Source organism: Onychomys torridus, chromosome 21 (genome assembly GCF_903995425.1).
Source record: "Onychomys torridus chromosome 21, mOncTor1.1, whole genome shotgun sequence".
Lineage (NCBI taxonomy): Eukaryota > Metazoa > Chordata > Mammalia > Rodentia > Cricetidae > Onychomys > Onychomys torridus.
The window spans coordinates 857001-923306 of record NC_050463.1 but is presented as its reverse complement, the minus strand read 5'-3'; the positions used below and the strand labels follow the sequence as shown (position 1 = coordinate 923306).

At 57.3% G+C, this 66306-nt stretch overlaps 6 protein-coding genes across 8 annotated transcripts in view; 3 read left to right on the top strand and 3 right to left on the bottom strand.

Annotated features, from left to right (window-relative positions):
• The window catches only part of LOC118571353 (serine protease 57-like), a 3937-nt gene extending 1164 nt beyond the window's left edge, over positions 1–2773 (top strand). Inside the window, exons 3-5 of the mRNA XM_036170294.1 lie at positions 595–739; positions 1759–2022; positions 2570–2773. Coding sequence (XP_036026187.1) covers positions 595–739; positions 1759–2022; positions 2570–2689 — 529 coding nt within the window. The 3' untranslated portion in view covers positions 2690–2773. The remainder of the gene's footprint in view (positions 1–594; positions 740–1758; positions 2023–2569) is intronic.
• Positions 2774–3649: 876 nt separating this feature from the next.
• Fstl3 (follistatin like 3) lies at positions 3650–9167 on the bottom strand. The gene is made up of 5 exons (XM_036170735.1): positions 8407–9167; positions 7060–7245; positions 5567–5782; positions 4485–4712; positions 3650–4400 (listed from the first exon to the last, which is right to left on the bottom strand). The coding sequence occupies exons 1-5, from the start codon at positions 8501–8503 to the stop codon at positions 4357–4359; spliced, it is 771 nt and encodes a 256-aa protein (XP_036026628.1). The 5' UTR covers positions 8504–9167; the 3' UTR covers positions 3650–4356.
• A 7574-nt stretch (positions 9168–16741) lies between these two features.
• Positions 16742–24136, top strand: Rnf126 (ring finger protein 126). The gene is made up of 9 exons (XM_036170734.1): positions 16742–16967; positions 21090–21148; positions 21250–21313; positions 21493–21737; positions 22183–22251; positions 22318–22387; positions 22708–22801; positions 22880–22995; positions 23450–24136. The coding sequence occupies exons 1-9, from the start codon at positions 16893–16895 to the stop codon at positions 23597–23599; spliced, it is 942 nt and encodes a 313-aa protein (XP_036026627.1). The 5' UTR covers positions 16742–16892; the 3' UTR covers positions 23600–24136.
• Positions 24137–25177: 1041 nt separating this feature from the next.
• Positions 25178–27616, bottom strand: Fgf22 (fibroblast growth factor 22). 3 transcript variants are annotated; one of them, XM_036170948.1, is made up of 3 exons: positions 27382–27616; positions 26056–26159; positions 25178–25952 (listed from the first exon to the last, which is right to left on the bottom strand). In XM_036170948.1, the coding sequence occupies exons 1-3, from the start codon at positions 27566–27568 to the stop codon at positions 25542–25544; spliced, it is 702 nt and encodes a 233-aa protein (XP_036026841.1). In that variant the 5' UTR covers positions 27569–27616; the 3' UTR covers positions 25178–25541. The 3 variants fall into 3 exon arrangements, with proteins under 3 accessions (XP_036026841.1, XP_036026843.1, XP_036026842.1); XM_036170950.1 differs by lacking the exon at positions 27382–27616 and adding an exon at positions 27190–27353; XM_036170949.1 differs by having other exon boundaries at positions 25707–25975.
• Positions 27617–34039: 6423 nt separating this feature from the next.
• Polrmt (RNA polymerase mitochondrial) lies at positions 34040–45625 on the top strand. The gene is made up of 21 exons (XM_036170249.1): positions 34040–34153; positions 34761–34859; positions 36386–36921; positions 39552–39682; positions 39776–39962; positions 40392–40541; positions 40650–40814; positions 41009–41179; positions 41386–41610; positions 41874–42662; positions 42962–43084; positions 43335–43457; positions 43546–43725; positions 43873–43959; positions 44044–44157; positions 44239–44291; positions 44418–44516; positions 45008–45080; positions 45180–45271; positions 45358–45428; positions 45512–45625. Exons 1-21 carry the CDS (start codon positions 34066–34068, stop codon positions 45559–45561), a joined length of 3606 nt encoding a protein of 1201 aa, XP_036026142.1. The 5' UTR covers positions 34040–34065; the 3' UTR covers positions 45562–45625.
• Positions 45626–45680: 55 nt separating this feature from the next.
• Hcn2 (hyperpolarization activated cyclic nucleotide gated potassium and sodium channel 2) lies at positions 45681–65321 on the bottom strand. The gene is made up of 8 exons (XM_036170250.1): positions 64713–65321; positions 56098–56521; positions 54666–54827; positions 52132–52350; positions 50678–50824; positions 48018–48258; positions 47723–47887; positions 45681–46905 (listed from the first exon to the last, which is right to left on the bottom strand). Exons 1-8 carry the CDS (start codon positions 65261–65263, stop codon positions 46223–46225), a joined length of 2592 nt encoding a protein of 863 aa, XP_036026143.1. The 5' UTR covers positions 65264–65321; the 3' UTR covers positions 45681–46222.
• Between the last annotated feature and the right edge of the window lie 985 nt (positions 65322–66306).

Here is a 66306-nt window from a genome sequence, read left to right as displayed (position 1 = left end):
AACATAAAGTGGGTTACTGTTATCGCTCACATAACTGCTAGGGACGGCAACCCGGTCTGGGGATTCCAATTAGCCAGAAGGCTAGAAGGCTGAGTCAGGAGGATGGAAAATTGAAGCTAAGTTTTAGCTCTAGACTGGGAACCTGTCTCAAAAATAAATAAGTAAGTAGTTGTAGAGTTGTAGCTGAATAATAGAGCCCCTGCCAAGAATCCCCAGTGAGGGGTTGGGGGCGCGGTCAGGGTGGAGCCCCGCCCAGAGTCCCCAGTGAGGGCTGGGGGCGTGGTCAGGGTGGAGCCCCGCCTAGAATCCCCAGTGAGGGCTGGGGGCGTGGCCATGGGAAGAATACTTGTCTAGAAGAAGCTTGAGGCTTTTAGTTTCATACTTAACACTACAAAATAGTATTATGGAAGTAAGAATTATAACAAATGAGGTGGCACTGTGTTCGGTTTAAGTGCATTTTTATAACTTCAATAGTGCCGGCACTGGAGCATTGCTGTGGTGGAGGAGGGCTGTAAAGCTGGGGGCTGTGAGGGCTGCATGAGCTCAGGAGTACAGAGCACTGTTGGTGATCTGACCCCTCTCATCTCCCTGCAGGGACCCCTCCACTGGCCTGGTGGTGCTTGGGGCCCATGCACTGCTCAAAGCAGAGCCCACACGACAGGTGTTCAGCATTGCAGCTCTTGTCCAGCATCCCAGTTACCAGCCTGGCACACAGGCCAACGACATCTGCCTGTTAAGGGTGAGCTTCAGGAGGGTGGCTGGCAGACCCCGGCCCACCTGACTTCTGAGTTTGTTGTTTAATTTTCTTGTGGGGCTGGGGATGAACTCTTTTCCAGATAGGGTTTCTTTGTGTAGTTCTGGCTGTCCTGGAACTCACTATTGACCAGGCTGGCTTGGAACTCAGAGATTGCCTGCCTCTGCCTCCTGAACGCTGGGGTTAAAGGCGTGCGCTGCCACACCTAGCCTGAACCCCCCCTTTTTTGTTCATGCTAAGAAAGGGTTCTGGCTGAGCAGTGGTGGTGGGGATGCACACCAGCACACGGGAGGCAGAGCCAGATGGATCTCTTTGAGTCCAGTCTGCTCTACAGAGCAAAATCCAGGACAGGCTCCAAAACTACACAGACAAACCCGGGGGGGGGGGAGGGGCGAGGGAGAAAGAGTTCTAGAATTCTGTTTGAAAATGCCTGGTAGCACCTCCGACTCCCGAACCCTGTCCTACACCTCCTCTGCCCAGAACCCTTCATGACTCCCACCTCTGGGAATATAAAGCAAAGCCAAGAGTCATGAGGTCCTGTTTTCAAGGGAGTGTCTCAGAGCTGGCCTACAGACACAATGGCAAGCTCCCTGTGTACTGTGGGTTTCAGGGCACGGCAGTTTCCTAGGACAAAGGAGGGAATGAGGGTTCCCACTGCCGGAGTCCGGGGGTGAGTCTCCCTGGAGTCACCTGACATCTAGTACAGGTGCGGAAACAGGCTGGGGAGAATGCAGAAACTGAGGTAAAGGTGCAGCTAGATGGACTAGCCCTCCCCTTCAGCTGAGGGCCCAGGCAGCCGCCCCAGGCAGCCGCCCCAGGCGGCCCCACAGCTGCCCAGGACACAGCGGCCCCAGGGGCCTTTTGCTCGGGGCCTTTTGCACGGGATTTGGGGGAGGTTCCTGAAGAGTGATGTCTAATCTGAGGCCTGAGGCTGAATGGGAAGGTACCCCAGCTGGGGAGCCCTGTGAGGGCCTGCGGCTCTGATCCCAGCATTCTTCCCGCAGCTGAATGGCTCAGCTGTCCTGGGCCCTGCTGTAGGGCTATTGCGCCTGCCACGGAGAGGTGCCAGGCCACCCTTGGCCGGGACGCGTTGCCGTGTATCCGGCTGGGGCTTCATGTCTGACTTTGAGGAACCTCCACCAGGGCTGATGGAAGTCGAGGTGCGCGTGCTGGACCTGAGTGTCTGCAACAGCTCATGGCAGGGCCAGCTGCGTCCTGCCATGCTCTGCACCTGCAGTGGGGACCGCCGGTGGCGAGGTTTCTGCTCGGTATGATGGCCTGTTGTCTGGAGAAACCGAGGCCCACAGAGGGGCCAGGGCTGGACATAGGCTACCTCTGAGAACTGAGCTCCACTGATGTTTGACTAGATCGAGAATGAGGCCCAGGAGGGTGAGGGCTGGTTGGACAGAGTTGTTCCCCTAATTTCTGCAGGCTGTGCCCTGCACCAATGCCCTGGAGCTGTACACGTAAGCTTAGGGAGCAGGTCCAGTAGGGGGCGGATGCGCTTGGACTCCTAAAGCTGATTCTACAGTGAGCTGGGGATTTTAGGATAGACAGGACACAGAAAAGAGCCTGGGAGCTGAGACTTGAGGAAACTTCAGCTTTTTTGAGAGACATGTCAGAAGACCGGGGCACACTGCCATGCAGGCTGTGTACTGCTCAAAGACCACAGACCTGTCTGTATAGAAGAGACTCCTTTGGGGGGCAAAGACCCCAAGAGCAAAACCTAACTTCAACTTTTTTTTTCACTCCAGGCAGACTCTGGGGGGCCCTTGGTCTGTGGGAGCCGGGCCCACGGCCTTGTCTCCTTCTCAGGCCTCTGGTGTGGTGACCCCAAGACCCCGGATGTCTACACTCAAGTGTCAGCTTTTGTGGCCTGGATCTGGGATGTGGTTCGGAGAAGTTCCTCCCCTTGCTCTATGGGATGCTCTGTGAGGGATGTTTGAATCTCAGCCCCCTACTGAGATTGAATGGCAACCTGTGTCCACTGGCTAGGGTCTGGAAATGTTCCATGGCTTGGCTGGATGAACAGCGGTACACAGGGCTTGCGGCTCGATGTGTGGTCAGTGTCATTAAGGAGCCTCCATGCACTCACCCTTTCACAACTCCCCCACACCCACTCTGCTCCCCGCCTGAGATCACCCACTCCCACACCACAGGTCCCCATTCCAGGTGGCTCCTGGGCCTTTGTACCTGCTCTGTCCCCTTATGGATTGCAGACTAACCCCACAGGGACCAATATACACAGTGAGGACAAAAAGATAGAAAATAAAATGGTCACTCCATTCCTGGAATTGCAGATGAGCCTGGCCTCCTATGTTAGGGTGCCTCGGCTTAGTCATCATCTTATCAGCCACCGTTCCTCCACTGAGTGCAAGCCTTCGCTTCTGAGCCATCCTGTCCCTCTACCTCAGACCCAGAAGGGCCCCCTTCTTCTCTGTCCCCTCTGCTCGCCTCCATGCTTCCCAGGGACCCGTGACCATGTGCTGCACTTTCTGGAAGCGATCATGGTTGGTCCCACGGTCCACCCTAGTCCCCAGGTTGTGAGAGAAGAGGCAGGTGGAGGCTGAGCCTGGTCACCATGGTGGTTTTTACCGTCTTTATTTCTTTGGTGAGGCAGAACCCCAGCGTGGGAGAGGCTGCCTGCTAAGGACACTTAGGAGAACACTGCAAGAAAGGCACGGGGGAGGGGGGTAGAGAAGACCTGGGAACTCTTTGCCCCCAAAATGGGGGGCTGTGCACCCTCCTACAGTCCTCTGTGAGCTGACATTTTGTCTTCCTTTTTAAGTTTTTTAGAGATAAGGTCTCAGGTAACCCAGGCTGGCCTTGAACTCCTGATCCTCCTGTCTCCATCTCCTGTGTGCTGGGATGACAGGTGTGTGTCAACATGTCTGTTTTATGTGGCGCTGGAGACGGAGCTCAGGGCTTTGTGCATGCTGGGAAAGCACTCTAACCGCTGCGCCACAGCTCCCCCTTCTTCTTGGTCTCCTTCAAGGCACACGTGGGTAATTTTGAGTGGCAGCTGTCAGAGTGAAGGGTACCACCCCAAACAGTACCTGGCTGATGTCACCACCTGCTACCGGGCTCGGTGATGAATGGCGCTGGCTGGGCCCTGGGTAAGAGCTGATTCTGGTGTCCACAGACTCCCCAGTCAGCCAGGTTCCCACCGGGTCCCACTCTAAGTGGAGTCAACAGGGAGGAACCCAGTGTTTCGGGATGACGCTGCCTGCCTCCCCCCCATCTGAGGCCCGGAGGCCCCGTGGGAACAGCAGTTGAGGAGGACACAGCTACCATCGACTGTGCCCTGAGACTCAGCTCCAGCCTAGAAAGCAGGCGGAGAGATCAAGGCAGGGGTCTCCATGAAGCCGCCCTCCCTGGGCAGCAGGTGTCTGGGGTCCTCACTTGATCCCAGTACCTGGTGATGGCACATACCAACTCTGATAAAAATCTCCCTTCAGTCCTTTGTGATACGTGCTCAGGATCCTAGGGGATCCACAAGTGGTTCCAGGCCAGGTTTGGGGAACGTCCACATGACATAAATTAGAATCTTTTCTGTGACAATAAATAAAATTGGGACGGCCTCAAACACCAGCTGCTGCAGCTCACAGGAAGTTCTCTTCCTCCTCTGGCGGTACTTTGGGGGCACCTGCAGGGATGGAGGGAGAGGCGACATTGAGGCACGCACCACCCCTTCCTTGGTGGACCGATGCCCAGGCCGACCGAGTCTCACCTGTGCAGATGCCCGGGTGTCGAACCCCAATGGAGCGGCCCAGGAAGCAGGTGGCCTGGCGCAGGTGACAGGAGGAGATATAGGTAACGTTGTTGTTGCCACAGAGCTCCTGGCCGGGGCTGGAAGGCACCGGGCAGGGCGCAGCGCGACACACCACGCAGTGCGCGCTGCCAGTCTGGTCCACAAGGCACGACTGGGGGCGCGGGCACACTACGTGAGAGCAGGACTCTGTGGGCCCGAGAGAGGGCGGGTCAGGCGCTGCATGGCGTCTCCTCCCCGAGAGTCCGGCCACCCCCAGACTAGGACCCCACCCGCAGGCCCCATCCTAGGGATAAAACCCGCGCCGCCCCTCCTCAGGCCCCGCCCCTCCTCAGGCCCCGCCCCCAGGCCCTAGAGCCAATCCCCACCCGGCTCCGCTAAGCCCCGCCCTCAGGACCACGGCCCCACTCAGCTGTCAAACCCTGCCCCATGCTACCAAGCTCCACCCACCAGGTGGCCTTCATGGCTACACCCACGTGCCCCCGCCGCCCATCACGAGCCTCTTCCCGTGGCTGCGCAGCTTCTCCCGCGCGTCAGCACTTGTGAGGGCAGGCTGGCCCGCAGCGCTGCGGAACGCTCCGTGCTGCCGCGCACAGCCCTGTCCCCAGACACGCCTGAGAGTTGTAGCTATCGCGGGGCTCGGGCTCCCACCTGATCTGACCCACAGCCTTGCAGAGACCGGCCCCTCCCTCAGGCCCCGCCCCTAGCGGTGGCAATCCCCAATATCGGCAGAGTGCGGCCGGCGTGGCCACGCCCCACAGAGCCTGTTTACCAACATTTGGCCCTGACTTCGTTGAGGCCACGCCCCCATAGGTCCCGCCCCTTCCAGGCCGTGCCCACCTCTCCCCGGCCCCCTCTACTGTAGGCTCCGCCCCGCTTAGCCACGCCTCCATTAGGCCCCGCCCTCCCTGTCCTGTGGGTCGCGCCCCGGCCTCACATCTCCCTAGCCCCGCCCTCACCCTAGCCCCGCCCCCAGGGCCCTGCTTTCACCTTCTGTGGCCCCGCCTCTCGGCGGCCCCGCCTCTCCACGCCGCGTCCCTTACTTTGGCAGCGGCCCGGGTACATGACGCGCAGGTCAGGGTGTCCGCGGCAGCGCGCGGCGCGCAGCTCGCACTCGTCCCGGTAGGTGGCGCCATCAGAGCCGCAGACCTGCAAGCCCGCGGGAAGCCCCGCGCAGTCGGGTGCGCACTCGCAGTGTGGACGGCCCCCCACCATGCGGCACGCCTTGCCGGGGCCGCACTCCACTCCGTCGCAGGAATCTGGGGACACAGGACGCGCGCAGGTGGGTTTCGCACGTGCCACTGGAGTCCAGGCTCACCCTAGTGCACAACTACTGAGTGCATGTGCCTTGACGGTTCCCAAACTAGCCTGCCCTAAGAGGCTCGACTAGACGAAGTCTTGTGTTGGGTTGCCCCGCACTCTTTATTTTGTTCTTTTGAGACAGGGTCTCCTGTAGCCCAGGCTGGCCTTGAACTCCTGATCCTCGACTTCCCAAATGCTGGGAATCTGGGCCTGCACCACCAGTCCTGGCCACGTGTCCCTTTTAATATGTTGTTCAGCCACCATTTTACAGATGGGGAAACTGAGGCTGTTACAGCTCTGAGTACAGGAGGACCCCCAAACATCCTAGCTTGAGAACGTCATGCTAGAATCAGAACGGACACCCCTCCCTCTCTGGTCTCCGTTTCCCGGTGTGAAAGGGCTGCAGAGACCCACATTACAGGGCCACGCCTGGGCACCCCACAGGGACCACCCACCCGCACCACACCTGGAACTGACCTCCAGCCAACTTCAGGAAATCTAAGATCTAAAGGGAGGGGCAAACTCCCATCCCGGGTACCCAGGGACACAGGAGGCTGGGGAAGGCAGCCGTAAGCCCTCACACCAGGCCAGGAGTTTCTGGGTATCTGCTCTCTTCCCAGAAGCTAGGGGTGGGGTCTGGAGGAGGGCGTGCGGCACTGGACACAGCCAGAATGACCTGACATTAATCCTGTCCCACGGGCCAGCGCAGGCACCTGGGCTGGCCCTTCAGGTCTGCAGCCTGGCCTCCTGGAAAAGCTGCCTGATGGCGCCCCACCCTCCTAGAGACCACCCCGCCCCAGTGCACTCTTCCTTGTGGGAGCCACCCAGCAAACTCCTAATCATCTCCCAATACCCTACATCTAATGCCCATATTCTCCACGTCCTTCCCCAGCAAGCACTTCCTCCAGGTCCTTGCTGGTCAGCCCCGATCCCAGAGAGACCAGGGGTACCCTTGACCAGTGCTTCCTCCAAGGCAGGGGGTGTCTGGACTGTCACTGTTCTCAGCAGGGACTGGGGGGAGGCATTCTCAGAATAAGGCACAGATACCTCAGGCATATTAACCATGTAAAACCGGCGGTACTCGGGCCGGGCGGCGTGTGGGTGGCAATGGAGACAGTGCCCTGGGTGTCGGGGCAGGAAGCAAGGCTAAGTTCATCTCCACCAGGTAGGGTAGGGTGCAGGTTGGGGCTCTCTGAGGCTCCTGTCCACCCACCGCAGGACCCCGACTCCTCACCTTTGCACGGGAGGCAGTGGACGAGGCCCAGGAAGCCCAGCAGGCTGATTTTATTGCCTGGGTGAGTGGAGTTGGACCAGGCCGTGTGGATGTTGCTGGAAGCGCAGCACTCCTCTCGGCTGACGCCCGTCTTCAACACCAGGCTGCAGGTGGCCTCTCTGTCCTGCTGGAGCCAGCACACACCGCCTATGCCACAGGAGGAGTTGGAGGGTGACTCCAGACCCCCATCTCTACCGATGAATTATTCTGTGTATGCTCTCTGTGTAGCAAACTCCTAGCCAACCCCCAACACCCCAGGCCTAATGCCCCCTCCAACTGAGAGCTGTCCATAGCCGTCATGGATAGATATCCTGTCCCCCTACTCAGGAAGACAGGACAGAAAGCCACAGTTTTGGTCCTGACTCGGCTCCGTGGGGAGCCCTCCTCCTCTGAGCCGCACCCCAGTGCTCCACCACCAGCTCCCGCCCGGCCTCCGGGCCTGAGAACTGGCACCCTGCCCGGCCCCTTCAAATGCCAGGCACTCGGCATGTGAGGGTCTGTGGGCCTGCACTGGCTTCCCGCCTCTGCCCTCTGTCTAGACAGTGCCCAGGGCAGCCGAGCCCCGGCCTGCAGCCCCCCCTCGCCGGAGCTGCCTCTTACTCACTCCAACTGGGGAACATTCCCTCTGCGTGAGCTCACTCCCCTGGGAAGGGACGGGGGACGCGGCCCTAGGGGAGGGGGCTCGGCTCCCTTGGAGGCCAGCAGCCCTGCGGGGCGGGGTAGAGGCTGGAACGCAGAACCCAGCTTTCTTCACCCTTAAATGGGGACAGCCGCATCCCCCGTATCAGAACTCATCCGTGCTCAGGAGACACTACTGAACGCCGTCCACGAACTGGGCCCCCCACCTCGGCAAACACTTTTCAGAACGGGAAACTGAGGCTGGCTAGCGCTCTCCAAGCCAGATGCAGGTATACCATTCCAACAGAGACATTCCAAGGAATCCTGAAACCCTCTACCCAGATGGCATTAGCAGGTCTAGCCACCCAGAGATGTCTCTCTAAAAGAGATGTCTCTCTAAAGGAGCCACCCACAGTGTCACTTACGATGTTCATGACCCCGAGCCTCAGTTTACCCATCCTGAAGACGGGGATGGAAAAAGTACCCACAACTTTGGGTTCTGTGGACTCATGGGAAAGCAGGTAAACAATAAGGGCGTAATAAATAAATGTCAGTCCTCCCTTGAGGCCGGGGGCGTGGAGCACCCCACTCGCCCACCCAGCCAGAGCGCACCCCAGACATCCCCCTGCCGCATTCCACAGGCCACGTGGGTGGCCCGCTCGCCCGCCCCTTCCGCCCAGCCCCACTCACCGGGCGCGGAATCCCCCGAGCCCATCACGGCGCCCACGGATCCCACCGCCCAGACCAGGGCTCCCCAAAGCAGCGGCCACAGTGCCCCAGGACGCATGGCGAGTGTGGGGCAGCAGCGGGGACTCAGGGAGTGCGGGCGCCTCGGCCTATAAAAGCCCAAGGCGGGCGGGGCCGGCGGCGGGCGGGGCGGGGCGCGGCGGGACGGACGTGTCCCCTAGGCGCAGGGCCCGGGCCTGCGCGGGGGTGGCCGCCGGGGGCAGGCCCTATCCCATCTGGGAACCAGACAGCTGTCTAGGAAGAGCAGCCCACAGTGGGGTCGGGTCACAGACTGTGGCCCAGGGGCATGTTCTGGAGGTGACTAAGGTGGACACCTCCAGGTGTCCGTGTTCCTCTGGGGTCTCCACCTGGAGTGTCTGGAAGTCTAGGCTGGGCCTGACAATGAGGTTGCCATCTGGTCTCTTCAGCCTTGCCTTGGCCTTCACACTGACCACGGAGGCAAAGGGTGTCCCAGAGCTGCTCCAAGCCCTTTAAAGGCTCACACCTCTCACTCTAGCGGCTGGGAAGCTGAGGCAGGAGGATTGCTGTGAGTTCAGAGTGATTCAGACTAGAGTCATCAGTAGCTCGGTGGGGTAGAGGGCTCCGCCAGTATGCAGAAGGCATGTTGTTGGTGCACACCTGCCACTCCACCTTGCAGCCGGTCAAGGAGGTCGAGGTTATTCTCAGCGACAGAGGGAACTTCAGGCTAGCCTGGGCAACCTGAGATACTGTCTCAAAAAGGAAAAACAAAACCCAGAGGTTAGAAGATGGCTCAGGAGTTAAGACTGATTACTGTATAAAGAGGAGGACCTAGCCGGGCGGTGGTGGCGCACGCCTGTAATCCCAGCACTCGGGAGGCAGAGGCAGGCGGGTCTCTGTGAGTTCGAGGCCAGCCTGGGCTAGAGTGAGATCCAGGACAGCCAGGGCTACATGGTGAGACCCTGCCTCAAAAATAACCACCACAAAAAGGTAGTTCAAAGAGTGAAGGTGTGTGCAGCCACACCTGCCAACCTGAGCTTCATCCCCAGGATGCCGCAGAGACTCACAGTAGAAGGAGAGACTCCTGTAAGTTGTCCTCGGATCCTCTGACCTAGCTGTGGCACACATACACAAAATGTGTTGAAAAGACTGGGAGACTTTTCTCCTCTCCCTCCCAGGGAAACACCCAGCTTCCGGCCTAGATAGATCACAGGTGCCATGAGATTTCTACAGTCCATGAGGGTAATACTGGCACAGGTCTGGGGTGTTTTGTGCTCTGGGGCCTCAGGCCAGATGGTCTGGAGTCTTCTCTCTTGAACCCAGAACCTCCCATCTGGGGGTCTCCAAAGTAGCTAGGTCACTCCTCCTTGAAACGCCCTTGGGTCCTATGGAGTCCCTTGTGGATTTGGGGAAATTAGTGGACAAGCTGTGGTGTTGTGGAATCCCAATGACCAAGGATGATCTAGTATTGTCCTTACCCAGCTCATGGCTTAGACAACAAAGTACACAAATAAGGGCCTGGAGAGACGGCTCAGCAGTTAAGAGCACTGGCTGCTCTTCCAGAGGACCCGGGTTCAGTTCCCAGCACCCACATGGAACTCACAACTGTCTGAAACTCCAGTTGCAGAGGATCTGACGCCCTCTTCTGCCTCTTCAGGTACTGCACACACACATGGTACACAGACATGGCAGGTGAAATACCCACTCATATAAAATAAATATATTTTTAAAATACACAGATAAATTAATCTATAGCTAGAAAATATGGGGGATGCTATAGGGAACACTGGGTTTCCTGAGATCACCCCTGTCCTTACATCTACTCCAGACCCCTTCAGGTGACATCTTCCCCACTTCTTGGCAACAGCATCACACAGTGAGGCCCTGGCAGATCACTGGCCGCAGAAGCCGTTCTTTTCCTCACGATAGCTGTCCGGTGCCAATGAGGGAGGGTACTGACCTGGCCCTGGTCTCTGGCAGTTCCCCCAAGGATGCTCCTAGGTTGGGTGGGGCATGGGACCCTGTGTTCTCACCAAGAGCTTACAGGAGGGACTGGAGGGTGGACAGCACTGACCTTGGCCGAGGCCTGACCCCTCATGTTGGGCCACTGTGGCCTGGGCTGGTTGAATCAAAGGGCCATTGTGTGGTTGGCACGGGTTCAGGCCCCTCTCTGTCCTGCTCCCACATACTGGGAACCCATGGGTTCCCCAGGGACACCCTTGGCACGACTGTCCCCAACTCAGCCTTCTCTCCCCTGCTGCCCACTTCCTACCACCAAGCTCTGAGAGTCGGTTGTTCTCAGCTCACGCCCATGATCTCTGCTCAGCTTCGCAGACTTCTCTCTCACCCAGACCCTGGAGCACAGAGGAAATGACAGTCTCGTGATCCCTCGACCCCTGACAGCTACAAGAGCCTGGAGGGTGCAGTCATGCTTGAGACCAACAGGAGAGGTCATGGCTGGCTGAGGAGGGGTCTATGCGTACGTGTTTGTGTGAGCGGCGGCCAGAGACCAGGGGCCCAGGGCCCACACCTGACTGCTCTCCACCTTTTATTTCGGAAATGGGGTTCTTGGTGACACTGGAAGTCACTAATTCAGCTAGACTGGTTGGCTGGAGGGCCCCTGGGATCCTCCCGTGTCTGCCTCCCCAGCACTGGGTTATATCCACACACCCAGCTTTGTCCATGGGTGCCAAGGGTCTCAACTCAGAAGCCCGGGTTGTTTGCCCAGTGCTCCACTGTTCCGCCACATCCCAGCCCTCACTTCTTTTTGACAGAAAGTCTTGTTCTGTAGCTCAAGCCGGTCTGGGACTCCAGATCATTCTGCTACAACTAGGCACAAAGAAAGGATCTGTTGAGGCTTGAAAGTCTGAATGTTTGTGCCTCGAGGCAGACATAGGACAATTTTAGTGGGGCAGATAGGACAATGGCCTCTAGTTATCCAGGTCTCTAACCCAGAGCTTGGGGATCTGTCTCTTTCTCTAGTTACAAGAAACTATCCAGCTAAGGACCTTCAAAGCCTTGGTGTGAAGTTATGCTCGAATCCATCCCAGGCTGAGGCAGGAGGATGACAAGTTTTAGCTGGCCTGGGCTGCATAGAAAGACCTTGACTCAAAAATCAAACGGAGCCAGTCAGGTGTGGTGGCACACACCTTTAGTCTCGGTGAATTCAAGGCCAACTTGGTCTACAGAGTGGTCTAGGCCAGCCAGACATCAACAACAACAAAATCCAGAAAACAAACAACAGAGCCCCAGCCCGATGTCAGAGTGGCAGGGAGCCCTGGGTTCCACCCCTGCACACCTGCTAGACTAGCACTCAGGAAGGAGAAGCCAACTGCTCTCCCACCCACCCTGGGAAGACTCTTCGAGTCCAAGGTCATCCACCACTGTATTTCAAGGCCAGCCTGGGCTACAGGAGACCTGCTCCCACGTTTACTTTTTTTAGATTTCTTTTTCTTTTTCCCGTTGCTAAGGACCGAACCCAGAGCCTTGTGCTTGCTAGGCAAGCGCTCTACCACTGAGCTAAATCCCCAACCCCATGCTTTCTTTTTTTTGACTGGGCCTAGCCCACTCCTGTCTAACTTGCTGAGTTGGGAGGCTGATCCCACAGCTGCAAGCTGCCCCTGCCAGTGAAGGAAGCCAGCCAGGCAAGACGCAGAGCCTGTAGGGGCCATAGGTGCCTGCTATGGCATCAGAAGTTCTGGATTCAGCCGTGCCTGAAGCCCTTCCCTGTAAGCTGAAGTCAGTATACAGTAAGTTTCTACAGCATTTCCAGAGGATTGCTTTGCATTTCATCGAGGGCACAAAGGGGCAGGTTCCCAGGGCTCTAGGGAGCCGTGCCCTGGTGCTTCTGCTTCTAGGATGTGGCCTGTGGTTCTCTGCAGGACGTTCCAGGCCCCACACTCTGGAGATGAGAACTTGATGGCTTCCCTCTCCAAGTAAGAAGGATAGGTGATAGCAGAAGCAAGGCACAGCCTGAAGACTCCACAGTGGCTCTCCCCAGCTCCACACCACCATGACACCCTCAAGCCGTAGAACAATTCCAGGTGTACCCCCTAAGTTCCAGGCCCTTCCTGTTCACATTCTCATGTCAGCCCCTTTCCACAGAAACCCTCCCCTGTCTGATAAGGATGCCAATCTTAAAACAAAAACAGGTTTATTTTACATTATCTGTATGTGTATATATGTGGGTGGCTATTTACATGTGTGTGCAGATACTCAGAGGCCAGAAGAGGGTGCCAGAGCTCCTGGAGCGGAAGTTACAGGCAGCCACTTGATGTGAGTGCTGGGAATTTAATTCAGGTTCTCTGCGAAAGCTGTATGGATTGTTAACCATGGGAATCAGGCAGCCGCGTGTTACAGACAGCAGGTCCTGTCCTTGCTGACAACAGCCAGTTGAAATGGGCCAGTGTCTTCAGTCACCCCCTTTCTAGCCACTGGGCAGCATGACCAGGCGGCCCAGCTCTGGCCAAGGACAGGATGGATGACTCCCTGCGGATGGAGTGTCCAGCCGGCAGTGTGCGGCGGCCTTCTGTTAGCTGCTGTAACAAAGTTGCAGGTTTTCTTTTCCATTTTACCCAGAGTCTTGCTGCACTGAAACCCAGTTTGTTTGGGCTCCTAGCGAATTTTTACTGCATTCACCGTGTACATGTGTGTACAGGGGTGCGTATGTCAAAGTGCATGTGTCCGTGGAGGTCAGTGAACAGCTTGCAGGAGTTGGAGCTCTCTTTTCACCAAGACAGTGCTGGATATTGAACTCAGGCTATCAGGTTCACAGCACTTAACCCACAGGACCATTTCACTGGCCTCACTGTTGACATCTGGTTTTGTTGTTGTTGTTTTTCGAGACAGGGTTTCTCTGTGTACCTTTGCACCTTTCCTGGATCTCGGCTTGGTAGCCCAGGCTGGCCTCGAACTAACAGAGATCGACTGCCTCTGCCTCCCGAGTGCTGCGATTACAGGCATGTGCCACCACTGCCCAGCGGCATCTGTTTTTCTAGCATTCAGGATTGAGCCCATGTACTGCATGTGCCCTACCTCTGAGCCACGCCCTCAGCCCCTCACTGGGGGATTCTGGGCGGGGCTCCACCCTGACCACACCCCCAGCCCCTCACTGGGGGATTCTGGGCGGGGCTCCACCCTGACCACGCCCCCAGCCCCTCAATGCGATTCTGGGCGGGGCTCCACCCTGACCACACCCCCCAGCCCCTCACTGGGGGATTCTGGGCGGGGCTCCACCCTGACCACACCCCCAGCCCCTCACTGGGGATTCTGGGCGGGGCTCCACCCTGACCACGCCCTCACTGGGGATTCTAGGCGGGGCTCCACCTGACCAAGCCCCAGCCCCTCACTGGAGGATTCTAGGCGGGGCTCCACCCTGACCACGCCCCCAGCCCCTCACTGGGGATTCTAGGCGGGGCTCCACCCTGACCACGCCCCCAGCCCCTCACTGGGGATTCTAGGCGGGGCTCCACCCTGACCACGCCCCAAACCCATCACTGGGGATTCCAGGCAGGTGCTCCACCCCTAAACAGGGGTCCCCAGTTCCTCACTGGGGGTTCTGGGGAATGGCATCTTCTGAGTCATGCCCTGGGCTCTTTGCTTTTTAACACATGGTTTCATTAAGTTGCCAGGTTGGACTTGAGCTCACTCTGTAGCCCAGACTGGCTTTGAACTTGTGATGCTCCTGGGTCAATGTCTCCCATAGCTGGGATGACTTGTTTCCCAAATACAGTAACTAAACAGGAACCTCCAGAGTTCACCTGGAAGACGCTTGCCTGCTTAATGGGGTGGAGTGTTGAGCAGCTGGGCTCAGTGTGCAGCGGCTAGGGAGAGATGAGTGAGGAGTCAGAGCTGCTGTACCACAGACAAGGCTTCTCTCAGAGAGACTTTAGTCTTTCCAGGACTGGGACACTCCTCACATAAGGAAGACAAGCTGGAGAGGAAGTGTCCCTCTGCACATGACTGCTCAGGAAAGTACAGCTTGCATCTTGGGCTGATGGGAGAGGCTGCCAAGCCCTTGGTCTGAAGAAGGAAGAGACTCCTGCCCTGAGGTTCACAGGCCCAGGCTCTGGTCTCCACTGTAGAATTTTGGAAATCTTCCCCTGCAGGCATCAAGGACTTGGGCAGGCGCCTGTGTCTCTTGTTGACCAGTAGAACTGGACCCCGGGGGACACTGGAAGCCTCATGAGCTCTGGATATGTATGGTGCCCTCCTCCCTAATCTATATCAACAGTCATAAAAGTCACACAACCACCTGGTTCCCAATGGACCCTTGCAGGCCACAGCTTCCAGGGCTGCTGGGTCCCATGTGCCTGATCTCTGAATCTCACCCTGCAGTGCAAGACTGGAGGTGGACCTGGGCGGCCAGCGGCAAGCAGCAAATGCAAAGGATGAGGTTCTCAGGAGGCAAGCTCTGCCATGGTTCTGAGAAAGGTTAAACGATTCGCCCAAAGTCAGACAGCAATGGCCTGGTGGGAGGTCAACTCATGCCCACTGCCCAATAACGTTTATCAGCTACCCTGAGCTGCCCCGTGGAGGGTATCTCCAATGAATGTCGTTGTGTTTAAACAACCCTGGGCTGCTTTGAAGTCTCTGCATACCACCAGCCTTGGCGCTAGGTAACTAGGTCCCATTGATGGGTGACATGCGCCCTCTGGTGGTCAACGCCAAAATGAGTGGGAGCCCTGGACAGAAAGACGGCTAGTGAGCAAGTTGAATGCCCACTTTTTGCAAGAAGCCCAACTCCGAGCAACTCCTATTCTGTCCTCAGAAATCTGGTTCCACTGCGCCCTCCTTGCCCCCAGGAAGCCCTTCTTGTGCCGTCAGACACACCCAAGGTCAGTCTAGAATCCCATCCTTCCCTAACCTGGTGGGGCTGGGTGTTTGTATGCATCTCATAGGTGCTCGAAGACTGTTGAGTGAATAAGAAAATCAATACAGGAACTAACTTCAGAACATTCTGGACCTAGCCTGAAAGATGACGCAGGTTTCATCCTTTCTTCAAGGGTCACACAGAGACATGGGCTGCCTGCAAGCTAAGAGGTTCTTCCTTCCACCTTCGCATCCGTATCTCGAGTGTTTGCGTGACGCTTGATGTGTACCGCCCGGACGTAATACTCCCTCCTGCCTGGCGTTGTCTTTACAGTTTATGAGGTGCACATAGGTATGGAATAGAGCTGTGGAGACCACACCAAAGGCGACATTGCAGCTGAGACGTGGACGAGGGAAGGAAGGGCCACTTGGAGAGGCACAGACAGTGCGTGTAAACACCCAGAGGCGAGCTTGCCTGCTGCGCCCGAGGAGGGGAAGGGCGGAGAAATGAGGGCTCGGCGGGTTGGAGAAGAGGAGGAGCCACTTAGGCCCCACCCACCGGCTCCTCCTCGGGTTCCAGGCGTCGCCCTACCCGCCTGAGCGGTTGCCACGGCGACCAAGCCCCGCCCCTCGAGCGACTCCGCTTCGCGGCTGTACCTGGCTTTCCGAGGGCTCTCCATCCAATCCTGGTTGCCAAAGAAACTCAGCCCTGCCGACTACAGCCGGTCTCCCGAGCTATCTATCACCCGCCCTCAGGCTCCGCCCCGGCCGCCCATCCCGGTCGCCAAGGAGACGGCCCCGCCCGACGCGGGCCACGCCCCGAGCGCGGAGCCCGCCTCCAGCCGGCACAGCTTGCTAGCCCGGTTGCCAAGGAGACGGGCCCGCAGGCTTGACGCTTTGCCTCAAGGCTCCGCTCCAAGCTCCGAGGCTGTTTCCAGGACCGGTCCGGGATCTGGTCCTCGTTACCAAGGAAACCCGGCCCTGCCCCGCGCAGGCTCAGTCTGAAGACCCTACAGCTTTCCAGTTGCTTACCGGCTGGAACCTTACCCCACGTTGCCAAGGAGACAGCCGGGCAGACCCTCGCTGAAGCTGCCACGAGGCCCCGCCCCGCCCAGGTTACCAAGAAGAGTCTCTTCCCCACATAGCTCCTACGTTCGCTGGTCTGCCATCCCTGACTTCTGCCTGCATCCAAGCCTAGCTTCACCTCTGAAAGTCGTTGCCAAGGAGACCCGTCTTCTCGCCGCCCCGAAATTTCCGCGTTCTTCAAGCCCCTGTTCCGGTTGCCAAGGCCGCTCGGCTCCGCCCACTCCAGGAAGGCCCCGCCCCCAAGATGCTCCGCGGTCCTGAGCATCTCCCCACCTGTCCTCCCGGTTGCCAAGGAGACTAGGCTCCGCCGCCTGATCTGCAGGCCCCGCCCCTCACGCCCGGCCCAGGTCCCCCGGCTTCCGGCCGTGTCTAGTTTGTCCTAGTGCGGCCACCGTCCTCCACGATCCAGCCCTCCGCAGCGCGCCGCACGCGTTCCTCCGCGAGCTCCGCGCCTGCCGTGCGTGCCGTGCGTGCTATGCGTGAGCGTGCGCGGGCGCGTCGGCCGGCGAGGGAGCAGCAAACGGCCGGCGGCGGGCGCCGCGCGGGGGGCGGGCGACGCGGAGGCGGCGGTGGCCATGGCCGAGGCGTCGCCGCAGCCCGGACGGTACTTCTGCCACTGCTGCTCGGTGGAGATCGTGCCTCGCCTGCCGGTGAGGTCCGGACGGGAGGGCGGCGGGGCTGGGCGCGCGAGGCGGGCTAGAGGGGAAACTGAGACCCGGCGGGGTGCGAGCAGCATGGCGGGCAGGTCCGAGAACCCGGGCGGCGGCGGGGGTGCCCCGTAGGGTCGGACCCCTTGGGGATCGGAAGCCGAGCTCCGCGCCGGGGACGATCGCCGAGCGCGTGGCCAGGACGCGGGGGCGCGCAGCGCGGCCTCGAGCGCCGCCCCGGGCCTCGCAGCTGCGCCCGGAGCGGCTACGAATCCGACGGCGCAGCCCGGGGGTCTGGGCCTGTCGCTGGAACCCCACCTGGCTGCTACAGGCCTCAGGCTGGTGCTTCAGTGTGGCCCTGGCCAGCTGCACCCCCAGGGCCCCACCTGGTGTCCCCAAGCCTCCTGCTTCTTGAAGGTGGCTTTGGGCATGTGTACCCCGAGGACCCTGCTTGGGTGTCCTGGGGCCTCCCGCATTCAGTTCAAGGTGATTTTGGCCCGGTGCCTCCCAGGGTTCCTGCAAGCCTGTTGAGAGTGACTGACTGGTTCTGTGTCTGCTTCCCCGACCTGCCCGTTCTTTTCCCAGGTCCATCTGGCCAACCCCTGGTGGGTAGCTCCTAGGTTCCCAGGGCAGCATCCTCCCACCCCATCCCCCTCTCCCGGACATGCCTTGTCTCATGCCAGGTTTGGCCTCTTGGGAGAGTTCATCTCCCTGTACTTGCAGCCCGCTGCCACCTTCCCAGGCCGGGCATGGAGTCTGCTCCTGTATTTTGAGAAAAGGAAGCTTGGGTGGGTCCTGGTCTGGTGTAAGCCACACTGCCATTGCAAAGAAGGTGATGAGGTCGTATGTGAATCACGCAGAGGCTGTGTGGATGAAGGGCAGGTGGCGAGAGTTGGTGTAGTTTCTTTGGGTCACTGCACACTACCCCTGGGTGGTGACACTGTGGTCACCTGAGTTGGTTGCTAGATTTTAGCTCTAAGAATTCAGTTTGGCTAGGTTAGGTGCTCATGCTTTTAATCCCAGCACTCTGGAGGCAGGGGCAAGTGGAGTTCCTGGTCTACATAATGAGCTCCAGGACAGCCCGGGTGACACCAGGAAACCCTGTCTAGAAAAAAACAAAAAGCAAAATGACAACAACAAAAAGCAGGTTGGAGGGAGAGTGGAATCCGGGGTGCCATGCAAACCTAGGATGTGGTAATCTCCCTGATTGTTATTTCTGCTTCTCTGTTTGCTGTGCCTCATCCCTGTCTCCCCAGCTTTTCCTTGCTCTTTCCTGTCCTCAGTGTCAGGGGTGAGCCTGGACTGGGGACTGTGCAGCCCCTCAACATCCTTGTGAGCTCTGGGAACAGAAGCCTGGGCCTCTGCTAGGAGATGGCCTGATCCAGGTGCACACCTAGCTGTTGCTTTTCCTTACTGGGGCCAGCCCAGCACCCGGTGCTGGCCCTGTGGCTTTGAACAAGGAGGACCCTGACCTCTGACTGCTGCTGTGCCTGGCAAGGGCCCTCCTGTAAGTCCCAGTGACCCAACATGGTCTTTGTTCTTCCAGGGTTTGTAGGCCAGCCAGGGAGTGACAGGTGATTAGACAGCAGCCTGGTGGTTTCTGTGTGAGCAGCTAGTATGCTAAAGGGAGCTGAGCAGGTCTGTGGTTCAGTGGGAGTCACCATGGTCTAGAGTCCAGGACAGGCCCCTCGGGAGGAGGGACCTTGCCCTGTGTGCACTTGTAGTGGGGACTGCCACTCAGGCACCTGAGTTGGTTGCTAGAGACACCCACTTCCAGTGGTGGCACCTGGGCTGCCCTGTCGCTGCTCTGGTCTGGAGTCAGACAGAGGCTACTTTTCAGTGTGGCCCTGAGCCAGGCACTCTGTGTCATCAGCTGTCCAGTGTGCTGCCCATCCCAGACAAGTGAGCAGCACCCCTGGTTTCTAACAGTGCGTCTCAGCCTTCCTGATCCAGTGACCCTTTAGTACAGTGGCTCTCGGCCTTCCTGATGCAACGACCTTTAATACAGTGGCTCTCAGCCTTCCTGATGCTACGACCCTTTAATACAGTTCCTTGTGTTGTGGTGACCCCAACCATAAAATTGTCTGCTTTGCTGCTTCATAACTGTTTGCTACTGTTATGAACTGTAATGTAGATATCTGATATTCAGGATGTCTGATAGGCAGAGACATCCTGAGAAAAAGTTGTTCGACTCCCAAAGATACCACGACCCACAGGTTGTGAACTGCTGCTCTAATGGGCAGTCTGTGTCAGTGCCCGTGGGCCCAGCTGCCAAGCAGTGGCAGAGCTTCGGGTGCTGGGAAGGATCGCTTGCTTGGCTGGAAACGAGTTGGTAGGAAGCAGATGAGTTGTCTAGAGCCAGAGGCTGTGGGCAATGCACGCCCAGACTTGATCCTCTGCAGGGTGTGTTGGTGGAGGCCATGTGACACACAGGTGTGGACATGGGATGCCTATCCGTGGGCAGACACCTGCACCCTGGCTCCTCATTTTTCCTGCACACTGCCTCGTGGGTCAAGGGGTGTAGATGAGGAGCCAGTGCCTGCTGCATGCGTGAACACAATGCCTGACATGGGATAGAGCATGAGGGGCCCTGGCCTGGGTCCTGGGCAGAGCCACTCCTACAGACAGAGTGCCAGGCATAGTGAAGGCGTTAAGCCCTCCTGGTGGGAGACCAGCGGGCACAGCCATGTGCCGAGTAAGGTGCTGCATGGACTCGTGAGACAGGTGGTGGCTGCTGCATCTTCTGGGGATGTAGGACACACGTGCCCAAGGATGACGATTCTACACAGGAGCCATGGGCAGGGGACTGGGTCTGTGGCTCCCCGTACCTCACACCCTGTCAGTTCTGGAAGCTGCCTGCCCTCTGAAGACCAGGTGCTGCAGACCCGTGGCACTGTGGCCAGAGATGCTTAGACTCCGTCCCCTTACCTTCCCTGTGGCACTCAAGAATGGTCCTTTGGGATGTGTTATAGGGGTCATCTGAGCATAGGGCACCCATGTCCTGTGGATATCCTACAGTCTCAGGTCTCTATCAGGGGTCTTCTCTGGGCAGGATGTCACTGGGACCATCAAGACAGCTGACAAGGCAGTGTGGCCTCTGCTGGGTGACCCTTGGCACCAGCTGCTGTGAGGGTGGGCAGATACCTGCCCGAGAGACAGACATTTGGCAGTGGATACAAGCTGACCCTAACTGTGTTCCTGCTGCAGCCAGTGAGGGGTGGCTGGGTGTGGAGGTTGAGGCACAGTGCACCAGACCATGTGTGTGCTGATGCTGTACTATGCCAAGGAGGGGGTACTGGTCAGACTTTGGCCCTGCCAATAGTGTGACCACCCAGCTCTGGTGAGGCCTGCCCCAGGTTTGCTGACTGTTTCGGGTCAACCGAGTCACGCTGGCATTGCCCTGGTGACTAATGCCGTGCCCCTTCACATGTTCATGGCAGTGTGTTCAGCTGTGGAGGTGTGTCTGCAGGGGGGTGAGCGGGCCTCGGATGTCAGATTGCCAGTTGGGCCGCCCCCTCCCTGCCCGCTCTGCTCTTGTCCAACAGCGTGAAGCTGCCTGTGGCTGGGGCAGGGCCTAGTGTGTGATGTGCTGTGTGGAGCCCAGTGGTCAGGCCCGTGGCCACTCCTGATTCAGGATCCATTCTGTCCATGAGAGGCCTATGGTCTTGGCTGACAGCCTGTACCACTGCCTTAACACTCAACAGCTGTGGCCTTGTGGGAAGCGTGCTCTGCACTTGGAGGGGCTTTCTGTTTGTGGTCGTGGCTCCAGAGGGGACTTGGCCTCTGGGTCCATGGGTTCCGGCCCCAGAACCACAACTGTAGCTGGCACTTGGTCTCAGGAAGGTGTTACCTGGTTTCCAGGCTTGCTCTTGCTCTCCCTACATGGGCTCCTAGCTGTCTGTGTCCCCCACTGTGTGTCTGAAGAAGGGACCTCAGGTCCTGTCATTGTGGGGTGCACACTGTGTCTGGGTCTTGACTGGGACTGGGAGGTCACAGGGGGAATCCAGGCTTGGGGAGACCTAGCAGGGTGCTGGAGTCACTAGGCTGTAGGAGGAGGCCATTACTGACAAGACTACCGGATGTGGCTTGGGAGAGATGCCTTCCTGACCCTTGCCTCTCCCACAGGATTACATCTGTCCAAGGTGCGAGTCTGGCTTCATCGAGGAGCTTCCAGAAGAGACCAGGTAGTGAGGAGGGTGGAGGGCTGCCATACCTTGGCATTTCTTGCCCTGAGGACCTAGGAGGGGCTTCAACTGCAGTTGACAGGCTCTCTCTCTCCCCCCAGGAACACAGAAAATGGCTCTGCGCCCTCCACAGCCCCCACCGACCAGAACCGGCAGCCATTTGAGGTGAGTCCGGGTCTCTGGTCCCCAGGTCCTCCCCTGTCCTACAGGAGGGCACACACCCATCCCATACTTGGTGCTCTTCCTTGCCCTGACAGTTGTCCCCCATCTGTGGGATGGTCAATGGACTCCTCCCCCCTTGGCTGTCTGTGGTACGTGGTGGCCTCACTACATCCTCTCCACAGAGTGTGGACCAGCACCTGTTCACACTGCCGCAAGGGTACAGCCAGTTTGCTTTCGGCATCTTCGATGATAGCTTTGAGATTCCCACGTTCCCTCCTGGGGCACAAGCCGATGATGGCAGGGACCCTGAGAGCCGACGGGAGAGAGAACACCAGTCTCGGCATCGGTATGGGGCCCGGCAGCCCCGTGCTCGCCTTACCGCCCGGCGAGCCACTGGCCGGCATGAAGGTGTCCCCACACTGGAAGGGTGAGTGGGCTGGGGTAGCTGGTGAGGGCCTCACTGCCTCAGTGAGACATAGAAACATGGGAGGCAAGCACATGCCACCGACACTGAGGCTCCAGGCTTCCTTAAGGCCTCACCGGGCTACCCGTGGGAGCCATCTGGCCGGCCACCTCTCTCCTTAGACAGGACCCAAGGAGCCTGGGTCCCCCACAGGAGCTGAGCACTACATCCCCATGCCCTGTGGAAGTGGAATAAGGCTGGGGTCCAGGACCTTGAGGCTGTGCCCCGTGGCCTCTGGCTACTGGGATTCCCTATGAAACAGTTTGTACCAATGGCTTCCTCCCATTGGGTAGGGGGGCACATGCCTGTCATCCCAGCACTTGAGTGGTGGAGATGGAAAGATCGGGCCAGTTCAAATCTAGCTGTGTGCTGGCCGCTGCAGGCCCCTCTGACACCATCTCTCCCACAGGATCATCCAGCAGCTCGTGAATGGTATCATCTCCCCGGCCGCTGTACCCAGCCTGGGCCTTGGTCCCTGGTGAGTAGGGGACGGGTGCCCGGCCCCTCCCACCCTGCGTCCCCTGACCCGGCCTCTCCCCCCCAGGGGCGTCCTGCACTCGAACCCAATGGACTACGCCTGGGGGGCCAACGGCCTGGACGCCATCATCACACAGGTACAGCTGGCCACTCAGCATCTGTGGGGGGCCGGGCAGCCAGCCCAATGAGGCAGATGGGGTGCAGGCCGCTCGTCCTGCCCTCTGTGTCAGACAGCTCAGTGGCGTCTTCCCCTGCCTCTTGAAGGATGCCTGTTGTTCTAGGAAGGACAGTGGCCTGTACCAGAGCTGTGCGCCTCAGACAGCCCAGAGGTTTAATGGGCCTGGTGTGTCTTGCTGGTTTTCAGCCTTGCAGAGCTGGGCAGGTGGAGATCCCCACGCCCCACCACCCCAGTGGGGACCTAGCCCCCCTCAGGCCACTGCTCCTTTTTGTCTTTCAGCTTCTCAATCAGTTTGAGAACACGGGCCCCCCACCTGCAGACAAGGAGAAGATTCAAGCCCTCCCCACAGTCCCCGTCACAGAGGAACACGTGGGTATGCTCACGGGGTGGTGTTCAGTCCCGAGGCCCTCCCCTGCTCAGCCTGCCTCTCGCTGACCTGCTTCCCCTGCAGGCTCCGGGCTGGAGTGCCCTGTGTGTAAAGATGACTACGCACTGGGGGAGAGCGTGCGCCAGTTACCCTGTAACCACCTGTTCCACGACAGCTGCATCGTGCCCTGGCTAGAGCAGGTGACTGCCCTCCACTCGCAGGCGGCCCGCACACCCAGACCCAGCTCTGACCTTAACCCTAGTCTGCTTGCCTGCCAATCGGAAACCTTGTGCTCATCCTAACCGCAGCCCTGACACTAGCCATAACTCACCAGACCGTTCCTTCTTTCCCCTGAACTCTGAGCCTGCCTTTACCATGCCCGTCTCCAGCTGTGACCTCGACTCACACCTGGACCCTAAGGCTGACCTCACGCCAGCCCTGGCTTTACTCTACCCTGACCCAGGTCCAGAAAGAACCTCTGGGTCAGAGCATGTTAGCATTGCTGTTGGTGCTGTCCCTGACTTCTCTCACCCAGACCCGGGCCCTGACTCTGTCCCTGACTTGGACTCGAATTCTAACCCTGATTATAACCGGTCACATCCCTGACGCAGTCCTGGCCCTGCCCCCCTCCTAACTCCTCTCTGTCCTCTCAAGCATGACAGCTGCCCGGTCTGCCGTAAGAGCCTCACCGGACAGAACACGGCCACCAATCCCCCAGGCCTGACCGGAGTGGGCTTCTCCTCATCCTCGTCCTCATCCTCGTCCAGCTCGCCCAGCAACGAGAACGCCACAAGCAACTCCTGAGTCCCACCTGGCCACCCGCCCTCCGGGGCTCGGTCGTCCCACCCGCCCCAGGTGCCTCAGCACCGCCATGGCCGTGGACTAGAGGTGCTGCCCCGTGGTGGCCAGCAGCACCTGGCGGGCCCCAGGCTGCGACAGGCTCGGACTTGGCCATGGCCGCCCGCCCCTGTTTGGAGGCACGTACGTACGTGGGCCCAGTCCCAGCAGGCGTCCTCAGCCGTCTCTAACCTCACCCTCCAAATGTTCAACTGCGGCAGAAGGGTTTTTATGATTTTAAATTATTACTGCTTTGAAATAAATGGACGTTTGAGCCACGTGCGGCCATGCATGATGTGTGGAGAGTCAGCAGAACTGTCGCCAGGCCCAGCCTACCACATGCCCTGAGAGGCCAGGCCCAGCACCCAGCCAGCGCCGGCCTCGGGACCATGAGGGTGACCAGCAGACCCAGGAACAAACTGCTCCAGCAGACTTTTTTTTTTTTAAAGGGAAATGTGTGTTATCTGGAAAGCTATTTAAAATACACCTACTCAAAAAGCAGAGCCCATGGCTTGGCGTCTTCCTTCAGCCAGGGTGTCCATGACTGCCCAGTGGGGCAGCTCACAGGGTGGGTTTATGCTTCTGGCAAAGGCCTGAAGGTACCCAGGCCTTGGCAGTGTTCCACAGTAGGCAGTTTGAACTTCAGGGCAGCTTGGGTGGGAAGCTGTCTGTTGCAAGCCCTGCATGTGGGTGACCACACGGTGGGGCCTGTGACCAGGGACCCTGCAGTCTCATCCACATACCACTTGCCAGCCTTCATGGGGGTGATGGACTTTTGAACATCTATGAGGGCTCACTCACCCAGCGCCACACCAGCATTGCGTGGGTGAGCAGGTCCCCAGCCTGCCTGTTCCTGAGTTTCCATGGAGGAGACCCAGAGCACCCCCACAGCCCAGAGCAGTCACTGCTTTCAGCAACGGTGTGACCTGCCCACCCTGTCCTCAAGTTTAGGACCTGAAGAGCCCAGAGGACCATGTGTTACTTCAGCCCTGGTGATGCCATGCTGTCAGCAAACTAACTTTTGGTTGCCCTCTACTCTGCCATGGTCTGGGGCGCGAGTCTTGGCTTCCTCGGATTGGGGTGCTTAAATGACGAAGCTGCCAGCCACATCCCACCCTGACGGCCTGATTGCAGAGAGGATGCCACTCGCAGGTAGCATGCAGACCACCATTCCCTGGAGATGCTGTCCCTGCTGAGGACCCTCTGTCCATTCTGAAAGCTGTCAGCACAGTCCCTGTGTCCTACCTCTGTGACGAGCAGCCATGCTCACCAAAGTTTACGACATTTATTGGTGATGGTTCTGGGACAGAGGCTGACACTGGTGTCCCCAGGATGTGATCTAGGTGAGATTAGGTTGGTCTCTCCCGGGTGACTCCTGGGAACATGGTGAACCCATCTAGTATCCAGAGGCCCCACATCAGCCCTGAGTGGTGGCACACACCTTTAATTGAGCAGAGGCAGAGGCTTGCAGATCTCTGAGTTTGAGACCAGTCTGGTCTACAGAGCGAGTTCCAGAACAGCCAAGAATATGCAGACTGTCTCCAAAAGAAAAAAAAAAAAAAGTGTGTGTGTGTATCTTTTTATGTGTATGGGGAGCAAGTTATGTGCACTTGAGTACAGGTGCTTGTAGAGGCCAGAAAAGGAAGTTGGATCCTCTGGAGTGGGACGTAGACGTGATTGTGAATGACCTTGTGGGAGAACTAAGCTCAGCCCCCCTGGAAGAGCAGGTGTTCTCAGCTCCAGCCCCTCCCTACTCTGACCACATGGCACAGGTCTGTGTCGCTGTTACCGCCAACCTGGGCCATGCCCTCCACAACGTGTCCGCCCTCCCTGATCCTGTCTTTATTTTCCTCCTCCACCTGGTGCGTCCCCATCTCCAAACCTCTCCGTGCTGTGCCCAGAGCACATGTCAAGCCGAGCCTGGCCATGTCCTCACCTCCAAACCAGATGGATGGAAACTGCCAGTTTTGTGTCTCCCCCTGAGAGTGGCCTCGCCTGAGGGACCCTGCCATACTTCCATGCCTGGCAGCCAGCAGACACCCAGCTTGTGACCTAAGGATCTCTGGCCTGGGCCCCTTGCCGCCGCACTCCAGATCTTCCAGGCCTCCTCCGCTGCCCATGCCTCCTCAACCATCAGCAAGCCCTTCAAGATGAGACCAGCACTGGCAGGAAGTGTGTGGACAGCTGGTGACGCCGTGTCCGCCCGCCTTGCCGGGGAACGCCCTGGCCATCCAGCGCCAGGAACATAGGTCGTCCGCGGTGTCGCCATTGTCGTGAGGCGTATGTGTTGTAACCGTTCTCCTCGATGCGTTCCCGGAACCTGCAGTCCACAGAGTAGACCCGCTGCAGTGCGGGTATGTGAGGCTGTCTGTCTGCCCCACCACCCATCACCACCCGGCGGCTGCCCGCTGCCCATCACTCACCGTCCCGTAGAGGCGTCCCCTGCGATTCATGGCCACGTAGAAGCCTGAGTACACAGCCTTGATCACCACAGTGCCCACACGGACAGAGCGGATCTCAACAATACCTGAGGGATGGAAGAGGACAGTCAGGTAGCAGCCACAGTGGACTGTCCCCAACCCCAGCTGGCATGGACCCTGGAGACTAGGACCCACAACAAACACGGGCCTTCCCTGGATGAAGAAGAATCTGTCCACAGCTGCCAGGCGCTAACCAGAAAAGACCTAGGGAGCCAGGCCATCGCTAACACATGCTTGGGCACCGACTGTATGCCCTCTGCTTCACAGCATCTACACAACCCTGGGTGGAGGGTGCCAACTGTACACATTTCCAGAAGGTAAACAGGCCCAGGATTGGAGGAGCCAGCCCTGGCAAGCCCTACCTACCTGAGTCTCAGCTTTGGGAGGTAAATCCCACCACAGGCCTCTAGGTCCTCTCCAGAAGCTTGAGGCCCCACACTGGGACATAGTCACACCACTCTGCCACAGTCCCTATCACCTACAGAATGAGTGCATCTGCCCCACCCCAGGAAGGCCCGGGACGGTTGGCCCACCCACCACTGTCTTGGTTAGCATTGCATCCTCTTGGCCAGAACCACATAGTAACTACCACATTAAGGAGGGAAGAGCCCCTCACCTATCACCCCCATCCCTGTCTAGGTGGGATCTAAATCTCAGAAGTACTGAAGGGCCCAGGTCACTCAGCTGGGCCTCTTCCCCAGCCTGGGGCCACTCCGCCTGGCTGTGCTGCCACGGATGGACCTGCCCAGCCAGTCCCTTGTCATAGCCCTCGTCCTGTGTGGCCTAATGAGGGCCTTGGAACCCAGATGAAAGCCACTGGGATGGGCAGTGCCCTGTCACCTGCCCAGGGCTGAGCTCAAACCCTCCCAGGAACTCTTGCCAGACTTTAGCACCGGGGGAGCTGGCTGTGGCCTCTCCATCACCCCCAGCTCCCTCCTCACCGTGGCCTTTCCTCTAGCCACATACACGCCATAAGCACTTATCGAAGGTCTTCTGTATGCAAAGCAGGATTGTGTCTGGACCCAAATACATTCCTGGTCTCTTAGCAGGACCTTGAGATCAGGGCATCCCTCTTACCTCGTTTGCCAAATTGGGAACAGAGCGAACCCCAATTCAGGCACGTCGCAATCACAGGAGCAGGAAGGATCCCTGCCTCATAGTCCCACTGGGCATGCACAGTTCGACCTTATACATAGGCCAGTGACCCCACCCGGAGCCTTGCCCGGGAGCCCACGGGAGGTGTGCCCATCTCGCTACCCCCGCACTCACTGTCCTGGCCGTGCCGCCAGCGCGTCCCCTGCACCCGGCCACCGGGGTCCACTCGCAGGAAGAAGTGGGTGGAGGAGAAGAGGCGGCGCCAGCGCACGTCGCCCTCCAGATGCGGGTACCCGCCCGGGGCACCCGGTGCCCGCGCCAGCAGCAGCCAGGCCAGGCCCAGCCAGAGGCGGCGGCGCATCCCGACCTGTGCCCGGCAGCGCGCGGTGGCCCAGCTGCACGGTCGGGGGCGGGGCCAGGGCCGCGGCTGTCCAATGGGCGCTGGGGGCGGGGCCGCCGGCCTGGGCATCACACGCGCGGGGTCTGCGCGCCTGTTTGTCCCACAGGCGGGTCGCGGCCACCCCGGGGGTGAGGGTTTGGGAATGGAGAGGGAGACACAAGAACGAGATCGCAGAGGAACAGAAATTGAAGACAGAAAGGCCGGAGATGGAGGGAGACAGGAAGGGATCACAAAGAAACAGAAGATAGTGGTGGGAGACAGACAGGTACAGACGGAGACAGGTGTCAGTCAATGTGGCCTCCCACTCCTCCGGAGGGGCTCTGCCGTGGAAGAACGGACCGGGAAGGGATGGGGTGAATGGTGCGCAGTGTGACAGATGCAGGAACCTGTGTTTGGGCGGGAGGGACAGACGGGTATGTCACCACCAGCTTAGGGGCATTGAGGACAAGAGGACAGCGTCTGGGCAGCAGAATTAGGGCGGTGTGTCCACCCCCACAGCTGCTCCTCAGCGCAGCCACACCCATCCCCAGGAGACACCCATGGCAGCCATGGTCGACAGCACCTGCCCAGCAGCCAGTGGCTCTGAGGATGGGTGCAATGACCTTCAGATGCAGCCTAGAGTCACCGGTGCTGGGGAACCTTGGTCTTCAACGCCAGTTCCCTCCCCCTGCCCCAGGCAGCACCTTTAAATAGCACTAGGGTGAGGTTTGCTGCCAAGTTTACCTTTTGGGGAGCCCTCTGGAAAGACAACCAGTCCTTCAGGATGCCAGGATTCCTTCCTGGTGGCTCAGTAGATCCCATCTTCCTGGCCCTGGGCAGGTCACACGGGGGCTTGGGGGTGGTGTCCAGGATAAGATGGACCAGCATGTCCAAGCCTGGGTCCATCTGCTGCTTGCACCACACACATATAGCACAAGGCCCCGTGACCCTTCCTGATCGTCCACACTTGAGTGCTTCCTCTGTGAGGAAGGTTGGAAAGGGGTTGTCTGTCTGGAAGAGTACATACACTGCGAAAGTCTAGACACAATGCTGGGCAAACAGTGTAGCACACAGAACCGAGTGCCACCCAGCCACTTTTTTCCGTGGCTGAAACTCAAAGCTCCCATTCCAGGGTGAACACCTTGCAGCCCCTGGACCCGCCCCTGGACATTCTTAGATTCCCTGTATGAGAGGCCAGGACGCACGCCTGGGAGGTGTCTGACGTGGTTTGTTTTAATAACAGCTCATTGAAATATAATTTGCATACCACATAAATCACTCATTTAAAGTGTAAGCTGAGTTGTTAGTGCACAAGCGCTGGGCAATCCTCACCTGTCAAACTCCACAGTGTTCCATCATCCCCACCTGTCTTCCCAGCTTCCAGTACTCTCAAGTCCACTTCCCGTCTCTGGATTCTCTTGTTCTGAGCACTTCCTGTTATGGAGACCCACACTGTATGGCCTTTGGGGTCTGGTTCTCTCACTGAATACCATGTCCTTAAGGTCATTCCAGGCTGTGGCATGTGAGGAGGCTTCACTCCTGTTCATGGCTGAGCAATATTCCAAGATAGGAATGGCCCATTCTATGTGTCTGTCATCTACCTGTTGAAATTGGGCTATCTCCACATTCTGGGTGCTGTGAATATTGTAAGTTTTGGTGTGAATGTGGGTTTTCATTTCTTCTGGGTACATACATAGACGGGGAATCCCTGGGTCATGTGGTAAATATGTTTAATTAATTTCGTTTGTTGTCTCGGGCTGGCTTCCAACTCAAAATGCTGGTGCTTCAGCCTCCTGAGTGCTGGGATGACAGGTGTGCATCACTCCACAGCATTCTGTCTTGTCTTTTTCCGGTCTCACTGTGTAGCCCAGGCTGGCCTTGAACTCACAGAGATCCGCCTGCCTCTGCCTCCCAGTGCTGGGATTAAAGGTGTGTGCCACCACACACAGCTCTTTCTTATTTATTCAATTTTGGATTAACTTTTAATTGTCTAAGAGGGGATGGTACACGTGCCACAGCTTAAACACAGAAGTCAGAAGACAACTCCCGGAACCCTTCTCTACTTCTACTATATGGGGCCAGGGGATCAGGGCAGAATGCCACCCTATAGGTTAGCTCAGGCTGGCCTTGAACTCAACTTCTTGAGTGCTAGGAGGATAGGCAGGAGCCCTTCTCTTGGCAAAAAACCAGTAGGAATCTTCTCTTGGAGGGTGCTAGGAATTGAACCTAGGTCTTCCCCACATGCTAGGCTCTGTCCCTGACCTCACTGGGTTATTCTGGGCAGGGCTCTGTTGTGATATTTTGTTTGTGTCCTGACAAATAAAGCTTGCTTGCAGATTAGAGGGTGAAGCTAGCCACTAGTTAACCAGAGAGGCCAGGCAGGGAGGAAGCAAGAAGATCAGGAGTTCAAGGCCACCCTGGGCTACAGGAGATTGAACCAGTCTGAAAGAGAAACAAAGCCAAGCAGTGGTGGTTCTTGTGTTTAATCCCAGCACTAGGAAGGTGGAGACAGGATCTACTGCCCATTTAGTCTGAGTCTGAGATTTTTGTAGAGGTTAGAGGTCTCTGGTGGGTGGCTGCTCTGTTTCTCTGTCTTTCAGTTTTCACCCTCATTATATGACTCCAAGGGGTTTTGTTTTGTTTTGTTTTTTTTGGTTTTTCGAGACAGGGTCTCTCTGTAGCTTTGGAGCCTGTCCTGGACTAGCTCTGTAGCCCAGGCTGGCCTCGAAATAACAGAGATCTGCCTGCCTCTGCCTCCTGAGTGCTGGAATTACAGGCGTGCGCCGCCACCACCAACCGGCCAACTCCAAGTTTTTATTGTGAAGCAGGATTGGGCTTCAGGGCCACACCCTGACCACGCCCCCAGCCCCTCACTACGGGGGGTGGGGGGTGGGGGGGTTCTAGACGGGGCTCCACCCTGACCACGCCCCCAGCCCTCACGGGGTGTAGGGGGGGACTCTAGGGACTCAGCTCCCCTCCACTCTCCCCCCTACCCCACCCCACCCCACACCATGTTTACCTCAGCTCTAGATACCAGAATACCCCAGTGAGGGGCTGGGGTGGGCTCAGGAGTAGCATCCTTGTCTAGAATCTGTTGACTAAGAGCAAAGTATCTAAACTCAAATCAAAGAGGAACTTGAATAATAAGGGACAGGGGAAGAACTCGAGCCCATGGTTCTTCCAGCCCACAAAGATCTGGGGAGCTGTTGATGTCTTGGAGTTATAGGTCCTGCTACTTCATCCCTGGGGACCAGGAGGCTGACCTCAGGAAGAAGTCAGGTTTGAGGTCACCATGCCCCAGGTACCCTAGCGAATGAGCTGAGCCAGTTGGGGAGGGCAAAGCTCAGTGCTGAAATCAATCTCACCCCATGACGTCAGCAAGGCCAGGCCTGCTTGGGCACCTTGGAATGTGTAGTTGAGGGGCCCGGGTCTTCAATTTAAGCAGAGGAAATCTGTTGAATTCCTGCCCTGAGGCCTCTCTAGTGGTTCAGCAACTCACCTCAGGGCCTTTGCACTGGCTGGCATTTCTCCCTCCACCCCTGTTGTTGGCTAGGTCTTCCACAGGAAAGCTGGTCCTAGCCCTGGGTGATCCTCGCTGAGCCTCAAGTGGGCAGGAGATTTGACCGCCTCCACCTGGCGGATTACCTGGCGGGTGCAAAGAAATGGATGGAGGAGCTGGGATTTTGCCTCTTTGATGTTTAGCTCACTTTCCTCTCTCCCTCCCTCTCTCTCTCTCTCTCTCTCTCTGTCTCTGTCTCTCTGTCTCTCTGTCTCTGTCTCTCTCTCTCTCTCTCCTTCCAGACAGGGTTTCTCTGTATAGCCACCATGGCTGTCCTTGAACTCAAAGATCAGCTTGCCTCTGCCTTCCAAATGCTGGGATTAAAGGAATGGGCTGGGGCAGAGATAGCTCAGAGCTTAAGAGCACTGGCTGCTCTTTCAGAGGTCCTGAGTTCAGTTCCCAGCAACCATGTGGTGGCTCACAACCATGTGTAATGGGTGATAACTTTTAGGCCTCCTGAAGGCCTCTCCTCCCGATTGCAACAAACCAAATCTGACCAAATTGGAAAGCCCAGGATTAATGGGTAAAGCACTCTCCGGCGATTCCCTGGCCCCGCAGAGAGGAGACAGGGACATGAAACCTGAAGAACCAACAACCATGAGTCTGTTTTGGGGCATGCCGCTTATATATCCCCTGTGGGAGTCGCCCCGAGCCTCTCTGGGGGTGGGAAGAGCTGTGTAAGGTGGGATCCGATTCCCTCTTCTGGTATGGATGAAAACATAGCACTCATATACATAAATAAACAAATAAATAAACATTAAAAATTAATAAATGAAGGCGTGGGCTGCGACACCCGGTTTAGCTCACTCTTCTTGCTCTGTTCCTGTCTGCCTGTCTGTGGAGGTAAACTGAGGCTAGGATAAGGGGAAACATGGTCCTGGACTGTAGTTGGGTTTTTAGTTGAAGCTGAAGCATACCTGGGCTTTCCACACGTCTTTCTAAGATCCATGCTCTGCACATTTGGGCCACTTGTTGGAATCAATCTCTTTTCCTCTCTCCCTCTCTCTGAATGATTTATTTTTATTTTATGTGCATTGGTCTTTTGCCTTCATATAAGTCTGTGTGAGAATGTCAGGTCCCCTGGAACTGGAGTTACAGTTGTGAGCTGCCAGGATGGTACTGGGAATTGAACCTTGGTCCTTTGGAAGAGCAGCCAGTACTCTAACCACTGAACCACCACTCCAGCCCCAAAGAGACTTTTTTTTCTTTCTCTTTTGGTTTTTCAAGACAGGGTTTTTCTGTGTAGCCCTGGGTGCCCTGGAACTCACTCTGTAGACCAAGCTGGCCTTGAATTAGCAGAGATCCCCCTGCTTCTGTCTCCTGAGTGCTGAGATTAAAGGCATGGGCCACCACACCTCTCTCTCTCTCTCTCTCCCTCTCTCTCTCTCTTCCTCTCTCTCAGTGTGTGTGGGTCTGTCTGTCTCATTAAGACAGTTTTATATGCCCAGGATATTGCTTTGAATTTTAATCCTCCTGCCTCCACCTCCAGAGGGCTGGGATTATAAATCCACCTCACTGTGTCCTACGCTCACTGATGACCTCCAGGCAGTCATAGTCTTAGTACTGGGAAAGGGGGAAATAAGCCACTTTTGGCAGCCCAGGCCTCCTGTCATCTCAGGAGGATACTGTCTGGGCTACAGAATTACTTCAAGAACTGCCTGGAAAACTTAGCAAGACTGTCTCAAAAATAAAATGCTTGGGTATGACAGTGCATACCTGTCATCCCAACACTCCTAAATTAGAGGCAGGAGGATTAGAAAGGGTGGGGGTCCAGGGGAAACTGGGGTCAGCTGTGGGTCAGAGGGTGGAGTGCTTGCCAGGCCTGGTACTCAGCTCCATTGTCCCAGCACTGGGGAGGTGGAGGTGTGAGGGTTTGGCGTTCAAGGTCAGCTCCCATATATGTAAATTGGAGGCCAGCCAGAGCTACATGGGACTCTGTGAGTGAATGAATGAAAGAGTGAATGAATAGGGATGTGGTACTATTTACATTTCTTTTGCATCTGTAAGGCTTCAGATTCCATTTGCGCGTGCATGCGTGTGCACACACACACACACACACACACACACAGAGAGAGAGAGAGAGAGAGAGAGAGAGAGAAAAGAGAAAAGAAAAAGAAAAAACAAAATAGGGGATTGTGCATGGTTGTGCAAGCTATAATTCTAGTTCTAGTACTGAGGAGGCAAAACAGGCATATCTCTCTGAGTTCAGCCTGGTCTAAATATAATGAACTCCAGGACAGTCATGATTACATAGTGATACTCTGTGTCATATATATTCTGTTATATATAGATACATACACATGTAAAACAGAGCAGAAATCAAACAGAGAATAAGAAAGTAAAAAACAAACCAGGTTGTAGTTGTGCACACCTTTAATCCCAGCATTTTGGATGCAGAGGCAGGCAGATCTGAGTTTGAGGCCAGCCTGGTCTACAGAGATAGGTTTTCAAAACCTTGTCTTGGGGCTGGAGAAGTGGCTCAGAGGTTAAGAGCACTGACTGCTCTTCCAGAGGTCCTGAGTTCAATTCCCAGCACCCACATGGTGGCTCACAACCATCTGTAGTGAGATCTGGTGCCCTCTTCTGGCCTGCAGCCATATATGCTGTATACACGATAAATAAATAAATCTTTAAAAAAAACAAAACAAAAAAAACCCTTGTCTTGAAAAATCAAAATATAAAAAAGGAAGGAAAAAAAAATCGAATCAGAGGAAACTTGGATTATGAAAAGAGCCAGTGAAATGGGCAGAGTATTTCTGCGCCTGCTCTCTTGCCGCCACACCGCGCGCTTCCTCCTGGGAGTTGTAGTTCTACTCTGGCGCCTCTCGCGGGGCCGAACGTTCCCATCCTTCCTGCAGTCTCGGAACTACAACTCCCGGTTGGCGGCTCGCGCGCGTGCGCTGTGTGGGTAGCGGGCGGCATGTCGGCGCTACGCTGGACCAGAGGCGCAGCGGGACTCGGCAGGGCGTTGAGCTCCTCTGGACGCCGCCGCCCGACTTCGGAGGAAGGTAAAGCAGTGTCGGCCCCCAGGCTGTGATTTTTCGCCTCCCTGGGGTCCAGTCGCCTCCAGCCTTTGCCCTTTGCCCTACGGAGGAGTCCCTGGGAACCCACTTAGCTCGGGCACTAGTTGGCACGTTTCGCGGGAATCCGCAGGGCACTTTGACTTTTGACTCTCGCTGGCTTTTGTAGCCCTCTTAACCCATTGTTGGGAACTTTTGGATTCTGACTTTGACCTTTATGGCTACTTTAAGTTATGAGTCCTTGCTGGATCCTGCACCGCCACTCTGGTTTTGGCCTGCTCTGCCCTTGAGCTTACACTTTCCTGGGTCTTGATTTATTTGGGGTGGGGTGGGGTTAGTTTTTGAGACATGGTTCTTCCGTGTGGCTCATGCTGGATGTTGGATTCGAACTCATGCCTCCTGAGTGTTGAGATCACAAACCTGTACCACCATGCCTGGCTGTCCTTGTCTTTTGATGTCGTTTCTTTCTGGGCATGAGGTAAGTATGAGGGACTAGCCTAGGCTGACCAGGAACTCACGATGTACCTCAGGCTAGACTCCACTCAGCCTCCAGAGTGCCGGGGTGCCCACTTGAGACAGTGGTTGTCTCTTTCAGGGACCCTCAGTGGCCTCCGCAGCTCAAGAAGGAGCTCTGCTGCCAGCCCCCGTGAGCAAGATGTCCAAAAGGAGTGGGGCCATGCTGAGCTGCTGGAAGGTAAGCTGGAGTCCCAAGCCCTGTGCAGGGCTCACAGCCTGGGCTCCTTACAGTGAGGGCCTTGAGGGAATGGGCTCCTCGCTGGACCCTGTCTGTACACGGCCTGTTGGGTCCTCTTGTGTGCTGGGCGCTGTTGTAATTTCATTCCTGGACTCTCACTTCCAGGAAGACAGTTGGGGCCCCAAATTAAACCTGAACAAATGCCCAAGGCACATTTGTCATTGGAATGGTCTTCTACTCTAGAGAGTCTCCAGTTTGAGTCCTAAACAGTCAAGGTGGAGCTGGAACCCAATTTTTTTGTTTGTTTGTTTGTTTTTCTGAGACAAAGCTTCTCTGTGCAGCCCTGGCTGCCCTGGAACTCGCTCTGTAGCCCAGGCTGGCCTCGAACTCACAGAGATCCACCTGCCTCTGCCTCCTGAGTGCTGAGATTAAAGGCATGCGCCACCACTGCCCTGTGAAAAATCCAATTTTTACTTCATTTATTTATTGGTATTTCCAAATCAAGGTTTCTCTATGTAGCTCTGGCTGTCCTGGAACTCCCTCTGTATTCCAGGCTGGTCTCAAATTCACAGAGATCCTCCTGCCTCTGCTTCCCTAGTGCTGGGATTAAAGGTGTGTATACCACCACCTAGCTTTGGAACCCAATTTTAAGGGTTAGGGGACCGAGTCTAGTGGACAGGATGTCCCAGGCCACCAACCAGGTTCCCCTCCTGACCCCATGTCATGTCCATGTCTCCTCTCAAACACCCTGTTTCTTGCGCCGTGGAGCCCAGTCACACTGACTTCTCTACTGCCACACCAAATACTCCTGCCCCAGGGCCTTTGCAGCCTCTTGGCTCTTCTTCAGGAGGCCTCCCACAGATGTGCCATCTGCCTTGTGAAGTACCCTGAGAGCCAAGAGCCTGTGTATTGAGACAGGATCTCACCCAGAACTCTGATCCTCTCCCATCCACCCCTTCCACTCCCAACTTTGTTTCTTTTTGTGCAGACCTGAGCCAGGTCCCTGCCTCACACTGACTGTTGGGCCACGAACCAGGGACTGGAGTTGTGGGAATGGCAGACAGTCAGGTGGTCCTGGGGATGCCTGTGTTGTGGAGCTGTGGATGAGCCTGCTCTGTTTCTGTGCTCACCGCTCACCACGGCTGTTTCTGTATGCTGTGTTCCCAGCCAGGCTCTGACCTTCTTGTGCACTAGCTTGATCACATAAAAGCTGTGTGGCTGGGCCCCCTGTATAGTGCCATTAATTGCCTTTTGGAGAAAATGTGAGCATTTTTTGATCAACTTACTGGCCTTTATCAAGTATGTGCCTGAATCAGAAACAGCAGGTCACTCTGTGTTGGCCAGTGCCAGCATGTGCAAAGACCCTGAGGTAGGAACCCTTAAGGCTGGGAGGAGTGAAGGAGGGAGAGAATCGGGCTGCGGTGAGCAGGAAGTGGTGGGAGGCTTGGCGGGTAGAGCCTGGAGTCCAGGATCAGAGCATCCCGAGGTGCAAGAGTGGGTCCCCAGTCCCTCTGTGCTGTCTGCAGTGCTGGAGGCCCGGGTGCGGCAACTGCAGGCCGAGAGCAGATCCGAGGTGATGGTGAAGAAGGTGCAGACGGACCGGCCCCCGAAGGGCCGCAGCGGTCGCTGGGCCCAGAAGCTGGAGGCCGAGAAACAGATGAAGCAGAAGCGCCAGGAATTTCTTGACGTGCAGCAGAAGCAAGCCCACACCCTGCACACAGAACCCCGGATCTGGAGCAAGAAGCTGGCCAACTGCCTGCAGCCAAGCAAGAAGGGGGCAGCCAGGAGCTCAGAAGAGGAGGAACAGCGGCTGACCCGGGCCCTGCAGGTCGCCCTGCCGAAGCTCGCTTCCTGCACCCCAGCCAGTGCCAAGGCCATGGTGGTAGAGCCGAACATCTTGCTCCTCCAGCAGAAGTTTCTAGCCTTCTTTGAGTGCTGCGCCTGCACTGGCAATATGCCCCTCGCCCACCACGTGCTGATCATTCACCACCACAAGTGTGACAAACAGCAGCTGCTCACACTGGACATGTATAACACCGTGATGCTGGGCTGGGCCCGACAGGTGAGCCCCGGTTCAGATTCCTGTGGCTTTTCCGACCGAAAACACTCTTCCCTTAAAAACCACCACCAGGAGCTGGAGAGATGGCTCAGCAATTAAGATCAGTGACTGTTCCTCCAGAGGTCCTGAGTTCAATTTCCAGCACCCACATGGTGGCTCACAACCATCTGTAATGAGATCTGTGCCCTCTTCTGGCCTGCAGGCAGACATGCAGACAGAAAGAACACTGTATACATAATAAGTACATCTTTCACCCCAGGTCTTCTTTATTGGTTTGTTTTGTTTTTGTGTTTCGAGACAGGGTTTCTCTGTGTAGCTTTGGAGCCTGTCCTGGATCTCGCTCTGTAGACCAGGCTGGCCTCGAACTGAGGCTCTTTCTGGCTCTGCCTCCCGAGTGCTGGGATTAAAGGCGTGTGCCACCACCGCCTGGCCTAATAAGTACATCTTAAAAACAAAACAAACCACCACTACTGCCAATAACAAAAAACAAAAACAAGAGCTGGGCGGTGGTGGTGCACACCTTTAATCCCAGAACTCAGGAGGCAGAGGTAGGCAGATTTCTGAGTTTGAGGTCAGCCTGGTCTACAGAGTAAAAACTGTTCCCCTTCCCCCCTAAAAATAAGAGACTGAGAAGGCCTGGTGTAGTTCTGTGTGGGGCTGCTGAGCCTCCCGAGCAGAGGCTGGTCCTGCTGTCCCAGCTGCCCCTGAACCTTGGGGGACACACTCATTGCTCCAGGGTGGGGAGCCTGCTCTTCTTCATAAATTCCATAGGTGGAAACTCCAGTGCTCTGAGAGGTCTGTTTCTTCCTCAGCACCTTAGCAGAGTAGGAGAATGTCAGTCTAGGAGTTCAAAACCAGCCTGGGGCCAGGCGGTGGTGGTGCACACCTTGAATCCCAGCACTCGAGAGGCAGAGGCGGGCGGGTCTCAGAGCTCCAGGCTGGCCGCAGCTGTTACTAGAGAAGCCCTGTCGTGACAACAACAAAACAAAGCCAGCCTGAGAAATACTGCAAGGCCTTTGTCCTTCCTTCCTCCTTCCTTCCTTCTTCCTTCCTTCTTCCTTCCTTCCTTCTTCCTTCCTCCTTCTTCCTTCCTTCTTCCTTCCTTCTTCCTTCTTCCTTCCTTCCTTCCTTCTTCCTTCCTTCCTTCTTCCTTCCTTCCTTCTTCCTTCTTCCTTCCTTCCTTCTTCCTTCTTCCTTCCTTCCTTCTTCCTTCCTCCTTCCTTCCTTCTTCCTTCCTTCCTTCCTTCCTTCCTTCTTCCTTCCTTCTTCCTTCCTTCCTTCCTTCTTCCTTCCTTCCTTCTTCCTTCCTTCTTCCTTCTTCCTTCCTTCCTTCTTCCTTCCTTCCTTCCTTCTTCCTTCCTTCCTTCTTCCTTCTTCCTTCCTTCTTTCCTTCCTTCTTCCTTCCTTCCTTCCTTCTTCCTTCCTCCTTCTTCCTTCCTTCTTCCTTCCTTCCTTCTTCCTCCTTCCTTCCTTCCTTCTTCCTTCCTTCCTTCTTCCTTCTTCCTTCTTCCTTCCTTCCTTCCTTCTTCCTTCCTTCCTTCTTCCTTCCTTCCTTCCTTCTTCCTTCCTTCTTCCTTCCTTCCTTCCTTCTTCCTTCCTTCCTTCTTCCTTCCTTCCTTCCTTCCTTCCTTCTTCCTCCTTCCTTCCTTCCTTCTTCCTTCCTTCCTTCTTCCTTCCTTCCTTCCTTCCTTCTTCCTTCCTTCTTCCTTCTTCCTTCCTTCCTTCTTCCTTCCTTCCTTCCTTCCTTCTTCCTTCCTTCCTTCCTTCCTTCTTCCTTCCTTCCTTCCTTCCTTCTTCCTTCCTTCCTTCTTCCTTCCTTCCTTCCTTCCTTCCTTCTTCCTTCCTTCCTTCCTTCCTTCCTTCCTTCCTTCCTTCCTTCTTCCTTCCTTCCTTCCTTCCTTCCTTCCTTCCTTCCTTTCTTTCCTTTTTCTTTTTTTTTCCTTTTCTTTTTGGAGAGACAGGGTTTCTCTGTGTAACTGAGGCTGTCCTGGAACTCGCTCTGTAGCCCAGGCTGGCCTTGAACTCACATCAGTCCACCTGCCTCTGCCTCCCGAGTGCTGGGATTAAAGGCGTGCGCCTATACACCTGACCCTCTTTTTTTTTAATAATTTATTTTTATTTTATGTTCATTGTTGTTTTGCCTGCATGTGTGTCTGCGTGAGGGCCTCAGAAGCCCTGGACCTGGAGTCACAGACTGATGTGAGCTGCCATGTGGGTGCTGGGAACTGAACCCCGGTCCACTGGAAGAGCGGTCACTCTTCAGTGCCGAGCCGTCTCTCCAGCTCTGAGAGAGCCTGTTTCAGAGGTAGAAAAACAAAACAAAGATGAGAAAAGACACATAAGACAGATGGAGGCAGAGGCTCGGAGGTCAAGGCCAGCCTGCAAACGAACAACAAAAAATAAGCCAGCATAAAACACAGGTCCTGGTGCTGGAGCTCAGTGGTAGAGTGCATGCCTGGCCTGCATGAGGCCCAAGGTTCAATCCCCACTAATGCACTGTCCTCAGAAGGACACCCTGTGGTCCGCCTACTGCCAGATCCCTCCCAAATCACTCAAAGTTTGGGTTTCTAGGGGACTCGGAAAAGGGGTCCAGGTGCCGTTCTTGGACCTCATTGCCTTACCCGTGTCCCTAGGGCTCCTTCAAGGAGCTGGTATACGTGTTCATCATGTTGAAGGATGCTGGCCTCTCTCCTGACCTGTGGTCCTATGCAGCCGCACTCCAGTGCATGGGACACAGGGACCAAGATGTCTACATCATCCAGAGGTGGGTCTGGAATGTGCTGGGGTGGCCTGTCCCCCTGGGACAAGCCAGCCCCTCCAGTGCTGACCTTGCACTATCCGGTCCCATGTTCCTCAGGTGTCTGAAGGAGATGGTGGAAGCAGGCTTCCAGCCTCAGCAGCTCTTCACCGACCTGGTCCTGGCAGGGGAGGAGCGGGCCGCACTGCTGAGAGCAGTGGTCAAGGCTAAGCCTGCCTTCAGTCTTCCGCCACAGCCCCCAGATCCGGTCAACACATCCACACTGCTCAAGGAGGTCTATGCCAAGGTGAGCCCCAGGCGTGAAGCTGCTGTAACATCAGGAAGACTGACCCGCAGGCACAGGCTAGGCTGGAACCTTCACAGACGAGCACCCACAAACCTGCTTCCTCTGGATTCCTGTCCTGGGTGTTTCCTATCATGGAGCCTTGTGCTGTGTGGCCTTTTGTGTCTGGCTCACTGATGACAATGTCCTCAAGGTCCCTACATGTGGTGGTATATGTTGGAGCCTTGCTCAGTAGTATTCCAGTGTGTTGTAGGGCATCCTGTGTCCATCTGTCCGTGGACCCTGGGCTGTTCCTCCTGACTGTCAGCACTCAGGTGCTGTCTCAGCTGTTGGGTACACTGTGTTCAGTTCCTAGTCCTCCAGGAGTTTACTTTGAGTGGGCAGAGGCCGTGAGGTGGCTTCTTGCCTGGCACTGTCTCCTGTGCCCAACAGAAGGGTCCCAAGTCCTACCCGAAGCTGCCCCTGCCCCTGGAGACCCTGCAGGACCTGTTTGACCAGCAGCTGCGTGTGGAGCTGAGCGCCAGCGTCTGCATCCAGTCGGTAGAGAAGGCCCCAATAATGACTAAGGAGGTCATTGAGGCGGTAAGGGCCTCATCATGGCCGGAAGGCTTGGAGCTGTGAGCCCAGCCTACCTGGGAGGTCTTGGCAGGGGGCTCTAAGGGCATGGTTGTGACAGGCGCTCTCCCACAGCGGAAGACCCTGAAGACACTGCGGGAGCAGTGGGAAAGGGAGCTGCTCCGAGTGCTGCAGCACACCAAGGCCACCATGGCCTGCCAGGCGCACGAGGGCCAGCCCACCCTCTACCCCTTCCTGTGCCTGCTCAGTGAGGAGGAGTTTGTGAGCATGCTGATGCAGGTGGGCCAGGTCTGGGGGCTCCCGGGTGGAGGGCGGGGCCGGGGGCAGAGGGCGGGGCGGGGGCGGGGCGGGGGCGGAGAGCGGAGGCCGGGGGCGGGGCCGGGGTGGAGAGCGGAGGGCGGGGCCGGGGGGGGGGCGGGGGCGGAGAGCGGTGCTCAGGTAGCCACAGCTTGGCCTCTTGTCTACGCACCCAGGTGCTGCAGGTGCTGCCAGCGCAGGGCCAGCCCCTCCTCCACCTGGCCCATGACCTGGGCCTTCGGGTCTTAAATCGGCATTTGGTAAAGCAGAAGCAGGTCACCAACCACGTGCAGAAGCTGGGGCAGCAGTACTCGAAGTACCTCCGGCTGCTGGCTTCTGACACACAGGTGAAGGGGTCAGACTTCCTGCTGACCTGGGTACTTCCCTTGGAGACATCCCTTCTCTGTGGGATTTACTCCACTCACTGCATGCTCTGCCCACATTCCTCCCCCATCACACCCCTCCCCAAATACATGGGTCCATCTGAGCCTCAGTTCCCCCATCCAGAAAATGTGGGCAGCCCTGAGGTTCTCCTGACCAGCTCTCCCTGCAGGTGGAGGCTCCCTGCCTTCCTCGGGAGTACTGGGAATCGCTGGGCCCCCTGGAGACTCCACTGCAGCAGCCCTGGTCCCTGGCAGTGCTGCTTCATCTGGGCAGGCAGCTGGCTGAGTTGCTGGTGCAGGCAGTGCAGATGCCATGCAGCCTGGCCGCCCCGCAGGGTTCATGCCGCCTCATCCCTGTGCTCTATCACGTGTACTCCTTCCGAAGCTACCGCCAGGTGAGTGGGATTCCACAGTCCTTTAATGAGGACTTGGGAGGGGCCTGAGGACACAGGGCAACGACTGCCATTCCGTGGGGCTCTGGCTACTCAGGGCAGTGCCCTTCGGCCATCCCATCTGTGCAAGGATGTGTATGTGAGAGCCGGGTGAGGTGGGGGTGGGGGTTGTTGCGTTGGTCCTGGGGCTCTGGGTTTTCTCTTCTCCCTGTGTGGTGGCAGAAGAGTACCCCTCGTACATGCCTCTGTACATGCTGTCTCCGCAGATCGGCATCCTCAAGCCTCACCCTGCCTTTACGCAGCTGCTGGAGACAGCAGCTGAGCCCACACTGACCTTTGAGACCACAGAAGTGCCTATGCTGTGCCCGCCATTGCCCTGGACCTCACCGCATGCCGGCGCCTATCTGCTGAGCTCCACCAAACTGATGCGTGCCTTGGAGGGGACCACGCAGCACCAGCATCTCCTGGATCGCTGCGCTCCCGCCCAACTGCACGGTGCCCTGGACGCACTCACACAGCTGGGGAACTGCGCCTGGCGTGTCAATGGGCGCCTGCTGGACTTGGTGCTGCAGATCTTCAGGGACAAGGGCTGTGCGCGCCTGGGTGTGCCTCCTCCACGCTCAGAGGCACCACGGCCAGCTCAGCATCACCTGCCGCCCGGCTCCTCACCTCTGCAAAAGGCGGAACTGCGGAAGGAGCTGGCGCGCTGCCTCAAAGCTGCGCGCGAGATGCACAGCCTGCGCAGCGAAGCTCTGTACCGCCTATCGCTGGCGCAGCATCTGCGCAACCGTGTCTTCTGGCTGCCACACAACATGGACTTCCGTGGCCGTACCTACCCCTGCCCGCCTTACTTCAACCACCTGGGCAGCGACCTGGCGCGTGCGCTGTTGGAGTTCGCTGAGGGCCGGCCACTGGGGCCGCATGGCCTCGACTGGCTCAAGATCCACCTGGTGAACATGACTGGCCTCAGGAAGTGTGACTCACTGAGCATGCGCCTGGCTTTCGCAGACGAGGTCATGGAGGAGATCTTGGACTCTGCAGACAACCCCATGACGGTGGGGAATCGCCTGCTCTTCTCTCTGGCTGCCCCCATCTCTGTCTCCTCTCTTTCTCTGTCTCTCCCAGCCTGTTGCCCACTCTGGCTTGGGCCACCTCCCTCAGATGCTCTCAACATCCCACTGTGTCCCTCCCAACGTGTCCGTCCAGCAGAGGCTGCCAGCTGTCCCGAGTGGCCCTCCTCATTCCCCTACGCGCGCGCACACACGCTTGCCTGGTGTTCCTGTATCCGCACGTCCCCTGCGCTGCCGTGGCCAGCTTTTGCTGGCTCTGAGCCCCATGGTCTTACACTCCACAGGGCCGGAAGTGGTGGATGGAGGCTGATGAGCCCTGGCAGACCCTGGCCTGCTGCATGGAGGTGGCACAAGCGGTACGGTCCCCAGACCCCACTGCCTACATCTCTCACCTGCCGATTCACCAGGTGAGCACGCGAACGGACTGCCCCCGGGGGCTGGGCCCAAGTGCCCGAGGAACTGGCACTTGCAGTGGGGTTTCATCTTTAACTGGAATTTTCCTGTGGGACTAGCCTCAGGATGCAGTGACTTTGCTTTGTGAGGGAGGTGGGTCCCCAGGCTCGCTAGGACAAGGACTCTGCACCTGGAGGTGGGGTGACAGCTGTGTGTCAGTATTGGGTGGCTTGGGCTCAGCTCACGGGCACCCCTTGTGGCCAGGATGGCTCCTGCAACGGCTTGCAGCATTACGCCGCACTGGGCCGGGACAGCGCAGGAGCAGCCTCCGTCAACCTAATGCCCTCGGACCTGCCTCAGGATGTGTACAGGGAGGTGGCAGCACAGGTGCGTGCCAGGGCCCCACCCTGTCCCCACGGGGGCCGCTTTCCTGTGAATGTGGATGGGATCCTTCCCTGTCCCCTGCCCCCACCAGGTGGAGGAGTTCCGCCAGCAGGATGCCAGCGAGGGCCTGCGGGTGGCCCAGGTGCTGAAGGACTTCATCACGCGCAAGGTGGTAAAGCAGACGGTCATGACCGTGGTGTACGGGGTCACGCGCTACGGCGGGCGCCTGCAGATAGAGAAGCGCCTGCGTGAAGTCAGCAACTTCCCTCAGGTGCACAGCCTGCCGGGTCCCGCCTGAGTGTGTGCCCTTCAACACCCTTGAGCCTGGTCCTGTAAATCCTGGGTTCCGGCTCTGGGGCAAGGGGAGGGGCAGCCTGCTGGCCCGCCCACCCGCCATTCATGGCCACTGTCCCCACAGGAGTTTGTCTGGGAAGCCTCACACTACCTCGTGCGCCTGGTCTTCAAAAGTCTACAGGAGATGTTCTCCAGCACCCGGGCCATCCAGGTGAGTGGCAGCCCATCTCTCATCTGGGGGCCCCCTCCACACCGTGGCTTGCCCATCCGACCAGGTGTACTGTCATGCCCACAGCATTGGCTGACCGAGAGCGCCAACCTCATCTCTCACGCGGGCTGGCCTGTGGAGTGGGTCACACCCCTGGGTATCCCCATCATACAGCCGTATCACCGTGAGGCCAAGGTCCAGGTACTTGGAAAGGCCCCTCCCCTCCCCTCCCCTCCTCCCTGCCCAGGGCTGGACTCACCTACCCCCAACCCCGGCTTGTAGGTAAAAGGTGGCATCCAGAGCCTCACCTTCACCAGCTCGATGGACATCAGCCAGTGAGTGCCGGACTCCAGGGAGGGGAAGGGAGAGAAGGGGTGAGGACAGGAAAGAAGAGAAGGGGGTGGGGGAGACAGGAAGGAAGGTGGGGTAGAGAGCAAGGCCTAGCACTTCTGGGTCCACAGGAAACCCAACACTCTGAAGCAGAAGAATGGCTTCCCCCCCAACTTCATCCACTCCCTGGACTCCTCCCACATGATGCTGACTGCCCTGTACTGCTACAGGTGTGTCCTGGGGGCAGGCTTGCACTCACTGCAGGTAGACCCCGGGTATGTGGAGTACCTCGGCTGCATGGGCACTCAGTCTGGAATGGTTAACTGCCTGGGGAATGCCAGCCTTGTTTGCTTTCTAGGAATATGGTAGGACAGTGATGGTGAGGTGGAGTCTAGTGGGTAGACACTGCCCATGAAGGGCAGGGCAGGATGAGGTGCTGCTGTGAAGTTGCAGGGTTCCTACCTTGTGCCCAGGTAGTCCAGCAGCAGGTCCTTGGCACAGACCTGCCACTGGACTGAGCTGAGAATCGGACAGGGGTTCAGGTTACTACCCTAAGACCCAGCAGCTGTTTGAGAGTGTGGAGTGAGTCTTCCTGAACATGTACTGCTTAGAGCATTGGGGGACCTGGGGGTGCGCTGGGGCAGACCGCTAGAGCACCTGTCAGAACGAGGTTCAGGGCAGTGGACAGACAGCAGCTGCTCACTCGGGTCTCCCTGGCCAGGAAGGGCCTGACATTCGTCTCTGTGCATGACTGCTTCTGGACACACGCTGCTGACATCCCGGTGATGAACGAGGTATTTCCAGCCCCGACTCCCAGTGACCCCACGATTGGAAGATGGGGCCTCAGTCCCAGGAGTCTTGTACCATGGCTGACTCAGAGTTGACACCCCCAGGTGTGTCGCGAGCAGTTCGTGCGCCTACACAGCCAGCCTATCCTGGAGGACCTGGCTAAGTTCCTGGAGAAGCGCTTCTGCTCTGCCTCCAGGTGAGCTGCCCCTCTGGCGGGCGGCCTGGTCCCTGCCCGCCGCCTGCTCCCCACTCATGTCTGCCCCATCCCCTTTGCACTACCAGGTCCCTGAAGCCCTCAGAACGTGTCCTGGTCACCAAGCTGCAGGAGACGCTACGGTCATTGCCAGAGACGGGTAAGGGTTAAAAGGGGCATGTGTACTAGCCCTTGAGGGCATGTCTGTGGCCTGGCCTCAGCTTCATGCTTTTGGGTCCGCAGGTACCTTCGATCTGGGGCAGGTGATGAGATCCACCTACTTCTTCAGCTGACCCACCCTGCGCTGGCCCTAGACCTGTGCATAGTGTAAATAAATTAATGTCTGTGTTCACTTAATCCAGCTGCCACTTTCTGTCGCCGCGCAAACCCACCAAAGCAAGCAGACACGGCGCTGGGCGCCAATGCTGTCGTTTATTGCGCGGAATGGGGTGTGGGTTAATGGGGCGTGGGGGCCGCTGCTGCCTCGGCTCGTCAGTACATTCATGGCGACGGCGGGGACCCAGCCTCGCCCCCACGCCGGCTTGGCCGTGAAGCCCGCCCCTGGGTGCCCGAGGGAGGTCACTCGGACGCGTGGGCAGGGGCCAGGCTGGTTATTGCGTGAGCTTGCCGGGCTGGGGCAGCGGGAAGCCGGCGGGCCGAGTATTGCACTTGATCCATATTCCTCCTCGGCCAGGGCCGCCCCGTCCCCGTCCCCAACTGGGGCTGAGGCACCGAGGTGATCGCGCCCCTCCCTCTCCCGTGCGCGGCCGCCGCGGGGGCAGGGGCGATGGGGGTGGGCGCAGGGCGATGAGGGGACAGCCGGGCGCAGGGCCGCCCGCCGCCTAAGCTACCTACGTCCCTCTATGGCTTCTGCACGGGCACGGGCGGGCGGCGCGAGGCATGGCTTTGGTGTGGATGATGGCCCCGCCCGGCCCGCGGGGCGGCGCGCAAGGGTCACAAGTTGGAAGAGAGGCGCGAGCGCGCAGAGTCCAGCGGGTCCAGGCCACCGGCAGCGCCGGGCGAGGCTGAGTCCCTGCGGTCCGGGCTGGGCGCGGCGGTCCGGGCGGCGGGCGCAGGTCCCAGGCGCGGCGTGGAGCTGCTGGCCGGGCGCGTGGAGGCCGCGGGGCTGGGCGCGGGCGCGCCGTGGGGCAGCGAGGGCTGCGAGGCGGACAGCGGGCGTGAGGCGCGGCTCAGACGGCGCGCGGGCAGTGCGGGCCCCACACGCGTGGCTGGGGAGCTGGGTGCACCGTAGGGCGAGGTCCGCAGTGCCCGAGGACTGGAGGGCGCAGCCGGGGGGCTGGCGGCGGGTGGCCCTGGCGAGGCCGCCGGAGGCGGAGGCCCTGGGGGTGCGCGGCGCACGAGGCGTGGGGAGCCGAGTGCCAGGGGCCCCACGAGCGGGCGCGCCACCTGTGGGCAGAAGCTCATGGCCACGGCTTGCTGCAGCGTGGCGATGGCTGAGGTGACCTGCGGAGGGGGTGGGGGTGGGAAGAGCCCCACACGCTGACCCAGCTCTGCCTGCTGCACCATCTCACGGTCGTACTTGACAATCTCCTGAATGATGGCATTCTCCTGGTTGTTGAACACGCCCGAGCTGAGGTCGTGCTGAACCTTGTGCAGCAAGATGGAGTTCTTCTTGCCTGCGGGCAAAGCGGGGAGTTGAGGGGTGGGTGTCAGCACTAGCCTGGGCACCTGCCTGTGCAGCCAGTTTGAGCACAGCACCTACTGTATACAGCCAGCCATACTGCCTGCAGCAGGCATGTTCTCAGCACCCACAATTGAGGGACCTGTGTAAGTTCCAAGTACTGAGTGCCTGTCTTGTGGCAGGTGCATGTTAACTGCCTGCTGCCCACAGCAGATGAAGCAAGTGTATCCAGAACATTCCACATAGAGTCCCTGTAGTGTGCAGGCGTGTGTAAGCCCTCGCTGCATGCCCTCTGACCCACCCTGGCCCACTTGGTTTGAGCCACTGTCTTTTTTCGAGACAGGGTTTCTCTGTGTAGCTTTGGAGCCTGTCCTGGATCTCACTCTGTAGCCCAGGCTGGCCTCAAACTCACAGAGATCCGCCTGGCTCTGCCTCCTGAGTGCTGGGATTAAAGGCGTGCGCCACCACTGCCTGGCTACGAGCAGTGCACTGTCTTAACCTCTGATTCCCTGTCAATCATCAAGGGCCCCACCTCTCCCTGCCCCACATGCCTGGCACAGGCCACCAGCCTCCTTCCAGATGCTGCCACCAAACCTAGACTATTCCACGCCCCTAATGTGCTTGGTTTATTGAGCCGGAGCCGTTCCCACCAGGCCCTTCCTGCCTGTCCTCCAGGCCTCCTTTTCACCCCAGGGCCTATTCACCCCAGGAAGATACCTTGCCCTGTGTCACCTGGACACTCAGCATCCCACCCTTTCTGTACGCCATGCCTCTACCTCCCTGGGTCCCTCTCAGGCAGTCTGGCAGCTCACCGATGCGGTCTAGGCGGTCAATGGCCACGGTCTCGAAGGCACGCCGCATCATGGGGTACTCCTCCAGCACCTCATTGAAATTATCCACACTCAGCGAGTAGAGGCGGCAGTAGGTGTCGGCCCGCACACTGGCCGTGCGCCGGCCCCTTGTGAGCAAGCAGATCTCTGCAAAACCAAGAGTGGAGCCTCAGCGGCGGCATCGTACACACCTGCCCACCCACTGCCGGCTCAGAGCCTCCTGGGGCCTCCCAGGGCCGCAGCTGTCCAGATCTCCACCTTGCCGTGGGGTGCTCACCCCCAAAATAGGAGCCGTCCGACAGCTTCATCTCCTTGTTGCCCTTGGTGAGCACGCTCACCACCCCGTGCTGGATGAAGTACATCTTCTTGCCGACGGTCCCTTCCCGGATGATGTAGTCGCCGGGCTGGAAGACCTCAAATTTGAGCTTTGTCAACATGGCCGTGACGAAGTTGGGGTCTGCATTGGCGAACAGCGGCATGGAAGCCACCAGCTTCCGGCAGTTGAAGTTCACAATCTCCTGTGGACGGGAGGGAGGGTGGCTGAGTGGCTGGCTGGCCTCTGTGCCAGACCGGGGCCCCTCAGCTCCTGTCCAACTTCTTAGGCAGATGCTGGAGGCAGGGTCAAGGGGTGGGCTCACAGCCGGGCGGCGGCGCACGCCTTTAATCCCAGCACTCGGGAGGCAGAGGCAAGCGGATCTCTGTGAGTTCGAGGCCAGCCTGGGCTACAGAGTGAGTTCCAGGAAAGACGCAAAGCTACACAGGGAAACCCTGTCTCGAAAAACCAAAAAAAAAAAAAAAAAAAAAAAGAGGTGGGCTCATGACACACAGGGAGGCCCAAGTCCCCACACCACCTTAGAATGGAACGGCTGACAGTGGGCAAGTAAAATGTGTCTCTGTAGATAACAGGACCAAAAAAAAAAAATACCCAAAAAGATCAAAGGAGGGGCGGGGCTTGGTGTGGAGCTCTCTCCTGGCATGCGTGAGTCCCTGGGTTCCACCCCAGCATGGCATAAATCAGGTCATGCAGGCCTGTCGTCACAGCACACTGGAGGCAGGAGGATCAGGAGTTCAAGGCCAGTGAGTTCTAGGACAGCCTGGGCTACTAGAGACCCTGTTTCATAAAAACAGACTTCTGGAGGAAAAGGAGACTGCACCACATGCGTCCTCGGGCCTCTTAGGGTATCTGTTCTCTCTTAGTTACATAGGAAATGTAATTCCAGCCAGGGTGCTCCAGGCTTCTGCTATAAGGTCACTGCCAAGAACCCAGCAAGAAACTCATGGAAAAGATCAGACTCCATGATTCACTACAGGGCTGGGGCTGTGAGCTGAGGCCCTGCCAAGGAGGGAGTCAGAGGAGCACATGAGAAAATAACCAAGAAGCCAGACAAGGCTGTAGAGTGAAACATGAACCATGCTCAACCATGAACACTATTGTTGCTCTTCCCAAGACTGGGGCTGAGGGCTGGAGTCCCAGAACTATGAATGGGACTTTCCTTGGAGATGGGGTCTTTGAAGAACTATACAGATGAAGTCAAGCTTCGGGAGGGCTTTGTGACCACCAGTAAAGGAGTAGGGAGAAAGGGGCTTGCCATGCAAGCGTGGGGATTGGAGTTCCTCTTCAAGACATGGGTGAAAAGCTGAGCTACTGGTGTACACTTGGCATCCCAGGCCTGGGGAGACAGGGACAGGATCCTTGGGGCCAGCCTGCCTAGCCAAATCACTGAACTCCAGGCTAGTGAGAGACCATGTCTCAAAAGGTGTGTTCTCCAGAGCAACACCCAAGTTGTCTTCAGGCCCCTGTGCATCTGTACACACATGGACACATGCATGTGTGCATTTAAAAAGGAGATAGGGTTCAAGAGGTTCCTCAGTGGTCAGGAGCATTTGCTGCCAGGGGGCTGCAGGTTAAGAGCACTGACTGCTCTTCCAGAGGACCTGGGTTCAATTCCCAGCACCCGCATGGCAGTTCACAGCTGTCTGTAACTCTAGTTCCAGGGGATCCGACACCCTCACACAGACATATGTGCAGGCAAAACACCAGTGCATGTTAAAAAAAAAAAGAAAAAAAAGTGTCGCTCAATCATGAGAGCCTCGAGTTTGATCCCAGCACACACATCTGGTAGCTCACAAACACCTGTAACTCCAGCTCTAATGGGTCAGACACCCTTTTCTGGCCTACATAAGTACCTGAACACACTTGTGGGGACACATGCACACACACGCACGCACATAAAATAAATTTTTTTTTTTTTTTCTCGAGACAGAGTTTTGTTTTTTTTTTTTTTTTTTGTAGCCTTGGAGGCTGTCCTGAAACTCGCTTTGTAGACCAGGCCGGCCTCGAACTCACAAAGATCCGCCTGCCTCTGCCTCCTGAGTGCTGGGATTACAGGTGTGCGCCACCACACCTGGCTGTAAAATAATTTTTTTTTTTTCCCCAGAGCTGAGGACCGAACCCAGGGCCTTGTGCTTGCTAAGCAAGCATTCTACCACTGAGCTAAATCCCCAACCCCAAAATAAAATCTTAAAAGGTGGGGAGCTGGAAAGACCGCTCAGTGGTTAGAGCACTGACTGTCCTTCCAGGGAACCTGGGTTCGATTCCCAGCACCCACATGGCAGCTCACAACTGTCTGCAACTCCAGTTCCAAGGGATCCAGTGTTCTCTTCTGGCCTCCACACACATGAAATAAGTCAGGGTCCCAGATGACAGGAGGGGCAGGAAGGACCCTTCCCAGGGTCTTGGAGGAACATCCTGCACAAGCATGCATGTCGTGTCCTGCACCTGGGAGACTGTAGCTTGGTGTCTGAAGCTGGCAGGTGGGCAGGTGTTGGCCAGGGCAGCCCTGGGAGACTCGCCCAGGGGACCCTGGGTACAGGTGGGTGTGGGGTGTCGGGGTGTGGCTGAGACTCCGTGGTCCTGTGGCCATCACATCACCTCACCTCACGCAGTGGCCCGTTGAGCTCTCCGAGGATGCTGTCCTCATCAAACATCTTCCCCTGGTACCGGTGTTCATAGTAGTCATGGATTTTCTGACGGAAGTCCGCGGGCAGCTTGTGGAAGGACATGTACTGCTCGACTTGCTTGTACTGTGGGAAGGGCAGCAGGGTCAGTGTTTGTCCCCAAGACAGGCCCAGACCAGTGCCACCCAGCTCGGGGACACACCACCCTGTCCAGCCGGCCCAGGGAGATGCCAAGCACAGCAACACCAAAGACAAATACATTTTGTTTTGAGACAGGGTTTCATGTAGCCCAGGCTGGCCTCAAAGTTGCTAGCTAGCTGAGGCTAACCCTGAACTGACTGTCCCGCCTCTACCTCTCAGGTGCTGGGATGCCAGACAGACGTGTGCTACCATGATAGGTTTATGATGCTGGGTGGGACTCAGGTCTTCACAGACACTAGGCCAGCACTGTAGTCACACCTTCCCTGGGCCCTCATGCTCTGTTTTGTGTGCAGTAGGGTCTCACTCTGTAGCCCAGGCTGGCCTGGGATTTCAGCTCAGCCTTCTGAGTGGTGAGATGGCAGCCTGAGACACCATGCCCGGTTAGCAGATGTAGTTAGGTCCAGACCTGAGTCTAAACCAGCATGTAACCTCTAACCTCATCACTAGGCAGGAGTTCAAGGTTGTTCTTGTTGTAGAGCGAGTTTGAGGCCAGCATGGGCTCCATGACACAATGTCTCTCAAAATGTCTATTGTGTGGGCACCTTCGGAGCCTTGGTTAACTGTAGTGTCAACATTGGTATGCACGCTGACTTCCATCCAAAGCCCTGCCCCTGGGACCTGGGGAACCACACAGAGTCAGCCCCTCCCGAGCAGGGCTGGGGCGTGGGTGCCAGGCTGTCCCCAGCACAGTACCCCAGGGCTGCCCTAGCCCCATTTCTAAGCCACAGCTGCCCTTATCTCAGCAGACCCCGTGACGGCGGGTGGTGGCAGCACCAGCTCATGTTTGGGTGTAAGACGGAGGCTTCCGGACGCAGGCACCTGGCACAGAGCCCGGGTGACCCGGCTGGCACTGTAGGGGGTGGGGAATTGAGACCCATTGCAGAGAGTGAGGATGCAGGTGGCTGAAGGCGCGGCTTCTGCCCTTTTGGCTACCATATGCCCCTAACACCAGCCGGGAGGACGCACTGTGCAGAGGACAGACGGAAATGGCTGGTAACGCTACTCTCTGCAAAGGTTCACCCTGCTGCCCAGCCACCCCCATGTCACTGACACCCCAGAATGCTCAGAACCGGGCGGGCCCCGGGGACTGGTCTTATTGGTTCTGAATCCCATGGGCTCCTGTCCCCTCACCTCATTTAGGCCACCCTGGGTCCTTTCTTTGACTGTGTCCTGAGCGCTGACAGGAGTATTGCTTCCCCACCCCAGACTCAGGGCAAGCCTCCCGCTCTGACCTTCTCCTGGTACTGGCGCCGTGAGGAGTCCAGGGACTGGATGAGTGCGGTGGCGTGACCAATGAACATGGCATAGCAGGTGGCCCCCACAATCATGCTGAGCATGGTCAGCCAGATGTCTGTCATGCTCTCGGGCGCCTGCCGCCCGTAGCCGATGCACAGCATGTGGCTCATGGCCTTGAAGAGGGCGAAGGAGTAGAGCTCGCTCCATGAGTGATTCTGCAAAGTCAGCGGAGATGGTTGAGGGGGGCCCTGAACCCACCTGCCCACCCTCCTGTTGGCACTTGAGGGGGTGAGCTCCCCGTGACCAGAGGTAACCGAGGTATGTCTCGGGTCTCAGCGAGGCACTGGCAGGGACAGGCCCGATACCACCTTCCACTTCATTTCTGGAGAAAGTACGCCACAAAAGGGCTGCACTCTGGGCAAAGCAGCCTCAAGGTCAAGAGTGCCAGTTTCAGAGCCCTGGAACACTGGAATAACACCCGAGGGGCAAGGAGGGGAGAAGTCCACCCCTGGATGTCCTCAATTGACCCGGCCAGAAAAGGGGGGGCACTGGGCCAGTCCAGGAAATGGAACCGCTTGTGCAGGCAGCAGCTGGACAATAGGCTCCTCAGCAGGGGCAGCTGTGCCAGGCTCTTGGGAGGGGTGCTTGTGGGTTCTCACTACCCGGCTTCTGACTCCATTGATGCCTGTCTGCTGTGTCCTGACCGGCACACACCAGGCTTCAGTGTGTCCCTGTCCTGGGGTGCGACCCTCGCTGCAGACTACACTCACACTTTCACAATTCCGGGCATGCAAACTAAGGCTCCAGGGATGCTATGCAGGTGCCCATCACTGAGCCACATTCTCTACCCTCACTGTGGGGGTTCTAGGTGGGGCGCTGCCCTGACCACGCTCCCAGCCCCTCACTAGTGGGAGGATTCAAGGCAGGCCTCTACTGCTGAGTCACCCCCAACCCTGTTTTTACTCTGTCTTGAGACAGTCTTGCTCCTTTGCGCGAACTACCATCCTACATCTGCCTCTCTCAGCAGCTGTTAGAGACTCCTCTTGCCTGTTACAATCTTTTTAATTGTCTGGATGCAGACCCGGGCCAAGTACTTGGAATAGTTACTTCTTAGGGCTGATGGTAACAACTTTCCCATTTGAAGGTTGTTTTGTTTTAAATACATTTACATAAAGACAAAAAGGGGGGCTGGAGAGATGGTTCAGTCATTAAGAGCACTGGCTGCTCTTCCAGAGGACCCAGGTTCAATTCCCAGCACACACATGGCAGCTAACAACTGCCTGTAACTCCAGTTCCCTAGGATCTGACATCTTCACACCAATGCACATTAAATAAAGTTAAATTATTTTAAAAAGGTCAAAGAGGGAAGCTGGTGTGGTGGTACGCATCTGCCATCCCAGCACTCCGGAGGCAGAGGCAAAGTGATCATAAGTTCAAGGTGATCCTCGGCTACCTAATGCGTTTGAGGCCAACCTGGACTACATGAGATGCTGATTACAAAATGTAAAGGGCCTGGAGAGATGGCTCTGCAGTTAAGAGCACTGGTTGTTCTTCCAGAGGACCTGAGTCCAGTTCTCAGAACTCACATGGCAGCTCTCAACTCCAGGGGATTTATTTGATGCCCTCTTCTGGCCTCTGAGGGTACTGCACTCATGTGCATATACCCACACACATAAACATAATTTAAAACATAACAATAAAATAAACCTAATATGAACTCTTTTAAACAAACAAGTAAGGGGAGGCTGGAGAGAAGGCTCAGCTGTTAAAAGCACTTGTTGCTCTTGAAGAGGACCCTAGCTTAGTTCCCAGCACCCACATCCATAACTCTAGTTCCTGGGGGATCTAGTACCTTATTCTGACCTCCATGGGTGCACATACACACATGCAGGCAAACACACACATAAAATGAAATAAGTCAGCCAGGCAGTGGTGCCGCACGCCTTTAATCCCAGCACTCGGGAGGCAGAGCCAGGCAGATCTCTATGAGTTCGAGGCCGGCCTTGTCTATAGAGTGAGATCCAGGACAGGCACCGAAACTTACACAGAGAAACCCTGTCTTGAAAAAAAAAACCCAAAAAATCCCCCAAAAAAAGTCTAAAAAAATTTTTTTGGGGGTGGATTTCAAGACAGGGTTTTCTCTGTATTGCCCTGGCTGTAGACCAGGCTGGCCTTGAACTCACAGAGATCCGCCTGCCTCTGCCTCCTGAGTGCTGGGATTAAAGGTGTGCACCACCACTGCCAGCTAAGTAGAACATTCCTTTAAAGTAAGAAGAGCATGGAGTAGTGTGTCTGTGTTACACTTAAAACTGGCTCCTGGACACTGGCAGGTGTCAGACACCAGGACAGGGGCTGAAGGGTCCTAGGGGCGCTGTCAGCTTTGGGCACAGGGGCAAGTGTGCACAAAGCCCTCTGGGGGGTAACTGGGGGGCACTAGTGGGCATCAGGCATCACAGCACGTGGGAGCTGCTCTGCCCACAGATGACCCTCGATGGCGCTGTCGGCCTGGGCTCGGCCAGAGAGCACTCACCACCATGTTGTTGATGGACACCCAGCAGTCGCTGGGGAAGTCTTGCAGCATGGGCACCAGGAACTGCAGGCAGCCGTCCCAGTGGCAGAGCAGGAGCATCATGCTGATCAGGTTACAGATGCGCATCACCGCACTTGCCAGGTCGTAGGTCATGTGGAAAATCTGAGAGCGGGCATGACCATGAGAGCCCCAGACCCTCCTCTACTTCTGACCCTACCCCACACCCTGCTTGCTGAGCCCTGCACCTTTTTGTCCAAGGTTAGTGAAAGTCTCTGTATTCTCCCCCAACCGCTTCTGTTCCGAATTCCACCTAGACTACCTCACCGAGACCCCTCTGGAATGTCCTGTCCCATCCTGCCCAAGTTCTGTCTCCACCTGCCAGCCCCTCTAAGTTCCTTCATGGAGGCAGGAATGGGCCAGAGGCAGGGATCTTGGGAGCTGGGTAACTGGGGAAGTCCAAGCCTCTTTCCCCACATCTTACAGGGCACAGGAAGGGGTGTGTTAACACCACGAGGCTGTCCTCAGGCCTGCTCCTGAGCCTATAACCACAATGTGAGGTGCTGCCTGTCCCCCATCTCCCGTCTACAACCCCATCCCTCTACAAACCTTGCTCCTCATCTTCCTGTGGTCCAACTCTGGGCCTTTCATCACAGGCAAACCTCGCTTCCCTTAAGGCTCCAATAGTAAGGGTCTCATCCAATGCCCTTGGCAGCTCCTCCTGCAGCCTTGGTCCCGCAAGGCCCCACCCTACAACTTTGACTCTGCCTAAGATGCCATCTTTGTTCCCTATGGAGGCCTTAGCCCTGCCTGGTTCCTCGTATGGTCCTCAGCCTTGGCCACAATCTCAACCGAAGGCCCTGTACTCCGGAATTGGCATCCAGGTGGGCCCCACATCCACAGCTCTGGCCCTGCCCAAGCATGAGGTTCTCTCCCTGAAGCTTTGACCCAGCTAAACCCCAAAGCCCCAGCCCTGCAGCCCTGCAGGCCTGGTCTGTTTCTTGTGACCCCTGCCCCTGCCGAGACCTCGTACCCACAGTGCTGGTGTCCATGTGTCCATGTCTCTCATGCGCACCCCAAGTCAAAGCTCTGGCCCTAAAGCCATGGTCACACCTATACCTAGGTCCCACCCTCAGATTGGCTCGACTCACAGAATACACTTTGGCCCCACCCAAGCCCGAGGTTCCACCCCCCCCCCCACGATCGCACACCTAAGGACCCCATCTACAAGCCCTGGACTTAGTCTCCAACTTCCCTCGTGACCACGCCCCTGCATCCTTTGCCTGGTCCACAGTCGAAGCCCCTCCCACACCCCAAGCCCAGCATCCCTGGACTCTACATCTCTGGTGGCCCTGGCTTCCATTATAGCCCCAGCCCTGCCCAAGACCACGTCGCTGGGGTTCCGCCCGCAACTGGTCCTCTCCCTGACCCTCACCTCCTCCCACTGGTGGATGTAGCGAATGAGCCGCGATAGGCGCAGCAGCCGCAGCAGGCTGAGGATCTTGGTGAATCGCACGATGCGCAGTGCGCGCGCGGTCTTGTAGACCTCGGAGTCGATGCCTTTCTCCACGATGAGGAAGATGTAGTCCACTGGGATGGACGACACGAAGTCTACCACAAACCACGTGCGCAGGTACTTTTTCTTTATCTTCTCGGGGTCCAGGATGATCTCCGTGTTGTCCTCAATCACAATGCCAGTACGGAAGTTCAGCACCAGGTCCATGAGAAAGAAAGTGTCCGAGACCACATTGAAGACGATCCACGGCGCGGTGGTCTCGTCCTTGAAGAAAGTGATGCCCACTGGGATGATGATGAGATTTCCCACCATGAACAGCAGCATGGTGAAATCCCAGTAGAACCTGGGGACAGGCAGGATGCTCACACCTCCTGGCCTTGGCCTTGGCAGGCATGCCCTTCTCCCCAGCCCAGGGCACTTTTGGGGACTGCAAAACCCTGAGGTGGTCTCTGGGACCCCAACCTCAATGTGGTCTCCAGGACCCCAACCCTGAGGTAGTCTCCCGGACCCCAACCCTGAGGTGGTCTCTGGGACCCCCAGCCTGAGGTGGGTCTCCAGAACCCCAACCTTAATGTGGTCTCCAGGACCCCAACCCTGAGGTGGTCTCTGGGACCCCCAGCCTGAGGTGGTCTCCCAGACCCCAACCCTGAGGTGGTCTCTGGGACCCCAAACTAATGTAGTTTCTGGGATCCCAATCCAAGGTGGTCTCTCTCCCTCTGGGACCCCAGTTCTAAGGTGGGTCTCCAGACCACAAACCTAAGGTGGTCTCCAGGACCCCAGATCCTAACACAGCCTCCAGGACTCCAGGACTCCAGGTCTTGCTGTGTGGCAAGGACTGGATTTCCTCTAAGAAGCCTCCTGACCCCAGACAGCCAGGGTCCCTCTCTCTGGCCCACTCTGACCTTGCCTTGAAGGTACCTCCAGACCGCAGAGAAGGCTCAAAATAGATTAAACACTTCACATGACCAAAGAGGGACCATGTGCCAGGCACAAATCTGGCCTTCAAAAGGGATGGGAGCCAGTAGGTGGCATACCACTGGGCATGGGTAGGAGGCTAGGAGCCAGGTAGGGGTACATGGTAGGGGCTTCTACCAGCTACTCTTCTCCGCTAAGAGCTGCAGGGCCCACACCATGGCGAGGCCACAGCTGGTCACCTCGAGAGACACCCTGGAGAGCTAGGTATGGTGGGCAGAGCTGCCATCCTAGTGCTTGAGAGGAGGCAGGAAGATAGAGAGTTCTAGAACTAGGCCAGGTGCAGTGGTGCACCCTTACAATCTCAACACTCAGGAGGCAGGTGCAGGGGGATCCCTGTGACTTCCAGGCCAGCCAGGGCTACATAGTGAGACCCTGTCTCAAAACTGACAGAAAATGGAGAGGGGTCTCCTCACACCTAGCCAGTGCCAGCCCCTTGTATCCCTAGAGGTCCGTCGCCACCCCGGAATGTGGGGCTTCCCACAGGCACAGAGCCTGCTGTTTCTAGACCACACAGGCTGGACCACTCATTCGAATCAGCCCAAAGGAGTGACGTGCATCAGGGGTGCGGTGTCTGGAGCCGCTCTCTCAGTGCCCGCCTGTGAGCTGGCTCCTTCTGCTGGCCTGCACCTCAGGGGCACAGTTATAAACATCATGCCCAGCGGGCGACCAGCACTCCACTTCAGAGAGCTGAGCTCAAGGAAACAGTCCAAAAACAGAGAGAAAAGAAAATTAAAAAGTGATTTGTACTGGGGCATTCTCAGCAGCTCAGACTGTGAGGGCCAACGGCTGGACAGCACCCAGTGTCTCCCAGCACAGCCTTGTGCCTGCATCTGCCATGCACGAGTGACCTTGGGCAAGCTTCTCTGTTCCCTGAGGACCTTAGTCTTTTCTCTCCTCAGCCCATATAGGGTGAAGCCCTTTTGGGGAGGATTTGGGGGTTCTATCCATGTTCAATGCCCCTCACAAGCCCTCTTGGTGGGACAAGACGTCTGGAGCTGAGGGACAACACACCTGGAGGTAGGGAAGGGTCTCTCAGACCTCAAGAGCAAAAGCAAACAACAGATTTAAAGTTTTAAAGTTGGTGGGTTTTTTTTTTTTTTTTTGGTTTGGTTGGTTTTTTGTTTTGTTTTGTTTTTTGTTTTTTGTGGGTTTTTTTTGAGAGAAGGTTTCTTTGTGTAGGCTAGGCTGTCCTGGATCTCATTCTGTAGACCAGGCTGGCCTCGAATTCTCAGTCTCTGCTTCCCCAGTGTTGGGATTAAAGGAGTATGCCAAGCTAATTTTTTTTTTTTTTTTTTTTGGTTTTTTTGAGACAGGGTTTCTCTGTGTAGCTTTGCGCCTTTTTCCTGGAACTCACTTGGTAGCCCAGGCTGGCCTCGAACTCACAGAGATCCACCTGCCTCTGCCTCCTGAGTGCTGGGATTAAAGGCGTGCGCCACCACCACCACCACCGCCTGGCAAAATTTTTCATTTTAAATTATGTGTATGTTTGTAAGCCTAGGGTGGGGACAGTCCTGTGCGTGTGAGTGCAGAGGCCAGAAGAGGGTCTCATTCCCCAGGAGCTGGAGTCACAGGAGGTTGTGAGCCAACCCACCGAGTGAAAGGACCCAAACCCTACTTCTCTTCAAGAGCACTGTGGGGGGTTATCTCTCAGCCATAAAGAACTGCTTTAAATTTGGCCATGGGTCTGGACAGCACTGGTGGCTCAGACCATGATGAGAGGTCCTGTTCATCAACAGACACTCTGAACTGTTATCCGCCACAAAGCTCCGCCCCAACCGCTCCCTTTCGGGATTGAGGATGCCTTCCTTCTCTTTGGGGGAAGAGCCAGAGTAGAGCAACCGAGAAAGAACCAAAAGTCAACAGGGACTAGAAACCACCAGGGCAACCTAGAAACCACCACTGGTGGGCACAGTAACCGGCTCTGGTGGTGGGAAGCTGTCAACAACTAAGGGTGGGCCAAGAAACCACCGGGGGGACCTAGAAACCACTGCGGGGGGCACACTTTCAATGGTGATGGGAAGGAGGTTCAGAAATGATCAGAGGGTCCTGAAACAGTCTGCAGGCCACAGCAGGCGCCTCTTTCTAGGCTGCAGTGACGCACATGCGTCTCTTTCTGGGGTGGTCAGGGCCAGGCACACTTCCCACTGAGGCCCAGGGATTGCCAGGTGGGAAATGGGGCCCAGGACTAAGGCTGCCCCCTGTCCCCAGCCACTCTGTCCAGGAACCTCCCTCAGCGACTGCATCTCCAGGCCACATGGTATGGCCTGCTTCTCCCAGGGAGGAGGAGACAGGACAGGTGGTGGCTGTCCTTGTGGCCCTGACAGGGTGGAGCCCACCTGCTCTAACCCAAGTGTTCCTAGCCTTCATCCTCCCTAGTCAACCTGGTCCCCACAGATATAGTCCACATGGGTCTCAAGTCCCACACCAAGGGAAACAGGACAGGCACACCGAGACCCCCAGGACTCTGGAGGTCCCCTCCCCTCCCCGTCTCAAAGCCCTTAACCATGACATAGAGTTTGAGGAGATAGGACCTGGCATGGTGGGTCGTCCAGACTCAGCTCAAACTTCTCTCTCAGGCTGTGCATCCTTGAGAAGCATAATCCCCACCTTCTCTAAATCTCCAGGGATTCTCTACCCCATCCCCAGTAGGGACCTTGGGGACCTCTGGGCACAGGTCAGGCCTCTGACAGGTGTATGCCTGTCATCCCAACACTTGGGAAGTTGAGCCCAGAGGACTGAGAGTTCAAAGACATCTTTAACTACATAGTGAGCTTGAGGCCAGCCTGGCTACGTGAGACCTTCTCAAACAAAACAAAATAAATTCCCTAATAAACAATGGGTCCTGAAGATGGCCCAATTCTGTGAGGACCCTCAACACCCTCTGCCCCGGCTCAGGGGTCAGATCCATTGGGAGACAAGAGAAGGAATCTCTCTCGCTGACCCTCAGCCGGAGCCCTCTCATATCCATAGGTGGATTCTGGATTGTGGGCACCAAATGAATTCTGTTCTCCCTCAGCTGCCCAGACATTCTCAGCTCCAGAAGGGAAACTGAGGCCCATAGATTGTGGAGCAGTAGAGAAAAGCCCCTTCCATTCACAGCTGGGCACTGCTGGGGTGGGTCACAGTCCCACTGGGACAGTCAGGATCGTAAGAGCTGCTCAGTGAACCCTCCAAGCCAAGGTCAGACTTCCATGGACCAACCAGGGCAGCCACATCTCTCCAGGCAGATCCGAGACGTAGCCAGAAGCCGTCTGGGATCACAGATCCAAGCAAAGCTGGAGGGATTAGAGGCGGAGGTCAGGGATTATGGGCCAGGCTTGGACAGAGGATCAGGGCCTGAGCCCACTGAGTCCCCAGAGCAGGTGTCAGGATTAGGGCTGGAAACCCCGGTGGGAAGACAGCTGGAGTCCCAGGTGCAGCATTTGTAAAGGCCCATTGTATGCCAAGCACCAGGGACACACAATGACCAGGGACAGTAGATAGCCACATACAGGCTGCACGCTCCCCAACTCCCAGCTCCCATTGGGGTGGGTTAAGGAGGAAATGTCCATCAAGGATTGTGCTTAATGTCAGGGTGTGAGAGATGGACCTGGGTACAGTGTTGGAGAAGGCTGCTTGGAGGAGCTGGTATTCAAGGGCTGATGGCATGGGGGAGAGGTGGTTCCTGGGCAGTCCGAACAGCAGTACAAAGGATCTGAGGCCAGCGTGGGGCTTCCCAGGTGGAGGCAGAGGGACTGGAAACAAGGGACTCTGCGGAGGGCTGAGAGATCCTGGTCAAGGAGACTACAATCTGTCACTCAACTCAGGAATAATGTCAGGGTGGCTAACAGGGGATGGGGGTCATCCAACGCTGTGCTGGAGGCTGACGAGGCCATGCCAAGGAAAGGGGTTCCCTGAACACTGAAAGGGTAGCCTTGGGGTACAGGAAGAGGGGGCCTTGACCATCCCAACCTCAAACACCCCCCCCAATGAGAGTTTCCGGGTCCCAACACTCCCATCGGGGAGGCAGGTGCATGCTCAAACACCACATCCTCGATGATAATGCGATTTATTCTAGGGCCTTGATACAGGGCCCATTTCCAGGGATTTGCATGCAGGAAGCAACATCCTGACCTCACACTGACCCCTGGCCATCTAGTGGGGGGATGTGGCAGGCTTAGAACCAGCGCCTACAGGTCTGGAGTGGGTCTAACAGCTTCTGAGGACTGTCTGGTTCTCTCCTCTTCCTTCTCCAGATATCACACTTGAGCATGTGAATCCAGACATGGTACACTTTCCCCAAGTCCTCTCAAACCTGCTTCTCCATAGAAGCTTCTAGAACCTTCTCAGGGCCAGGGCTGATTCTCAGAAGAACCAGGTAAAACTGGGTGGGGTGGCAACTGCCTGTGATCCTAGCACCTGGGAGGATGAGGCAGGAGGATGACTGTGAGTGAGAGGTCGGCCTGGCCTACAGAATAAGAACTCAGAGGGAGGCCAGTGGGTGGCAAACTCTCCGAGCATGCACAAAGCCCCGGCTCACGGTTCCAGCAGCACAGAAGCCGGGCTTGGTGGCACACTCCAGTCATCCAGCACTCAGGAGGATCGGAAGTTCGAGGTCATCCTCAGCTACATCTTAAGAAAAAAGTGGAGGCAGTGAGATAGCTCACTGGATGAAAGCCACAGCTACCCAAACCTGACAAACTGAGCTCAGTCCCTGGGCCCCACAGGACAGGAGAGGAGAGAAGTGACTCCCACGTTGCCCTCCCTCCAAAAGAACACATGGGCACTGTGGTGCCCACACACACAATGCACAAATGTAATAAGAATTGAAATAATAATAATTTTTAGCTGTCTGGGCACAGCTTGGACGCAATTCTATCCAAAAAAGAGGGGGTTTAGAAGATCCTTCCAGACACCATCAGACACCTGCCCCCTTTCCCCACACACCTCCTCACATCTTAGGAAATGGAGGCAGAGAAGCCTAAAGTGGTCCCTAGGCACCCTGCAGTCCTAGGGCACTCTGGGACAGAATTCTGCTAAGAACTTGGCACCCCTAGGTCCCTGGGGACTGCATGGTGCAGGCAACTGGTTCCCAAGGGCTCTGACATCCCACAGGCCTGCCTCCCTCCATGCCTTCAGTGACTTCTCCTTCCCCTCCTGCCTGGGTGGGGAGAACCGGTTCCTAGTCACCAACCAATAAAGTCCCATCGGATGTCAGGCCTGGCAGCCAAGTCACAGGACAGAGCCACTGGGGAACCAGGTCAAAGCCAACAGAGGGAGGTGCTGAGCCCCTGGAAAGATGGGAGGCCCTGCCCACTACTCTGCATAAATACTTTAAAGATATTATATATATAAACACATATATATTTCCCATCAGCCCACCAACCTCCTGAGACATCTATGACTGAATGGCTCTTCCTCTCCCAGCCTTGGGGCAGGATCTTCCTTTTTATGTTGTTAAATCAATACAGCTGGGCCTAGTAGTGCACATCTGTCATCTTGGGAAACTGAGGCAAGAGGACGATAAGTTCAAGGCTACTGAACAACTTAATGAAATCCTGTCTCAGGACAAAAAGTAGAAAGTGAGCTGAGGCTGTGCATGTTTCATCAGAACTACCACCCAGGGAAAACCAAAATCAATCAATCAATCCACCTACTCATCACCAGTCAGCACTTATGGGGTGTTTCCAACAGCCCCTAGAGGCTCTGAAGACCTGTCTTGGTCAACATTGAACCAGCAGGTCCTAGATGGGGCACAAGTCCCCAGACATGAAAGGTGGGTGGCCTCATGAACCAGCTTTGAGGTACGATGGCCACACTGACCTTTAACTGCAGCCTCAGACCCTTCGGTTTGCTCATCCCCTGTTTTACAATCTGGCTGTCCAGGCAAGACCTGTGGCCTTGGAACCTACCAGGGCTTAAACCGGCCACAGCATGTACAGGGTCCCCCAGGCATCTGTACCCACAGGGCCTCAAAGACAGGAGCTCAGTTTCCTCCCCCAGCCTTCACTCCCCATGAACCCCAAAACCAGCCACATATCATCACTGCAGCTAAGAACCCAAGCCTAAGGCTGACCTTGTGTTCCCCACCTGTAACCTGGACATAAGGGTGATGCTGGGATGAGAGGGGAGTGAGTAGTCCCCACAGCCTGCCCCAAGAAGCCTTTCTCTGGCTGGTTGGTACTAGATTGCGTTCATATTGGCCAACCAGGAAGGCTTGGCAAGCCTTCTCTTGTGCCATCTCACAGGTGGGAATACAGCAAATGCCCAGGGTTCAATTCTCACGCCTGGACGTTTGTGGGGCAATGGTGAGTCTGGCACTCAGGGTAGGATATGCAGGAATAGCTCCTGTTGGCTAAGAATGTGCCCCCCCCCCTGCCCGCCCGCCCCATCCCCTGGGCCTCTTTCCCAAATCCAGGTTCGTGGTAAAGGTGGCACTCTGGTCTCAGGGAGGTTGTTCCTGGGCCTCTGTTTGCTCAATTATCAAGCACTAGAGATAAAGAGGAACAATAGAACCACTGAACCATCCTTGTTCAAGAGTCAGTGTCTCAGGAGACTCAGGCCTGGGGAGGAAGGGACCAGGACTCCAGACAAGCAGGAGCCTCACCAGGTCCCAGAGCTGTCCGTGGTCCTGAAACTTCAGCCTACAGTTTTCCAGGATAGCGGAGCGCCCTATCCACAAATCTGCATCCCAACTGTCACCGGAGACAGGGACACGCTCCTACAGTCCCTGCACGCGGCTCTCCCTAAGGCCCGCGGGTGTACACCCACCCGGGACACACGCGCGCGCACACAGCCAGCATCCCAACAGGTACTTCTAGAGACCCACCAGCCACACCCCTAGTGACACGCCTCCTCTTGATAGGCGGGCACACGCCCCCCAGGACCCCTGCAAGCATCACACTGCAAGCTCGCGGGGAAAGGAGAAACAGATGGACGCAAACACTCGGGTCGTGGCCCTGTGCCAGCGCCTACCGCTGCACGCAGCTGCCAACTCAGGCCACGTCCAGATCCAAACACTCAGGATGTGTGGGGACTCGGGACGCGCCCGCCTCAGGCGCAAGCCGAGACCGTGGGAACGCGCGGCGCCCGCTTGATTAACCCCCTCCCCGCGGCCTCCGGGGCGCGTCCTTCCCATGCGCCCTTCCTTCCTTCCTTCCTTCCTTCCTTCCTTCCTTCCTTCCTTCTTCCTCCTCTTCCTTTCTCCTTTCTATCCATCTTTCCATCCTTGCTCCTGCTCCGCGGCTTCTGGGCGCCTACGTTCCCCTCTATTCGTCCTCCCCGCCCCTCTGCGCTTAGACCCTGGCCCAGCGACCGCAGCGCGCGCCCACCGCAACGAGGGCGCGCGGGAGGGGGCGCGCCGGGGACCCCTCACCCCAGGCCTCTAAAAGGGCGGAGCCTCCGCACACCAGAGTCCCTCGGGGCGCAGGTCCGGGGCGCGCCCGAGGTCACCGCGAGGGGACTGCCGCCACCCCCGGCCCTGTGCCCCGAACTGCCACCACCCCGAGGTCACCATCCGGGACGCGGCGCCCCGCCCCCTCCCGGGCGCGCCAAGGACGGGCCCCTCCCGGAGGCGGCACCTGAAGTCGCTGTAGGGGTGGATGATCCAGGCCCCCGCCGACTTCACGCGCTCCTGCTCACGCTCCACGGCCTTCTGGCTGCCGAACATCCGCAGGGAGAACTTGTTGACGCCGGGCTGCAGGAGCGCCCCGAATTGGCGCTGCAAGAAGCTGGCCTGGCTGCCGCGCGGCTCGCCCGCCGGGCCCGCCTCCTCGCTGCCCGCCTCCTCGGCCGCCGCGGGCCCCGAGGCCGCCCCGCGGCATGAGAACGACACCTTGGGGCCGCGCGCGGGGCCCTCGGGGCTGCACTGCGGCTCCCCGCGCCCGCACTCGCCATTCGCGCCGCCCTTGGCCGCGCTGGGGGTGCAGGAGCTGTCGCGGCTGCAGAGCCGGGCGCGCGGGCCGGGCTCGTCCACCGGCTCCGGGTGTGAGGGGGTCGAGGGGTTCGGGGGTGGCGCGGGCGGTGGCTGAGGCTGAGGGGGCGCGGGCGGCGGCGGCGGTGGCGGCGGCCCCGGCGCGGGGGTCGCGCCCGGACTATCGCCGGGCCGCCCGCCGCCCCCGCGCGCATCCATGGCGAGGCGGCGCCGGGCAGTGCGGAGCGGAGCGGCCGCCGCCGCCGCCGGCCGAGCCCGAGGGAGGGCGGAGTCGGGGGCGGAGCCTCTTTGCGCGGGGGAGGGGCGGGGGCGGGAGCCCCGCCTCCACCTGCGCTACCCCCACCCCCACGCTGGGGATGGATGGGGGAAACTGAGGCTAGGGTCCTCAGGCAGGCTCAAGGTCAGTCAGCCCCCTAGACATCTTGGAAGTGAGTTCAGGCTTGGTTCCCCAGGGGAAACTGAGGCCAAGGACGCACCCAAGGTCACCGAGCACAGCCCGCCGGCTCCTGCCTCTGCGCGCGCGATGCAGACCAGGCCCTGCCTGGTTCACTCTGGGGCGACCTCCGCGGTCCCGAGGACTCCGCGAGCAGGGCAACTGCTGACGCTAAGGCCGCGGGTGCCAACCCCTTTCTGGGGTTGCTCAAGGTGCCAGATTCCATAATAAAAGTGTGCTCCCGGAGGCCACCAGATACCTGCTCAGTCCCTTTCATCACCTTCGCTACAGAAACATACGAATGGGAAAAACTGAGACCATTCTGGGATCTAAGTTCAGTACCTCTCCAAGCCCTGCTTGTGGGGAAACAGAGGCACAGTCGAGCAACAAAAGCGTAGTAGATAGAATCTCCTGTGGCTTCTGGCGACCTCATCCCCAAAAGGTGCCCTTCAGCGTAGTGAGGGCTTAAGGGATGGCGATCCTTAGCCGTCTCCAGGGTATCCAAGCTCAACTTCTGCCTTGGCACCTCCCCCGACCCCCCACGGCGCCGTTCTCTATCCCCTTGGACTCAGGCTACATTCTACCTTCCACCCCAGCTCTGGGGAGACATCGGCTCCTGGGGGTCCTAAGCTGTGGCCTGAGGCTGTGTGCCAGCTGACACCAGATCTGACTCTAGATGCCCACCCAGCTTCGCAGAGTGGGGAGGATTTTATGACAGGAGGGTGCGGGAGGGGCGGCAATAGAGGGGAAGGATACCTGGGAATTGGTGAGAAGACGTTCTCATGCACTAGATTCTTGGGAATCTTCT

Coding starts and splice junctions, on each gene's coding strand:
- Polrmt (XM_036170249.1), top strand. CDS start 34,066: ATGTCGGCGCTACGCTGGACCAGAGGCGCAGCGGGACTCGGCAGGGCG. Junction 34,860..36,385: donor CCATGCTGAGCTGCTGGAAG/GTAAGCTGGAGT, acceptor TGCTGTCTGCAG/TGCTGGAGGCCCGGGTGCGG. Junction 39,963..40,391: donor TCAAGGAGGTCTATGCCAAG/GTGAGCCCCAGG, acceptor TGTGCCCAACAG/AAGGGTCCCAAGTCCTACCC.
- Fstl3 (XM_036170735.1), bottom strand. CDS start 8,503: ATGCGTCCTGGGGCACTGTGGCCGCTGCTTTGGGGAGCCCTGGTCTGG. Junction 5,783..7,059: donor CCACTGCCTCCCGTGCAAAG/GTGAGGAGTCGG, acceptor CTGTGTCCCCAG/ATTCCTGCGACGGAGTGGAG. Junction 4,713..5,566: donor GTACCCGGGCCGCTGCCAAA/GTAAGGGACGCG, acceptor TCGGGCCCACAG/AGTCCTGCTCTCACGTAGTG.
- Fgf22 (XM_036170948.1), bottom strand. CDS start 27,568: ATGCGCCGCCGCCTCTGGCTGGGCCTGGCCTGGCTGCTGCTGGCGCGG. Junction 26,160..27,381: donor CTGGCGGCACGGCCAGGACA/GTGAGTGCGGGG, acceptor TCCATCCCTCAG/GTATTGTTGAGATCCGCTCT. Junction 25,953..26,055: donor GGGGACGCCTCTACGGGACG/GTGAGTGATGGG, acceptor TGTGGACTGCAG/GTTCCGGGAACGCATCGAGG.
- Hcn2 (XM_036170250.1), bottom strand. CDS start 65,263: ATGGATGCGCGCGGGGGCGGCGGGCGGCCCGGCGATAGTCCGGGCGCG. Junction 52,351..54,665: donor TGTCCATCAACAACATGGTG/GTGAGTGCTCTC, acceptor CTGACTTTGCAG/AATCACTCATGGAGCGAGCT. Junction 47,888..48,017: donor GGACGGCTCCTATTTTGGGG/GTGAGCACCCCA, acceptor TTGGTTTTGCAG/AGATCTGCTTGCTCACAAGG.
- Rnf126 (XM_036170734.1), top strand. CDS start 16,893: ATGGCCGAGGCGTCGCCGCAGCCCGGACGGTACTTCTGCCACTGCTGC. Junction 21,314..21,492: donor AGAACCGGCAGCCATTTGAG/GTGAGTCCGGGT, acceptor TCCTCTCCACAG/AGTGTGGACCAGCACCTGTT. Junction 22,996..23,449: donor TCGTGCCCTGGCTAGAGCAG/GTGACTGCCCTC, acceptor TGTCCTCTCAAG/CATGACAGCTGCCCGGTCTG.